We start from the raw sequence: 72,089 nt of genomic DNA, 5'->3' as shown, positions 1-72,089 counted from the left end.
ACGTGGCACTATCTACAGGGAGCAGCGCATGGCATCATGATCTACAGGGAGCAGTATGTGGCAATATCTATTGGGGCAGTGAGAAGCACCATCTGCAAGGGGCACGGAGTGTGGCACTATCTACGCTGGTTTTTACGCTACCAGTAGTGGTCAGCACATATCGCCTAGCCCTAATGATAAAGTGAGACATCACCTGCCTGTAAACAACCAGATAACCAGAGACATACAGGCCACTACAGTAGTTGTCAGCCAAACTAGTGCAGAAATTCTGAAGCCATGCCCCAGTAGCCACACCCACCAGATAAATCACACCCCCATAAGACACACCCACGAAAACCACCACACCCTAAGGCCTTATTCACACGAGCGTGTGCATTTTGTGCGCAAAAAAACGCTGCGTTTTTTGCGCGTTGCAGTTCCATGTGTCATCAGTGTTGGCAGCGTGATTTTTACACATATGCCATGCTTATGACACGTGGTTTTGATGTTTTGAAAAAGAAATTAAGGAAGTGCTTTTATTTTTTCCTTCATTTCTTTATAATCAGATCACTGGAATAGGACTAGAGTTTAGTTTAAAATGTAACCTTTACTTGTAACATATTTAAAAAAAAGTGTGCAAAACAAATGACACACCAGGACAAAACTGTTTACCAAAAAAATCTTCCTTATCATAAAGGAGATGTAATGCTCCATGCAATAAATGTCAATTTTATATTGATGATATAAACATTTCTTTGCAGAGTGTAAAAGATGCTCCAAATTATTTCAATGCATGTGAGTGGTCTATTTCCCAGAAGGATAAATTTTAATCTCTGTGGGGTAATGACCCCTCCTACCCGTTCTGTAGTTTGTTAGAGTCCTGTTCCGTTCTTATGGCTGGGGACTGGGAAACCTCGCTTGTTTCTTTCTTATAATTAGGCAATCAATCCTTTGGAGGACGTCATACGCCGGAACTAGCGCTTACTCCAGCACGGGGAAACAAGTGCTATGAGGAATCCCTGCCACTGCAGAAGAACGAAACTTCAAAACAGCTCCAACTTAATTTGTGCCTCATGTCAAGGAAGTTATCTGGCCTTATCTCCCCTGAGGAATTCTGGCCACAAGGAAACGCGTCGGGAGAAGGCAAGGATTGATTGCCTAATTATAAGAAAGAAACAAGCGAGGTTTCCCAGTCCCCAGCCATAAGAACGGAACAGGACTCTAACAAACTACGGAACGGGTAGGAGGGGTCATTACCCCACAGAGATGAACATTTATCCTTCTGGGAAATAGACCACTCACATGCATTGAAATAATTTGGAGCATCTTTTACTCTCTGCAAAGAAATGTTTATATCATCAATATAAAATTGACATTTATTGCATGGAGCATTACATCTCCTTTATGATAAGGAAGATTTTTTTTGTAAACAGTCTTGTCCTGGTGTGTCATTTGTTTTGCACACTTTTTTTAAATATGTTACAAGTAAAGGTTACATTTTAAACTAAACTCTAGTCCTATTCCAGTGATCTGATTATAAATTATTGTAGAGTATAGAAAATATCAAGTCCTGCGGTGGAAGGCTTCAAAATATACCACTAACACCTCACCTTCATTTCTTTATGTACTGTTGCGCGAATCACGTGTGACACATGGAACTGCTTCTGTGTGCCGTGCGCAATTTTCCCACACCCATTGACTTCAATGGGTGCGTGATGCGCGTAAAACGGCCAAGTATAGGAAATGTCGTGAGTTTATGTAGCGGACATACATACCTCCCAACCGTCCTGCATCCGGCGGGACAGTCCCTGTTTCTCACTGCTGTCCCGTCTTCTCGGCGGCCTGCAAAACAGCTGATTGCTGCTGACTGCAGCAGCGATCAGAAGAAGGCAGGAGTCTTGCGGCGGTGTTCTCACTGCGATCGATGCCGGCACGGGAGTGGACCTCACCGGTCAGGTGACTAGACTGGTTCACACCTGGGCAGGCATCAACACCAGTGAACGCCACTGCAAGACTCCTGACTTCTGACAGTGAACACAACTGGAAAAAAAAATCCCCATCATGTAACTCTGCTACCTGTCAATTGAAAAGTCATCAACCACAGGGTCTCCCTCTTGACTTTCATTGTGCTCAGCCTTTTGGTTTGTCCTGCTAACAAGAGGGGGGGGGGGTGCAGTGAGAGGGGGGGCAGGGGGATGCCATGATTATGGAAAAGCGCCACCGACGGGGATAGTATTTAGGTCATTGTAACAGGTTGGAGATAAGGGCCTGTTCACGTCATCCGTTTTTCTCTGTTCCGTAAGGATTACGTTTTCTGACAGAATCAATAGTGCAGTCAACTGCACTATTGATTCCATAAGCATTGAAATCAATGGTAATGCAAACGGAAGCTATGGTTTCCATTTGCCTTTCTGTTGATGCATTATTCCGATGGAAAGGTCTGACAGACCCCAGCAAAGGAAACCGAACGCTGATGTGAACACACGCTAACAATGACCATGAAGTGCCAATCCAAAGGTTGTGTACTTTTCTACTATCATCAAAACTTTTGAGGTTCACATGTGAACATGTGAATGTAAAAACGTAATAGTTGGTGATTATGTGTTCCTATCACAATCAAGATGCATTACAAAACCATGTTTATATAGTACCTTCCCTGAGGGAATTATTTTGAGAGTAGGAACACACTGAACTGCATAAACGCTGCTGAGTTTCCGCAACAGATTTCATTGTGAAAAATCCGCACCGCAGTACCGTAGCAGCAGAGTGGATGAGATTTGAACAAATCTTATCCGCACACAGCTGAAAAAATCCAGAGAAGCCGTTCATAAATTGATCTGCAGGGCGGTATTTTAATTTGCAGCGTATCAACTTATGCTGCAGAATCACTGCTCTTCTGTTAAGGGTTTTTTCGCAGGAGTCGCATGTTGCAATGTGTTGCAACTTTTGCGGTAGAAACGCTTATGGGTGTCCGTGTCGTAGAAATGTTCAGAAAATTATGGAACATGTCTGTTCTTTTGCATTTTTCGGGCCGTGCTTCCATACTTTGTATGGGAGCACGACCCGAAGATACAGGGAGTCGGCGGGAGGTGGCCATGCCCACAATCGCGGGCTGTGATTACAGGAATGGCTGTGTGCATGGGGCCTTAGTGAACATTTTGATCAAACTGTATAAACCCACTTGCTACTTCACTACGACCACTTTCAAGGGAGTCCCTACTCTATCAAGTGTAGTATCCCATGGCAACCAATGCCGCTGCAACACAGTACCCGCAGAGGGAGCAACCCAGAAGACTAACAGCACCGATGCTGCCAGTTTAAGCCACCTTGGCTCTGGACAATGTCCCCCCACAGATACAGCACCAGAACAACAAAAGAATGCCACCAAAAAAAACTACAAATAAATTTGAACAGATGGAACCGCTCACCTTTCCTTATAGTCTCAGGAGTCAGCTGAGAACCATTAGGTAGCATCACTTTTGATGCAGTTTTCTACCATTAAAAACACCTGGGCCAAATGGGGGTGGAGTGCTGGTACCAGAAGGGAAAAAAAAAAAAAAGGGACAGACTATATATATATCCACGAGTGAGAAAACACAACCTAGACTGCACATCAACTTGCTATATTGCGGCGTAGCAAAATAAAGTTGCTAAGAGGTTTGCGGTCCTCACAAGGTAAGGAATATATAAACTACTGTTCTGTACATTCAAGCAGCTGTTGATAAGGGTAAGGCCTCACGGTGCATTTATGTTGCATTTTTAAACTGCAGCAGGTCATTTTTCAATAGAAGTCAGTGGTGAAATGTTTGTTATGGACAGACTGCTGCTATTCTATTGCAATGTGTTTGTTGCACAGTTAACTGCATCTTCTTCCTAACGTCTGACTGCATGCAGTTAATGACCGCGCTGCCAAAGTTGTTGCTGAACTGCTTACGTTTTTGCTAACCGTTCTGCAATGCATTGTAATGATCTATATACAGGAAGCACCTCACAAACTTCAACACGGGTTAAAACCATGTTCATCAATTATTTCCTTTAAAAACACAACTGCAGCATTAGAGATAAAAAATGCATGCTGTTGACCGCATATGGTTTTCAACTGCGTCCATAACGCACGCCTTACCCTAAATGTATTACTGATTACAATCATATGCACCTCAATCTATCTTTTTATTTTTTTTATGGTTTGATTATGTTCTTGAATTAACGTGTGAAGTTACATCATTATGGTATATCAAATTACTGAGTGTTACTGTGGTGTGTGTGTGTATATATAATTTTTTTTTTTTATATTCTCTCTAACTTCTGGATGATGCATAAGAAATCTTTAACACGTTTCAGTTGAGTGAGATATTTAACCCCTTAATGACAAGCCTATTTTAAACCTTAATGACCAAGCAATTTTTTACGTTTTTTTCATAGTCTCCTTCAAATAGCTATAACTTTGTATTTTTTTTTTGTGTTGATGTATAAGGATTTGTTTAAGGATGTTTTTTTGTGGGACAAGTTGTATTTTTTAATGGTGCCATTTTGGGGTACATATAATTTATTGATTAACTTTTTTGGGGGGGGGGTAATAGGAAAAAAAAAAACAGCAATTTTGCCACTTTTTATTTTTGCATACTTGATTTACGCTGCTTACCTTGTGGTTTAAATAACATAATAACTTTTAGCTATTTTTATCCAGTGGGTCGTTATGATTGCGACAATACCAAATTTACAAGTTTTACACCGTAAACTGTTTTTTGTGTTTTTTTTATTTAATTTTTTTTTAAATATGTTTTGCTGTCCATTTTTGAAGAGCCATAACTTATTTTTTTTTACATTTTTCAGCTGGGAGGGGTTTTTAAAATTTGTATTTGCGGGACGACTTTTTGTCGGTACCATATTGGAGTACATGCAACTTCTTGATCACTTATCATATTATTTTGAAGGCATGATGCATATAAAATAGCAATTCTGGCCCCTTTTTTTATTTATTTTTTTATTTTATTACTACAGCGTTCGCCAAACGGGTTAAATAACATAATGGCTTTATAGTTGGGGTTGTTACGGATGCACCGCTAGCAAATTTGTTTAACTTTATTTTTACGTTTTTATTTTTTCATAATGATGCATTTTGGAAGGAGAAAGTGTTTTTTTTTATTTTTTATTTTTGTCCCTTTGGGGTATTTTATTTTAAGGCTGGATTCACACGAGCATGTTCGGTCCGTAAGGGACGGAAAGTATTTCGGCCGCAAGTCCCAGATCGAACACACTGCAGGGAGCCGGGCTCCTAGCATAGTTATGTATGACGCTAGGAGTCCCTGCCTCGCTGAGGGACAACTGTCCTGTACTGTAATCATGTTTTCAGTATGGGACTGCAGTTCCACGGAGAGGCAGGGACTCCTAACATTGTACATAACTATGATGCTAGGAGCCCGGCTCCCTGCAGTGTGTTCGGACCGGGACTTGCAGCCGAAATACGTTCCATCCTTTACGGATCGAACATTCTCGTGTGAATCCAGCCTAACTTTTATTGCACTTTTTTTTTACTGCCTCTAGGACTTTACTATGCGATCATTTGATTTAGGGTAGGAACACACAACATATTCAGTGAGAATACCCTGCATTAATCTGCACAGCATATCCACCATGAACACCACAGGGGATTCCATGCGTTTTTCCGGCAGTATTTCCACTTCGAAGGGCGCTGGAAAAAACAAATGTTTCTACTTGCCCCCTCCCACTTCTTGGCACGTAGTCCGGCCTCCTGGGATGATGTTGCAGGCCATGTGACACTGCAGCCTGTAACTTTATTTTTGTACTTACTTGCGATTCTTGCGGCACATCGCTGTGATTCTGGCACAAATATCGCAACACGCTGCTCTGTTGTGGGTTTAACCCCTTAATGACCGGGCCTGAAAAGACGTTAATGACAAGCTAAATTTTTCTGTTTTTGCCTCTCTGCGCTTCAGCAGCCATAACTTTTTTATTTTTTCATTGACGTGGCTGTATGAGGCCTTGTTTTATGCGAGAGAAATAGTATTTTTTTTTCCCCACAGTTACGGCGTGAATATAGGAAAAAGCGATTCCTGGCATAGTTTTTCTTTATTTTTTTTATCCCGTTCACGTTTCACGCTAAATAACCCATTCGATTAATTCTTCAGGTTATTACAGTCGTGTAGATACCTAATATGCGTACGTTTTTTGTTTTTATTTAGTGTAGGGGCAATAAAATGTATTTTATGCAAAATAAAGACACTTTTTGGGACTTTTTTTTATTTATTTGTTTTGTTACTTTTTTTTTTTTTTTAAATCCCATCAAGGGATAACTTTATTTGTAATTTTATTTTTTACTTGTAATGTATTAGCATACTCCTGTATGCTAATACATTACACTGTGTCACAATGACACAGGCTGCTGATCGGGCAGCACATAGTGTGCCCGAACAGCAGGCACATGGAACAGACAGCCTGGGGTCCTTTGTAGGTCCCCAGGGCTGACTGCAGAGGGATTCCCCGGTGTTTGATCGCATCACTGGAATCCCGGTGATGCGATCAAAGAGGGGAATTCCCTTTGATCATGCCGCGGTCACGGACTGCGGTAATCAAAGATTTAAACAGCTGGGGTTGGCATGTTTGTCGAACCCAGCTGTGTTCAGGAGGCTGCTCTAAGATCAGGAGCTGTTAGTAACAGCTCCTGCTTAGAGGACGAGCGCTTTCACGAGCGCTCATCAGCCTGGTCTGCAGCGATGCCAAAAGACGTCTCTGCAGACTAGGCACCCGCACCGCCTGACGTCAAAAGACAGTGGGCAGTCGGTAAGGTGTTAAGCACACCATTGAACTCAATGGGTAAACCTGCAACAGGAGAGTTGCATGTCCTCAGAATTAATTGACGTGCTGCAGTTGATGTAACCGCACTGCAGGTCAATTTTGTGTTTTGTTTTTTTGGGCGTATATTTACTGCAGTGTGGGGCCAAGATATGTTAATTCATCCATACTGCTGCTACTGTAATACACTGTGGATTTTCCGTAATCCATTGCGGAAAATCCGCAGTGTTTACGCTGTATGTGTTCCTACCTTTATAATAGACTGCAATACTTCTGTATTGCAGTGTATTATTGCCTGTCCGTGTGAAACTGACTGGCATCTCCTAGATTCCTTTGACATGGCCTAGCAGGCATTCACTACAGGCAGACCTGGGGGCCTTTGTTAGGCCCCTGACTGCCATAGAAGACACCGACACCCTGCGATCACATGCAGGGTGCCGGTGGGGTGAGAGGGAGCCCCCATCCCTCCAAAACCACTTAGCTACGGCGCTCGCTGTTACTCCAAGCCCTCAGCTACTTTAGGCAGCTGAGAACGCAGTTTTTCCCCCTTACAGCGCCGATAATTTATTCTGATGCAGCGCTGTGAAAAGGCTTAAGCCTCAGAATAAATCCTGTTAGTGGCTGCCGTGAAAAGGCGTATTGGCAGTCACTAACTGGTTAACATCACTTTATTGTTTACTATGCTATTATTATTTTATGGTATGTCATATTTGTATTGTAGCAATGGTGAGTTCAGCTCTCCAGTTGCTGGGTGGTGCTCACTGGACAGATTTGTAAATCCACAAACTACTCAAGAAAAATCCACAGTACTCCAGAATATATAGATTCAAATGAAATATTTTTATTGCATTATCACAGATATAATTTGGTAATTACAAACCGTGTGATGCAATACTCAAAATGAATAGAGGACATTTCGTCCCTCGCATGTATCGCTGCATAATGATAACTCCGTCAATATCCCCAAAAGCATGGTAGGCAGAGTTTAAATGCCTATCATCTTTTCATTATTGTTTCTGCCCTTCCATTGGGAATTTGTTACATCATTGATTATAAAACTTTCATATAGTGAAAACTTGGTATAGTGGTTCCCCGACAGTCCACACAGTTGACAGACCTGGAACAATGTGGAGATGCTAGCATCAGCAGCACACCTGTAATATTTTTGGGGACTCCTTTTTTTTTTTTTTTTTTTTCAAGCATGCAGGCTGTATATAGAATGTAGGAAAGTCACAATCATGTGACATACAGTGAAGGAAATAAGTATTTGATCCCTTGCTGATTTTGTAAGTTTGCCCACTGTCAAAGACATGAACAGTCTAGAATTTTTAGGCTAGGTTAATTTTACCAGTGAGAGATAGATTATATAAAAAAGAAAATCACATAGTCAAAATTATATATATTTATTTGCATTGTGCACAGAGAAATAAGTATTTGATCCCTTTGGCAAACAAGACTTAATACTTGGTGGCAAAACCCTTGTTGGCAAGCACAGCAGTCAGACGTTTTTTGTAGTTGATGAGGTTTGCACACATGTTAGATGGAATTTTGGCCCACTCCTCTTTGCAGATCATCTGTAAATCATTAAGATTTCGAGGCTGTCGCTTGGCAACTCGGATCTTCAGCTCCCTCCATAAGTTTTCGATGGGATTAAGGTCTGGAGACTGGCTAGGCCACTCCATGACCTTAATGTGCTTCTTTTTGAGCCACACCTTTGTTGCCTTGGCTGTATGTTTCGGGTCATTGTCATGCTGGAAGACCCAGCCACGAGCCATTTTTAATGTCCTGGTGGAGGGAAGGAGGTTGTCACTCAGGATTTGACGGTACATGGCTCCATCCATTCTCCCATTGATGCGGTGAAGTAGTCCTGTGCCCTTAGCAGAGAAACACCCCCAAAACATAATGTTTCCACCTCCATGCTTGACAGTGGGGACGGTGTTCTTTGGGTCATAGGCAGCATTTCTCTTCCTCCAAACACGGCGAGTTGAGTTAATGCCAAAGAGCTCAATTTTAGTCTCATCTGACCACAGCACCTTCTCCCAATCACTCTCAGAATCATCCAGATGTTCATTTGCAAACTTCAGACGGGCCTGTACATGTGCCTTCTTGAGCAGGGGGACCTTGCGGGCACTGCAGGATTCTAATCCATTACGGCGTAATGTGTTACCAATGGTTTTCTTGGTGACTGTGGTCCCAGCTGCCTTGAGATCATTAACAAGTTCCCCCTGTGTAGTTTTCAGCTGAGCTCTCACCTTCCTCAGGATCAAGGATACCCCACGAGGTGAGATTTTGCATGGAGCCCCAGATCGATGTCGATTGACAGTCATTTTGTATGTCTTCCATTTTCTTACTATTGCACCAACAGTTGTCTCCTTCTCACCCAGCGTCTTACTTATGGTTTTGTAGCCCATTCCAGCCTTGTGTAGGTCTATGATCTTGTCCCTGACATCCTTAGAAAGCTTTTTGATCTTGCCCATGTTGTAGAGGTTAGAGTCAGACTGATTAATGGAGTCTGTGGACAGGAGTCTTTTATACAGGTGACCATTTAAGACAGCTGTCTTTAATGCAGGCACCAAGTTGATTTGGAGTGTGTAACTGGTCTGGAGGAGGCTGAACTCTTAATGGTTGGTAGGGGATCAAATACTTATTTCTCTGTGCACAATGCAAATAAATATATATAATTTTGACAATGTGATTTTCCTCTTTTTTTTTTTATATAATCGATCTGTCACTGGTAAAATTAACCTAGCCTAAAAATTCTAGACTGTTCATGTCTTTGACAGTGGGCAAACTTACAAAATCAGCAAGGGATCAAATACTTCTTTCCTTCACTGTATACCCTCAGACAAAAGCAACATAAAATTCGCTAAGAGGATACAGAAGAGACAACCTATGAGTCATAAGTATATATGAACTTAGACTAGACATAGATGAGCGAATTGATTGTACACATCAAATTTGTTACAAATTTCCAAAGTAGATTTTAGCGAATTCGAAACTTTTGGGGCTTGTCCCGCATGAACCACTCAAAATGGCAGCTGCCATTTAACAGTTTAGAAGACCGGAAAACCACAAAGGATCACATGACCTGTGGGCTTACCCATAATGTTATGTAGGCAGCCCTTTCTCTAGCACAGCCAATCATGAGGGGTATAGGCAGGGCTGTCGTCCAGGATATCTGGGCCCCCTTCATAACCAGGGGTGGACAACGTAAAGTGTGGCGCTCATGTTTGTATGTTATAAGCGTTAACCGATTTTGGTGCTGATGTAAACTACCGTGAACGAAACCATGGAGCAGACAGCGACCGGTTAATGCCCTGGATTTTGTTCAATTTAGCCAAAACGTATCCCACAGTACGGCATACAGCGAGATACGTCGCCTGAGGAGTGGAGCTTTCCTGGGGCTGGAGTCCCCAGGAAGATCTTCTACTAGTGCTCTGCCCAGGGACTCTGCGGCTGTTCCTTATATGCAGGGGCGTAACTAGGAAAGACTGGGCCCCATAGCAAAAACTTGACCGCCCCCCCCCGGGTGCAACCAGCAGCCCCCCTTATAAATAGTGCCCCCTGTAGAATGTGCCATACAACCCCCTGTAGACAGTGCTATATAGCCCCGCCTATAGACAGTCACACCCCATTTGTAGATAGCGCCCCACCTCCCCCTTGTAGATATTGCCATAAAACCCCCACTGTATATAGTGCTGCACACAGCCCCCCTTAGTAGAAAGTGCCACACAGCTCCCCCTTGTGTATAGTGCCACACAGCTCCCCCTTGTGTGTAGTGACACAAGGCAATGGCACATCCAAGAAAGTTGTATCAGCCAGGGAGATGTCACTCAAACATTGAAAGTTTTGTTTGGAGTCAGGACTATGACTCTTCAGTATAGCGGCACCGTCCCATGACCCATGTAGTGTGTCGTTTTAAAAGTGGATTTTAAGAATTTTTCGTAGGTGTGGCTCTCCACACTTACGATACCTCTCCTTACACTCCAGGACTTCATTTTTCCTTTTTGATCCTGTTTTAACTCAACCCAATTAAACTTGGAACCAGTTTCCATTTTATCTACAAACCACGCTGGATCCAACCCTTTTTCATTCTTGCTATTTACTCATCGTGTGCCGACATGAGGATCCGTGCGGGTTCATCTATGCAAGTCTTCATTCAAGGTGAGCTGGAGGTTTCCCTCTAACTATTATCCAGTGTAACTAAATAGTATGATTTAAATTTCATATTCAACATATATATATTTATATAATCTCCCTCTCCCAACATGATGCACAGATGCAACCCAGAAGCTGGACACATGCGCACTCACACTTATGACTCATGTGCAGTACATATACAGCACCAGAACCAAGCTCAGTACATAAATACAGCATCAGAACCAAGCTCAGTACATATATACAGCACCAGCACAAATACAGCTCAATTTAGTGCAACCCCTACCGTATAGGTTTGTACGGCGTAAAACTACAGCTCACAGCATGGACTGAACAATGGTAAGGATATGCTGGGAGTTGCTGTTTCACAAAAAAACATACCACCCATCTCTCTGCAGATCATACAGTGACTACAGTACTGATTAGAGGCAGATTAAACCTTTGTATTAAGTGACTCACCAGTGACTAGCACAGATTCTAGTTGTTAATTTTTCGCTCTTCTACATCCACACACACACACACACACCTGCTCCCTGTAGATAGTGTCCCCTGTATATAGTGCCCCACGCGTAGCCCCCCTGTAGATGGTGCCCCACATGAAGACATCGCACCGCTAGCATAGTTGAAAGGTGCTAATTGGCGGGGCAAGTCATTGTTAGAAGGGTACAGTTAGTGCAGGAGGGGGTGGCAGCGGCTGGTTTCAGTGGCGCCTCTGCCCAGGGCAGATTCTAGCTTTTCTGCTGCCTGAGGCGAAAATGTCAATGGCGCCCCCAGATCTTTATTTCCATCCCCCTGACTGTTCGACATTACTACCAGCTCTCTCCATTGCCTTGTACTCCCTTGGCATGCGCAGTGCAGCGATGAAGCTGGGCAGACTACACCTCGCTGAATGGTGCGTGCTCATACAAGGCACTGGCGCATCCAAGAAAGTTGGAGGAGACTGGTAGTGATGTATAACACTCAGGAGGATGTCAACCAAGCATGGAAAGGTTGGTTTGCAGTTAGGACTGTTTGACTCTACAGGATAGCGGCACAGACCTATGACCCTTAATAGAGTAATTGGCATATAGCGTGCACTATTTTAAAAGTTTATTTTATGGATTTTACTGTATCTGAAACAAACATACTGGAGAATGTTTGGAAATATTGTCAGGTCATGTATTACTGCATGTTGGTGGTTCAAGGGGTTAAAACTAACAGACTGGTTCCGATTAACTGGTTGCCGACACAGGACGAGTATGCTCGTCCTGAGCGGCGAGCACTTCGCGCATTAGGACGAGCATACTCGTCCTGTGTGACAGCAGTCTCTGCCGTCTCTGTGTGTTCGATCGAGAGCGGGGCAACGGCTGTAATACACAGCCACGGCCCCGCTCTGACAGCGGAGAGGAGAGAAACATCTTCTCTCCGCTGTTAACCCTTTGAACGCCGCGATGACAGCTGATCGCGGCGGTCAAAGAGAGGGGACTGCACATTGATCGATCACAGAATATAACTGTGACGCGATCAAAGCCCACAACTCGTATGGCCAGACAGCCCAGGGTCCAGTGAAGGACCCCAGGGCTGTCTGAACATATTTCCTGTTGTTAGGGCATACCTCAGTATGCCCTAACTGCCTGTGTACAATCAGTAACAGGCTAATGTACTGGCATATAGATCTATGCCAGTACATTACAGTTACAAAATAAAAATCAAAATGAAAAATCCCTTTATGGGATTAACAAAAAAAGTAAAATGAATGTAAAAAAAAAATAATGGTAGATAAATAAAGTAAATAAAATACACAAACACACATTTTTTATAATAAATAAACTTTTTAAAATAACTCTCAAAACATGAAATAATATAGACATATTTGGTATCGCCACGACAGTAACAACGTGTACAACAAATGTATACCATTATTTATGATCGGTGTATGGTGTAAAAAAAAAATATTAAAACTGCTGCACAACTGCTTTTTTTTTTTCTGCATTTTAATCTAATTAAAAAGTTATAGAAATTAAACGATAATGTATTTGTACCAAAAAATGGTACGTACATAAAGTACAACTCGTCCCGCAAAAAACAGTCTCCTACAACTGTCGTACAAAAAATAAAAGCGTTATGAGCGTCGGGATGCAAAGAGGGAAATGTAAAAAAAATTGCTCTGTCAAGGCTAAAATTGTCCGTGTCCTTAAAGAGGCTCTGTCACCAGATTTTGCAACCCCTATCTGCTATTGCAGCAGATAGGCGCTGCAATGTAGATTACAGTAACGTTTTTATTTTTAAAAAACGAGCATTTTTGGCCAAGTTATGACCGGCGTTAGCAGGTAAGTCGATGTAGCTACTTACCTGCAAACGCTGATGCTGCTGCAGAATCAACTGTAGCCTCTGGTGCCGGTGTCCTCGCTCGTCTGACACGATGCAGGACCTGTGAGTGACGTCACAGCGTGATCTCTCGAGAACACGCTGTGTCTGCACTGCCAGAAGCTGGGCGTTTGATGAGAAGTATCATCCACTTCTCGTCAGGAGCGCCCAGCTAGTAAAAGTATTAAAAACGCCCCGATGTACGCACCTAATACACGCCCACTTGGACTTTTACTTTTTAACACACCCACTTGGACTTTTGCAAGCCTCATTTGCATAAATACAAAAATGGTCATAACTTGGGCAAAAATGCTCGTTTTTTTAAAAATAAAAACGTTACTGTAATCTACATTGCAGCGCCTATCTGCTGCAATAGCAGATAGGGGTTGCAAAATCTGGTGACAGAGCCTCTTTAAGGGTTTAAACCTACAATGAATTGCAACAATGCAATCTGCTCTGCAATTTTGTATTATAAATATATAATTACAGGACCAGAACCAAGCTCATACATACAGTACTGGAACCAAGGTGTGTGTGTGTGTGTGTGTTTGTGTCACGAGAACTAAGCTCGTGTGTACACACACACACACACACACACACACACACACACACACACACACACACACACACACACACCCCAGAACCAAGCTCAGTACATATATACAACACCAAAACCCAGCTCAGTACCAATACATTTCAGTACAGAGATCATTTGCAAAGTCAGGTTAGCAGCTTCCAGTACCACCTGAACAATGGTAATGATATACTGGGAGTTGCTTACACCCCAAAAAATAGTACCCTCCATCTGTACAGATCATACAGTAATAATTAGGCTTCGTTCTCCCTTGCATCAGCATTTAGTTCATGGGTTCAGTCAGACCTTTCCGTCGGGGGAACCCACGAATGGAAAACAAACGGAAACCATAGCTTTTCGTTTGCATTACCATTGATTTCAATGATATGCTTCCATTGCTAATGGTTTCCGTTTGTCTCCGTTTCGCAAGGTTTCCGTTTTTTTTTTGGGCGGTATCAATAGTCTACTGTATCCGCCTGTAATCTATCACATCTAACTTAGATGTGATGTATTACAGGTGAATCCTGCATGTCAGACACACAGGACCCGCTGACACTGAACCCATCTGTTCCACAGACCTGACTTGTTCAGGATTCAGTGTAAGATACAGCTGCTCTGTATACAGGATACAGAGCAGCTGTGTATCAAAAGTAAAGATTTTTTTTTAAATAAAATAATTGTAAAGTTGCACAAAATACACTGACCTTTTTACATATATATATAAAAAAAAAATCCCTTTCAAAGGTTTACAAAACCTTTTAATGCAAACAATCAGATCGTAACAACCATTGTCAAGTAAAACACGTAGCACATGCAGTTTTACCAAGTCTGTACAGTTTTTAAATGATTTCTACTATCCATGTAGTTTTTGCAGACATTAGCAATCATTTGAAAACTGAGCTGACTCGTTGGAATGCAACATGTTGACGTGGTTTGCAGCTGTATCGCTGTAAGACAGCAGCTACTATATGTATACACTGTAGATGTATGTTCACACAGGGCAGATATGCTCTGTAAAAGCACACAGCGTATCCACCCTGTGCACAGCAGGGAACTCAAGCTGAAAAACCGCACCAAATTGTGGTGACTTTTTCAGCCAGGAATGGCCGCTGCGGAAAACTGAGCAGAAAAAAAAAAAATGGATCCTTACCATGGCGATGCTTCCTTCCTATATCCTGCAGCCCTGGGATGATGTTTCATCCCATGTGACCTCTGCAGCGTTCACATGGGATGAAATGTCATCCCAGGAGGCTGGCCCGGACTAAAACAGAATTCTTGGTAAGTATAAGATTAAAAAAAACCTTTCTGAGTTGCGGTTTTTTTGTGGCGGAATCGCTGCTTTTCCGCTGCAAAAAACATCTATTTGTTGTGGGTTTTACTTCCCGATTGAATTAAATGGGGAATACCCGAAACAAATAAGCAGCATTTACGCAAATACAATTGATATGCTGCAGAATATACCGCAGGTAAATTTCTGAGCGATTTTTTTTTTTCTCTGCTTATTAACGCAGTATTCTGCTTCTACTGTATTAGGGCTCGGCCACACGTAATGGAATTGCTGCGTATTTTCCTTCCGGAATTGATGGAAAATATGCAGCAGAATACAGTAGCAGCAAAGTGGGGGAGATTTAACAAGCGAGAGGGAGTTATTGATGGGTCACAGGATTGCTGCAGTGAGGGGAGGGTGGGGGAATGATTTGACAGTACAGAGGGACCTGTAGATATTACTGTGACTACATGTTTAGAAACGATTTTAGCAGACTCCTGTTTACCATGAAGCATGATGCTGTGGTGTCACTTCCCTGCATGTAGTTAGGCTGCCTCCTTTCCCTCCACATAAACAGAGTTCAAGCTGAGGCCACCCCACTTCATCCCTGCTGCACACAGCCTGCTGAGCAGCATAGGAGACACTGTAGTGTACACACCTCCCAACCGTCCCAGATTCCATGTGGTGTCCCGCTGTCGCAGGCGGTTGGGGCTATTGCCTGCTGTCAACTGTATCTGCATCTTCAGTATTGGGTTCAACTGTGTCTCCGTCCTGAAGCAGGGAACCATCAGCTCCCTGCTTCAGCATTAGTTCAAAACAGAAGCAGGGAGAGATCCTCTGCTCGCCAAGGACTCCTCAGGCACAGCACTACTTTAAGCTCTGTGCCCGGGGAAGCCCTTGACATCACTGTCCATATATGGACAGTGATTTCAGGGGGCTACTCCTGGAGCAGAATACCCAGCCAGAATGGACAATGATGTCGGGCTACGCCTGGAGCAGAATACCCAGCCAGAGCCTATGATCTGGCCGGGGAGGCAAGTCCCAGTGCCACCCCCCCCCCTGTAGATGGCGGCACTATCTTCAAGGGGAGTGTTGATCTACAGGGGACACTGGCACTAGGGGCAGCCAAGGGGGCATTATACTCTATGGGGACATTCCACTGTATGGGGCAGCTTTTGTGGCACTACTGTATGGGGGCAGCTATGGGGCATTATGCTGTATGGGGGAATTTGTTTGAGCATTATAAAGCATGGTAAAATCTGTGTGGGCTTTATACTGTGTGATAGCAGCTAGAGCATTATGGAAGCATGAAACTGGTCTGAACTGGGTGTTTATTGATGGGTGGGGCTAGAGGTGTGGCTTAAAAGAGAAAATTGTCACTACACGTGCCGCACAGGTTGTCCCTCTTTGTACGCCATACCTCCTAACTTTCAAGTATCAAAGTGGCCCGTGTGCCATGCGTGGTTCTGTCTAGGCCCTATGTTTAACTAAGTGGAGCAAGGCCCCTTAAAACAGTACTGGCTGCTCTGCCCTGTATAGGAGAACGAAGCAGGATGGTATCGTTAAGTGGGCAGTAGGATGGGGGGCTTGTGTTGCTATACAGGGTAGGAATTGAGAGGCCAAAGATGTCTGGGCAGCAAAGTCTAAAGCTGTCAGGAGAAGTGGTCATAGAAGTCTGGGCCAAATGAAGGAAACTATTCCGACTACGTCACCTGTGACCCTGGATATATCTTGTGTATCTTACTGGTTTCTGGTCAGTGCTACGTTGTCTTGGATAGTCTTCACGTCATGATGATCTGCCGATTGCCTATGTAGAACTTGTGTCTAATACTGCCACACAGTGACTACATAGCAGTCAGTTTTACTTGTTTTGGCAAAGTCTTAGTGTACACATGTCCAGGGGCATCGCTAGCACTGGATCCCCAGGCGACTGCCACTACAGAGCTGGCAATTTTGACCGGTCTGTGGCCCCCGTACAGAGTCTATAGAAACTTACTATAGTAACTGGGGCCTAAGTCTTAAAATACACAGGCCCCTGTTGCTATTGTAATACTGCTATACTTCCCCCCCCCCCCCCCCCCCCCTTACCAAGCACATCGGAAGTTCTGACGTTTTCTCGCACTATGAAGTCATGACACTCTGCCGCACTTGACGTCTTAACGCTGGATGGTGTCGGGACATCCGCTGCACTGAAGAGCTGGGTTAGTCTGTAACACACATGGGCCCTGTATCTAAGCCTACCACCTGTTACTAAAGGGTTCTTTGTGTTTTACAGGTTTGGTAGATGGACTACGTCTGATTCGAGGACAACTTCAATGATTGTGTTTTTTTGTTTTTTTTTTAAATAAAATTGTTAGTGAGGCTTGTGTGGATTTTTAGTTTCATTAAAAAAAAATTTTTTTTATATCCTTGTATTCTTAAACTTTATTACTACCGCCTTAGTAATTGACTGTCAGTAAACGGTCATTACTAAGGCGGGGCTTGGTGTTAGCCAGTGCAGAGGTTAACGCTAATCACCATTATTACCCTGATACCCACCACCACCAGGGGTACTGGAAAGAGCTGGGTATGATCCCGTACCCGACCATCAGTAGTCATGGCCGGGAACCAGGGCGGCCGCAGGCTGGTATTAGGCAGGGAAAGCCAAAAAACAGTGGCCCTTCCCACCCTGGTAATGCTAGCCTGCTGTTGCTGATGTATCTGGATGGTTATCATTTCTTTTAAATGGAGTAAACCTCATGCGGTCCCTTCCAATTTCTCATAACCAGCCAGATACAACGCAGCAGGCTAGTGTTACCAGGGTGGGAAGGGATACTATTTGTGGGCTTTCCCAGCCTAATACCAGCCTGCGGCCACCCCAGTGGCCCACCATCGCTACAGATGGTCGGGTACTGGACTGTACCCAGCTCTTCCCAGTATCCCTTGTAGTGGGTACCAGGGTAATAATGGGGGTTAGTGTTAGCCTTTTCACCAGCTAACACTAAGCCTCACCTTGGCAATATCCGCTGGCTGACAATGTCTATTACTAAGGCGGTAGTAATAAATTAAAAAATAAATAAATACAAGGACATAGAAATAATAATTTATTGTAATAGAAAACCCACACATTCCTCTTTGACCATCTTATTGAGACTAAAAAAGCTGTAATCGAAGTCCTCGAACCCAATTACTTCCAATAACCAAACCTGTGAAACACAAATACACCCAAAAAATGAACACATGCAAAAGCAAAGCAATTCTTATACTTTCCTTTCCTGCGTCCAGCGCTGGAGATGCAGTGTCGGCGAGCTGGGCATTAGATCTAATCCCACAATGTGTGATACTATCTGCTGAGCCAATGTATCTAATCCTATCCATAGCAATAGGGTTGTTGTGCTATAGATATGCAGTCTACATATTTATCTTTGCAACTCCCCATTCCTGAGCAGGGGACTCCACAATGAGATTCATACCATATGTCCTAATAGGTCTCGTCATGAATATCTGTTAACTTGATGAAACAACCCTTTTAGGGTTCCATGCCAAAGATTTTGACCTTACTGCAGTCACAACTCTGGTGGTTTAACCAACTTTGTAAATATTGAGCGTAAACTTTCAAGCATCATTCCAAAGCAGATTTTATTGTCTTTGGGGATTATAAAAGATGGGAATAAGGATTATTGACGTGCGAAAACTGGTTCTCTCATCCCCGAACTGTATGTGTGATGGCATATTTAGTCAGCAGTTTTCTTGGCGACCTTTAACCCCTTCCCACTCCTTGACGTACTATTAGGTCACGATGAGTGCATCGTTCGCGCTCCATGACCTAATAGTACGTCACGGGAGGATCGGCCATCCTATCGACACATACAGGAGCTGTGACAACTGTCTCGTATAGCAGTTGCCGCAGCTCCCTCAGCGGGGACCGATTGCGGTGTCCCCGTTGATTAACCCCTTAATACCGCGTTCAATAGCGTTGGCAATTTCTTGGGGGTTAAACCACCATCGGCATCCTGCTGCATGATAACAGGCGGCGACGGCTGCTATGGCAACCGGGGCCTAACAATGGCCTGCAGCTATGCCACCTACAGAAGCCTAGTGGGTCCTGACAGCTCCAATACACTGCACTACATGCATAGTGCAATCACTGCCTCCTTCCTTCAAGTCCCCTAGTGGGACAAAATAAAGTTTAAAAAAGGTTGTGTAAAAATAAGTTTTAGAGTAATAAAAGTAAAAATCCCCGTTTTTTTTCCCTTTTATCGGTCCTTTTATTAAAAAAAATAAACAAACTATACATAACTGGTATCGCTGCGTCTCGAACAGCCTGAACTACAAATTTGGTCACTTCACCTCGCCAAAAATGAAGTTGTGATCAAAATGTCGGATGTACCCAAAAATCGTACTGATCGAAACTACAGTTCATTACTCAAAGCCCTCACACAGCTTTCTTGATGGAAAAACAAAAGTTATGGCTTAGAATATGGCAACACAAAGTAAATTTTTTTATAAAAAGTATTTTATTGTGAAAACGCCATAAGACATCAAAAAAAACAATAAATTTATGGTATTACCGTAATCTTATTGTCCTTCAGAATAATGTGAATGTCTTTTATAGTGAACACTGTAAAAAAAAAAAAAAAAAAAACAGCAATTCTCCGATTTCTTTTTTTTTTTTTTTTTGTTTTAATCACCACGCCTCTTAAAAAGAAGAAAAAAAAAAACAAAAAAAAAAAACTGATCAAAAAGTCGCGTGCACACCATGAAAACTACAACAAAGGGGGTTTAGTTTACAAATTGGGGTCACTTTTAAGGGAGTTCCCCCCTGTACTGGTACCTCAGAAGCACTGCAAATGTGACATGGCTCCCAGAAACAAATCCAGCAAAATCTACATGCCAAATAGCGCTCCTGCCTTTCTGAGCACTGCCGTTTGTCCTACCAGCGGTTTATGTCCACATATGGGGTATTGCTGTAATCGGAAGAAATTGTTTTACATATATCCTGGTGCTTTTTCTTTTATTCCTTGTATAAAAAAAAAAAACAGAATTTGTACTTCTTTTTTTTTTTTTTTTTAATCTGAAATGTGGTTTTGAATTGCACAGCCTAATTCCACAAAATGCAGCAAAATAATGTGGGGTCTAAGTGCTCACTTTACCCCTAGATAAGTTCCTTGAGGGGTGTAGTTTGCCAAATAGGGTCACTTTTGGGAGCTTTCCACTGTTTTGGCATCAAGACCTCTTCAAACTGGACATGGTGCCTAATAAAAAGGAGGCCTCAAAATCCTTTTGCTTCTGAGGCATGTTTCATTCCATTACCACACTTGGGCCACGTGTGGGATATTTCTAAACTGCAGAATCTGGACAATAAATGAGTTGTTTCTCTGGTAAAACCTGTTTCAGAAAAAAAATTAATAAAAAAATTTCTGACAAACTAAATTTCACCTCTACTTTGCTTTAAATTCCTGTGAAACGCCTAGAGGGTTAAACTTTCTAAATGCTGTTTTGAATACTTTGAGGGGTCTAGTTTTTAAAATGGGGTGTTTATGGGGATTTCTAACATAGTGCTCAAAGCCACTTCTGAACTGGTACCTACAAAAAAAAAAAAAGGCTTTTGAAATCTTCTTTAAAATAGGAGAAATTGCTGCTTATGTAGAACATAAGCCTTGTAACATCCTAGAAAAATAAAAATTAAACATTTACAAAAATTGATGCCGACCTATGTGAACCAGTCACTAATGTTGTATTACGATCTGTCTTACAAGCAGATACATTTAAATTCAGAAAAATGCTATTTTTTAAAAAAAAATTCTCTAAATACCATGAACGTAAAGCCCAATGTGTCACGAAAAAACCGTTTCAGAATCTCTCGGATAGGTATAAGCATTCCAGGGTTATTACCACATAAAGTGACATGTCCGCGTTGAAAATGGGCCCTGAGCCTTAAAGAGGCTCTGTCACCACATTATAAGTTCCCAATCTCCTACATAATGTGATCAGCGCTGTAATATAGATAACAGCAGTGGTTTTTATTTATAAAAATGATCTATTTTGACCACGTTATGACCTATTTTAGATTTATGCTAATGCATTTCTTAATGCCCAACTGTGCGTGTTTTAGCTTTAACCAAGTGGGTGTTGTAAAGAAGTGTATGATGCTGACCAATCCGCATCATACACTTCTCTCCATTCATGTACTCCGCACATAGTGATCTTGTGAGATCACGATGTGCTGCCACTTACTCACACAAACTTTACTGAAGTGTCTTGAGAGTGAATAGACATCACATCCAGCCAGGACGCAATGTCTATTCACAATCCCGACACTTCGGTAACGTTTGTGTGGGACTTAAAGACAGCAAGCTTGATCTCAATGTGCTGTGTGAGTGACACACAAACGTTACCAAAGTTGTCGGGATTGTGAATAAGTTAGTAAAGCAAAAAGGTGAGGGGATGGCGGCGCTTCTCCGACTATTATGAGGTGGTGAAGTGTAGATAGCCAGCTCCCACCCACTGCAGTCCCTTGGTGCTAAATCCTTAGTACCTGGGACAAGGTGAGTCAGAAGGTGAAGAGAAAAAATGCAGTGTAATTACGGGTATCGGCGCCAGGCTGAAGAGGATCAGGAACGGAGTCAAGTGCATAGGATCTAGGAGATCTTTTATTGAGAAGACAACGCTTTTTTGGACCGGACTGGTCCCTTCGTCAGGTCAGTATACAATAGTTGCACATATATATTAAGTAAAAAAACCGGGAACACACCAGTGCACAACACTTCAATTAACATACAAATTTTCAAGAGCTGTTACAGGATGACAGATCCTTTTTGGCTTCAAAGTTTAAAACATCATGGTTTATACAGATATATTATTTACATTTATTCATGATTGTGTATATTCTGTTCTAGCATTAAAGTATAACAGCTAAAAAACGGCTTTGAGAAAAAGGTACATGAGAATCTATGTGGAAAACATGCTAGAACAGAATATACACAATCATGAATAAATGTAGAACACATGTGAATAACATTATCTGTATAAACCATGATGTTTAAACTTTGAAGCCACGAAGGATCTGTCATCCTGTAAGGGCCCTTGATAATTTGTATGTTAATTGAAGTGTGTTGCCGGTCTTTTTACTGCATATATATGTGCACACTACACGTGCAACTATTGTAAACTGACCTGACGAAGGGACCAGTCAGGTCCAGAAACGCGTCGTCTTCTCAATAAGGGTATGTTCACACGGCGGGGGTCCGTAACGGCTGAAATTACGGGGATGTTTCAGCCTGAAAACATCCCCGTAATTTCAGCCGTACCGGCATGTGCAGGCGCTTGAACGCCGCGTCAATTACGGCCGTAATTAGCGCTGCTATTCATTGGAGTCAATGAATAGCGGCTCCAATTACGGCCAAAGAAGTGACAGGTCACTTCTTCTACGCGGGCGTCTATTTACGCGCCGTCATTTGACAGCAGCGCGTAAATATACGCCTCGTGTGAACAGACAAACGTCTGCCCATTGCTTTCAATGGGCAGATGTTTGTCAGCGCTATTGAGGCGCTATTTTCGGGCGTAATTCGGGGCAAAAACGCCCGATTTACGTCCGTAAATAGGCCGTGTGAACATACCCTAAAAGATCTCCTAGATCCTATGCACTTGACTCCATTCCTGATCCTCTTCAGCCTGGTGCCGATACCCGTAATAACACTGCATTTTTTTTCTCTTCACCTTCTGGCTTTGTGAATAGACATCGCATCCTGGCTGGATGTCTATTGACTCAAGACACTTCAGTAAAGTTAATGTGTGAGTAAGTGACAGCACATTGTGATCTCACAAGATCACTATGTTCGGAGTACATGAATGGAGAGAAATGTATCATGCAGATTGGTCAGCGTCATAGACTTCTCTTTAAAATGCTCACTTGGTCAAAAGGTAAATGCCCAGTTGGGCATTAAGAAAGTCAATAGCATAAATCTAAAATAGGTCATAACTTGGTCAAAATTTTTTGTGTGGTAAAGTACACATTGTTGTTGCTATCAAAAAAAACAGGAATTATAAGCACTGCAAATCACGCTTACACTTTTGTTTAAAAATAACTGATTAGTAAATTAAAGTACCTGTATCTAAGGCTATGTTCACACTGAGATTTTTTGCAGGCGGAATTTCTGCCTCAAAAATCTGTTTTGAAGTTTGAGGCAGATATTCCTCTGCCTGCACGCCGATTTTTGCTGCATTTTTCGCCTGCGGGCATAAAACGCCGCGAAATACGCCTTCTCTGCCTCCCGTTGAAGTCAATGGGAGGTCAGAGGCGGAAACGCCCGAAGATAGGGAATGTCGCTTCCGCCCGCGAGCCGGTTTTACCGCTTCATTTATTAATGTGCCACTTTTTTGGTACATATGCATTAGCACTTCATTTACAATTTTTGCAAAAATGCTGGAAAACCCTTCTGCAGCAGTTATTAATTTTTTTAATGTACACCAATCAAATTATGTTACCTTTTTATTGTACAGGTTATGGTCATGAGGGTATCAAATATGTCTTAAAATTTGAGTCCCAAGATATGGAGTTTAAGGCTTGTTTATTGTGAAAAAATGCACGTTGTCTTTTTACTTTTTTTTAAACATTTTATTTATTTTAATCTTGCTTTTTATGCTATAATGTATTGGCACATTTATATGCCAGTACATTAGACTTAAACCTTCTTTTTTTTTTTTTTTTTAAGTTAACTTTTATTTGTTTACTATTCTCCTTTCACATGCTCATATCCTGGAGAGGAATTCATGTTATGTATATAGTTTGCTTTATTCAAATAGGTATATATTTCTTACGATCTCATGGTAATAAGTGACAGATTATGGTGGCTCACTGATTTTTGAATTGACGCCAGGAGAAACAGCCCCCCCCCCCCCCGATATTTACGTTGGCATGTTACTATGCCACTTACGCTGCATTTGGCATGGTAACATCCAAATGTAAGGACGCAACCAGTGTAGGTACGCTTCAATACTCACACTGGGCGGTTATTAGTTGATAGAAGGCAACTGTTCGCACTTGATGGGTCAGTATGTGGGCTACGGGCCTATAGAACAGTGAAGTGCTGATTTAGTCAGCTGGCTCAAGATTGAGAGACCCTGTTAATGGTTAGCAAACTCCCTTGTCTCCATGCCAACTTGGCTAAACGGCAGGTGATAAAGATGGCAGAAGACTGGGGAAAGAAAGGGCCTACAGACAAGAGGACCAATTTGTGTATAAGGGAGGAGTTTAAAGCTCTGTCCAAGAAGCCAAGTGGACTTAGTGACACACCATTGCCTGCATTACCACCATTTTTTATTTTTTTTGTATGTTTTGAAGTGTGCCCCTCAGTTGGAGAAGTTGTTTATACCCCTTGTGACTGCAAGAAACTGTTTTGCATCAAATATGGGCTTACTGTCATGAATTGCGACTAAAACCTCCCTGCCTTGCAGAGCTTGGCTTACAAGTATACTTTGTAGATCTTAACCTTCACACTGCAGCCATTTTTCAGATTTTTACGTTCTTTTTCCTCCTTACCATCCAAAAGCCATAACTTTTTTTTTTCCCGAATATTATATTATATTATATTATATTATATTATATTATATTCTATATATATAATATATATATATATATATATATATATATATTTTGTTTCATTGATATAGCCGCATGAGGGCTTGTTTTTTTTTTATAGTGAGACTTCGTTTTTATTCTGTTTTGGGATACGTGTTTGTTTGTTTTTTTGGATCGCTTTCTATTCCATTTATTTTGTAAGAGATAAACTGACTAAAAAAATCCACCAGAATCCATTTTTTGTTTCTTGCTGTGTTCACTGTGCGGATTAAATTATATATTATAATAGTTAAGACATTTGTGGACGTGGCGATGCCAGTTATGTTTAATTTTTTACATTGTGCTATGGGGAAAGTTTTTTTAACACTTAATTTATTTTTTTATATATTGAAAAAAACTTTACTTTACTGTGTTTATCTATCTTTACTAGTTCTACATTGAGTATTAATTAGTAGAATTTGTACACACAGTATATATGTCAAGACAAATTCCAGTCTTTTAGCCTATTTAAAGTGATTACACTTAAAGAGGCTCTGTCACCAGATTTTGCAACCCCTATCTGCTATTGCAGCAGATCGGCGCTGCAATGTAGATAACAGTAACGTTTTTATTTTTAAAAAACAAGCATTTTTGGCCAAGTTAGGACCATTTTTGTATTTATGCAAATGAGGCTTGCAAAAGTACAACTGGGCGTGTATTATGTGTTACATCGGGGCGTGTTTACTTCTTTTACTAGCTGGGCGTTCTGACGAGAAGTATCAGCCACTTCTCTTCAGAACGCCCAGCTTCTGGCAGATCACGCTGTGACGTCACTTCCCCAGGTCCTGCATCGTGTCAAACGAGCGAGGACACATCGGCACCAGAGGCTACAGTTGATTCTGCAGCAGCATCAGCGTTTGCAGGTAAGTAGCTACATCGACTTACCTGCAAACGCCGATGCTGCTGCAGAATCATCTGTAGCCTCTGGTGCCGATGTGTCCTCGCTCGTTTGACACGATGCAGGACCTGGGGAAGTGACGAGGGGGCAATAAACCATAACATAAGCATGTATAACTAGTTTGGATGATCTTTAAATGATGGAGATTTACCATCTGTATAACCCATCCCTGCTCACTTGCCTTCCAGTAACTTTTTGTTATCTGCTTGCCTCAAACGCCAACTCAAAATAGGTCAAAGTATTGGAGTTAGAAATAGCAGGTGTTTGGTAAACCTTCTTAATGTTAACTTTTCGCTGACCATTTTTCTTCTTACTTTTGACAAACAAATTATCATTATACTGAATTATAAAATCCTATATCCCCATTCTCATATTTTATAACTGTAAACACCGTACACATTGTGAAAATGCCAACCAGCGTTTTATGCTGAGGGGCGACCTTCATTAAATTTTTCAACATAGCTTAGCATCGTGTGAACATTTTATAAATAAGTCATGTTTGTGGCTAAAAGTCTGACACAATCAGAGCCGGAGACACACAACTGCCTCTCATAATAATTTAAGATGTGCAGAGTTCATGCATGCTGCATTTGTACAACAATGTACAAAACGCCATTCACATGTAGCACATTAGTTCACTGTGGATTTAATATGTATGAATAAATATTCACCTTTATCATGGCCTTGGACCTCCAGAGGTATTAAGTATTACCTGCTAAACGACCAGAATACTATCACTAACCTCTGTTGGCAAAGTCCATACAATCCGGGGAGGTTTCCGTAGAGCGTTTGCCCGTGAGAGGGGATAACCTGAAGAAAAGTTCCTGTATCGTGCCTCTGGGGTCACTGAAGGCTGTACTGGGGAGAGATGTGGGGAATAGTAATGGGCTGTGATCTTGTTACTATTCAACTTTAAACGAGGGCTGCGCCACAATCCTGGTATTTGAGATCTAAGATTCTGGGCTTTAACACCTTGGCGACATGTCAACCATGTGGGGACCGCCACTGAGAGGTATGGGGTACGTTCATGGGTTGAGCGTGCACCATACCGAGCGGGTGTCAGCTGTATGTTACAGCTGACACCCCAGTGCAGTGGGCATAATCTAAGATCACTTTGATTCTGCCCGTTTAACTACTTAAATGCTGCAGTCAATAGTGACTGCAGCATTTAAGCCGTTAAAATAAGAGGCCCATTTTAACGTGCCATCGACACCCCCTCTCTCCCACAACTCAATCGGGGTGATGGTTGTAATTGGGAGCCTAATGAAGGCCCCCTGGCAGATTTATAAGGGACTGTCCGTAAAGTGATATACTGCAATACAGTAGTTTTGCAGTATATAAAGTCAGAGATTGTAAAGTAATGTGTTGATTGGTATTACCCTCGTACAATTTTAAATATAATGTTGGAGCAGTAGGATTCACACTAGGTGTACACCACCGAATTTTGATATAGTATGTATAGCAACAGGAAAGGAAAAGGGGAAAGTAGTGATCAATTAACTTTGTTATTTTTATTTACTAATAAAGAAATTTTCAAAAGTTAAATGAGAATTCGTAGTGCCAATGACACCTCACTTGACACTAAAGACAAATGTAAATTGAATGGCACTGTTCACTGCATGCCGTAGTGATCATTGAGCAGCTTCATAGGAACGCAGAGACTCATTTTAAGAGTCTCATCGACAATGCACACTGTGTGTGCACAGTGAACCGTAGCAGCCCAAAGTAAGGGACCGTGCTAAGCTGTACTGGACGTGCTGACAAGCACCCAGACAGCTGATTCTGGCTCATCCTATAACTCTTTTACTTGACCATGCTCAGCATTGTACCTTGTATGCTGTGCTGGTCTCTTTGCAATCTGACAGACTGACTGTCACCTAACTAGGTTCCTCCCAGCTTGGCTTTCATTACAGCCCGATGAAGGAACCTTCAGCACAGTATAATTGAGATCTGAGTGCCTATGCAATTAACCAGCAGCGTGTCTTCACAATTAATTGTCAGGGTTCATTCACAGCCCGTTTTGTGAGACACCCTAACCTGATAGAGTTCTTAGCTAATGATTTAAGGGTATGTTCACACGCCCTATTTACGGACGTAATTCAGGCGTTTTACGGCCGAAAAACTGCTCCAAACCGTCTGCACAGAACACCGTAAGACCCATTGAATTCAATGGGCAGATGTTTATAGACGGGCATTTTTTTTTCCGCACCGCTGTCAAAAGACGGTGCGTAAAGACGCCCGCCTCAAAGAAGTGCATGTCACTTCTTGGGACGTAATTGGAGCAGTTTTTCATTGACTCCACTGAAAACCAACTCCAATTACGTCCGTAAAAGACGCAGCGAAAAACGCGTGCACTTGGCAAAACGTCTGAAATTCAGAAGTTGTGTTCGCCTGAAAACAACTCTGTAATTTCAGACGTAAATGGCGTTGCCGTGTGAACATACCCTTACAATGAATGTTTAATAACATCTTGGTTCAGCATTAATTAGTGTGGGCTAACTAATGTAAAAAACATCTACCCAAGATTGAGGCTACTTGTCCCATTGCTTGTAAATTTTCTGTAACGGAGTAAGACTATTCAAGACATTTATTTCTTTAGTGTCAAGTGAGGGGTCATTGGCACTACGAATTTTCATTTAACTTTGTTATTTTTAACTATTTACTAATAAATGTATTTTCAAAAATTGATCACACTACTTTCCCCTTCTCCTTTCCTGTTACTACACTTACTAAAAAAAGTAAAATACAGTAAAGGGTTTTTTGTTTTTTTTTGTACTAAAATATTAAGTTAAATCCTTTTCGCATATTTTCCCTAAAGTAATATTTAAAAAAAAGTTTTCTTAATTGGTATCGCTGCATCCGTAAAAGTCCAAACTATTAAATTTTATTTTATAAAAATTAACACCCAAATTACAGGTTTTTTTTGGGCATCCCAAATTGAATATAAAGTGATCAAGAAGTTGCCTGTACCCCAAAATGGTATCCTTAAACTACAGCTTGTCCCGCAAAAAATAAGCCTTTACACTGATCAACTGGAAAAAGTTACGGCTCTCAAAGGGGCGACACAAAACGTATACAAAATAAATAAATAAAGTGGTAAAAATTTGTAATCTCACCAACCGGTAGAATAAATTTAATGTCGTTTTTAACTCCCGATGTACATCATAAATACAAAAAAACAATGATTTCGCATTTTTTATTTTTTTTTCCCCATTCCAGCCCACAAAGTTCATATTATTTTTCAGTTTACCAGTACGTTATATGGCACATTAAATGGCCTGGAAATCTACAACTCATTCTGCAAAAAACAAGCCCTCATACAGTTGTCAATGGAAAAATATGGAAGTTTTGGCTTTTGGAAAGCGGGGAGGTAAAAAAAAAAAAAATCTGAGAAATGGCTGCGTCTTCAAGGGGTTAATGATGCCTTAACTCTAGTCCGTTATATTCTAATTGCAAATGTTTAAAGTCATCTTGTATTACATTTCCCCTTGGCAGTGAAAAGGCAACCAGTCTTACTTTCTTTGTAAAAATATTGTTTCTATTCATTTCATAGATATACACATTAAAACAAGAAAGCCAAAGCACAGATCATCATGTTAATCAAACAGTTCAATAAGATGCTATTTTCTTTACTTTATCAAAAGCAAATGATCCCAGTCTCCAATGAAATCATGAATGTAGTTTTATCCTATGTGAAAGCAAAAGTAAGTATAATGAGAAGGTACTGTATGCTGTTGAATTACTTTTTACAATTCTAAAGAGTATTGCTTAAAGGGGGAAACTGTCTGCACTATTGACGTCTTTAAGTAAATGCTTGCATTCCCCATAAAATAACAATTCTAAAGCACTTTCTTTTTTTTTTTCTCTTCAAATTCTGCATTGTGATTGAATTGATAAGTGGAAGATACCGTTCTCGTTAATAGGGTGTGAGTCCCTATTGGATATGACACTGATTGGACAGTGTCAACACCCCTGGGACACCGACTTTACAAGGAGAAAGTTAGCATCTAGCTATAAATTCCTAATTGTCCTCGGCAGCACGCATGGGTTATGCGTTCCAACCCGGAATAAGGAACAGAACCTACTAAAATGCAGTAACAGAGTTAATTCCCAAGCCTTTTCCTTAAAGAGGCTCTGTCACCAGATTTTGCAACCCCTATCTGCTATTGCAGCAGATAGGCGCTGCAATGTAGATTACAGTAACGTTTTTATTTTTAAAAAACGAGCATTTTTGGCCAAGTTATGACCATTTTTGTAGTTATGCAAATGAGGCTTGCAAAAGTACAACTGGGCGTGTTGAGAAGTAAAAGTACAACTGGGCGTGTATTATGTGCGTACATCGGGGCGTGTTTACTACTTTTACTAGCTGGGCGTTCTGAAGAGAAGTGGATGATACTTCTCATCAGAACGCCCAGCTTCTGGCAGTGCAGATCTGTGACGTCACTCACAGGTCCTGCATCGTGTCGGCACCAGAGGCTACAGTTGATTCTGCAGCAGCATCAGCGTTTGCAGGTAAGTAGCTACATTGACTTACCTGCAAACGCCGATGCTGCTGCAGAATCATCTGTAGCCTCTGGTGCCGATGTGTCCTCGCTCGTCTGACACGATGCAGGACCTGTAAGTGACGACACAGCGTGATCTCTGGAGAACACGGCTGTGTCTGCACTGCCAGAAGCTGGGCGTTGTGAAGAGAAGTGGATGATACTTCTCGTCAGAGCGCCCAGCTAGTAAAAGTAGTAAACACGCCCCGATGTACGCACATAATACACGCCCAGTTGTACTTTTACTTTTCAACACGCCCAGTTGTACTTTTGCAAGCCTCATTTGCATAAATACGAAAATGGTCATAACTTGGCCAAAAATGCTCGTTTTTTAAAAATAAAAAAGTTACTGTAATCTACATTGCAGCGCCTATCTGCTGCAATAGCAGATAGGGGTTGCAAAATCTGGTGACAGAGCCTCTAAGTGTGTGTTTTTTTTTTTTTGTTCTAAGGGACAAAAAAACTGGAGCCTTTATTTTCTATCCCCCTTTAGGACAGTTAGACCGGTGAGGTTCTATTCCAACGGTAAGCAGCAACCGTGATAGAAAACAACCTAAGATAAGAAAAAATACTATTACAATCTGCTGTCTTTCAGAGCCAGCTGGGGGTGACCAGCTGGTGCCGGTTCAGTACCACTGGAGTGGCTGCCACTTTTAACAAAATACCTTTTTCTGTGCACTAGGGGTGTCTGGTGCTTTTCCTGTAGGCGCGGCTTGCTGTGTCTCACTACCCTTTCACCATGTAATGTTTAATATCCCCAGTGTGTACAAAGATGCCACCTGTATCACTTCCTGTTCAAATGTAAGCACTGCCCCAGGTTAGGATTTGCCGTCCTGGTTTAAGTTCCTGTGTTTGAATATGCGGTGGCTCAGCGTGTCAGGCAGTGGATTGCTCTAGCAGGAAGTGTAAGCTATGCTCCTGGTTATGTATGTATACTTGATACAGTTTGCGGACTGCTTCCCTAGATTTCCAGTTCATCTGAGGAGATACCTAGGAGTAAGGCGCCTGTTGAGAGAGAGAGACCAGACATATATAGAGTGCAACGATTGTCAACAGCCCTTGCCAGATGAGCAAAGCAGTGCAGTAGACCTCCTGCATATAAAGGAGTTGCCTCTAGCTTGTGAAGCAAATATATATATTTTTTATTTTATACCATGTTCCTCAGCAAGAAGATTTCGTCCAGGCCGAACCGCTAGATCTTCTCCTTCGAGGGGAAGAAGACTCTCTTTCGGGCTCCTTAATAGGCAACAGTCGGGACAGAAGAACATATTTTGACAAAAACCCTAAGAAGACTTGAGCTCCTCCCTCCAAGACTGATTTTTGACGCCAGAAGTCTGGCAGGCTGAAAGATTTCTACCACATCTGAAAAACTACCACTACAGACTCCTGGGTGCTAAAAATAATAAAGGAAGGTTGTTCTGTAGAATTGGCCTGTCCTCCACCAACCAGATTTCGCCTCGACCATGGAAGTCTACGTCAGGTCATCTCCCTGCTGGAGGAATTTGTAAAAATATGCATGCCTTAGAACCTGTTCCTCCTGCCGAGTGTTTGAAAGGTTACTAGTCTCTCATGTTCCCGGTCCCCAAGCCTGGAAACAAATGGAGAGTTATAATAGATCTGAGGTCTCAACGTGTGCCTCAGCAAGAAAACAATTTAAAGATTGAGACTTTCAGGTCTACAGCTGCGTGAATTACAGAAGGAGACTTAATAGCGAAGTTAGACCTCAGGGATGCAAACTTGCACAGCTATAGAAGCCACACCATGGGCCAAAACACACTTGAGGCCTTTACAGTCAGCTATCCTGAGGAATTAGGACAAAGACCCAGCAGGCTTAGCCCACAGATTCTCAATCACCCCACAGACAAAGTTTCTTCTAAAGTGGTGGATAGACAGGAAGAATCTTCAGAAGGGGGAAGTCCCTTGTATCACAGGACAAAGTCGTGGTAACTACGAATTCATCCATCAAAGGGTGGGGGGCCCACCTTCAGGAACACTGGACTCCGAGTATTTGGAGTTCCCATGACCGGAAGATATCCTCCAACTTCAGGGAGATGCAAACTGTGGGGTTGTCATTGTCATTTAAAGAGCCGAATCAGGGGTACCTATGTAAAGATGCAATCAGACAATCTAGTAACTGTTCTACCTGAATGAACATTTAGGCACCAGATGTAGTCTTCTAGAAGCAAAATGTGCAACAATTATGACCTGGGCAGAATGCCATTTGGCCTGCATTTCTGCACTTCACATCAGAGGCAGCGACAGCTTAACAGACAGATGCTCAAACCCAGCAAGTGGGAGTTGAATCCAGACCTTTCGAATGTTGGTGCAGAAGTGGGGACTGCCACAACTAGATCTGATGGCAACATCTGCCAACAAACTCTCAAACTTCTGTGCCTTAACCCCTTAATGACCAGCCTATTTTAAACCTTAATGACCAAGCTATTTTTTACGTTTTTTCCATAGTCTCATTCACAAGAGCTTTTTTCCCTACCGATTTTCAGTCGTGAGGGCTTTTCTTTTGCGGGACGACTTGTAGTTTTTATTGGTACCATTTTGGAGGAGATTATCACATTTTATGACTTTTTTTTTTTTTTTTTTTTTAAGGCAGGATTCACAGAACTATATTTCCATTGTTTTTATATTTTTTACGGCGTTCACCGTGCAGGTCAAATGTAACAGCTTTAGTGTCTGGCTCGTTACAGATGCGGCAATACCAAATATGTGTACATTTTTACTTTTTTTGTTTTAATAGTAAAGCATTTTGTAAGGAGGAAAATGGGTTTTAAACTTTGTTTTTGTTTTATTAGTCCTACTACGGGACTTTAAAGAGGCTCTGTCACCACAAGTGACCTATCTCCTACATAATCTGATCGGCGCTGTAATATAGATAACCGCAGTGTTTTGTTTTTTTTAAAACTATGATTTTTGAGCAATTTTAGATTTTATGCTAATTAATTTCTTAATAGACACCTGGGTGTTTTTTACTTTTGACCAACTGGGCGTTGTACAGAGGAGTGTATGACACTGACCAATCGGTGTCACACTTCTCATTGTTCCAGCCCAGCTTCTTTCACTGCACAATCACACTAACAATGGGCTGGAACAATGAGAATTGTATGGTTGGCCAGCGTCATACACTTCTCTGTACAACTCCCACTTGGTCAAAAGTAAAAACATGCCCAGTTGTCTATTAAACTAATTAGCATAAATCTAAAATTGCTTATAACTTGCTCAAAAATCGTTTTTCAAAATAAAAACGACTTATCTACATTACAGCACCGATCAGATTATTTAGGAGATAGGGCACTTCTAATCAGAGCCTCTTTAATATACAATCCTCTGATCAATTTTATAATACACTGCAATACTTTTGTATTGGTGTTTTACTGCCTGTCTGTTTAAAACTGACAGAGGAATGACCTAGCAGGCATACACTACAAGCAGACCTGGGGGCCTTTATTCCCCCCCCCCCCCCCGGCTGCCATAGAAGACAGACACTCTGCGATCTTATTGCCGGTTGTCTGTGGGAGAGAGGGAACTCCCTCCCTCTCCCCAAAACAACTCTGATGCGGTGCTCTGAGGGGTTAAACAGGTGGGTTCGATACTGATATCGATCTCACCCGTTCGAGCAGGGATGCCCCAAGCCCTCCGCTGCATCTGGTAGCTCAGCAGGGAGATTTAACAGCTCCCTGCTCTATTTATTCTGACGCAGCGCCGTGAAAAGGCATATGCATCAGAATCAAGCCCATTATTGGGCGCTGTGAAAAGGCGTATTGGCGGTGACTGGTTACGCAAGTTTGGAAATCTGGTGTCTCTGGATGCATTTTTTTCCTGTCCTGGGAGATTCTGCAATTTTTTTAAACCTTCTTTTTTTCCCCCTGTTCCATTTAATCCAGAGATGTTTAGTGACGATCAGGCATGACCAGCCCAAAGTTCTGGCTATCATCCCATTTTTGCCCAGGAGGGCAAGGTTTCAGGCCTTATTAGAAATTTTCAAAAGGAACTTACTGGCGCTTACCCCTCAGAAGATCTTCTCCCCCAGGGAGGCTTTCTGCATCCCAGTCTCAAAAAGCTCCACACGACGACCTGGATATTGAAAGGCTAAATCTAGCTGATCATGCACTTTCCCATGGAGTAATTAAGAATTTGCTTTCTTCCCGGAGGGATTTGACCTGTTCTGTATATAACAGGGAATGGGGAGTGTTTCCCTCCTGGTGTCTAGAACATGATTTTTTTTTTTTTTTATTTATTTAATTTTTTTTCCCCCAGGGAGATTAAAGTCTCAGATTTATTAGACTCTCTTCAGGATGGCTTCCAAAAAGAACTTCAGTAAATTATGTTCAATGCCCACTTTTCAGCAATAAATGCTTGTTCTAAATTCAAATTTAAAAAAAACCAAAAACGTTGGTGAGGAAATTCTTTAAAGGTATTCGGGTCCTTGGACCTAATGTCAGACCCCCTTGTCCCCTTTTGGGATATGGCTGTTTCTTTAAAAAAACTAAAATATCTTCTGACCTCTTTGAGCCCTCGGCAAGGTTGAACCGAACCTTTCTATCCTCGAAAGTGATGTTCGTGGCAATTATATCTGCCAAGAGTGGACAAGTTACAAGCACCCTCCGCTTGTGAACCCTACCTGAAGATCCTCCCTGACTGTATTACTCTGGGAGGAAGGACAGCACCCATTCTCAAAGGTCTATTCTGAAGCTAAATTTCCTGGTTTAGATTACTTACCTGCTTTCTCCCTGCCAAACACTAGTAGCGATTGTTCAACCTTACTCATTGATGTTAAGAGAGCAGTTAAAATCTACCTCCAAAGAATCTCTGGCTTCAGGTTATTTCTACAATTCTTTGGTGCAAGCAAGAGGAGCCTTACAGGCTGCTCTACTTTTTCAAAGTGACTAAGGTCTGCCATCTCCTTGTGTTCCCTGGAGGGCATTTCAGTGCCTGTAGTATTTGTCAATTCAACTAGATCCATCTCCTGGGCAGAAATTGGAGAAGTTCCTCTTCAGTTAATCTGCAAAACAGCATCCTTCTTTTGAGCGTTCAGCCTTTGACACCAGAGTATAAACAAGGTGATTCAAGACTCGCCCACATTGTCCTTAGCTATCGAAGTCCCATGGGTGATGCCGAGGACAATTAAGAAGACTAAAACTTACCTGAAATTATCTTTTCCTAGAGTTTGAAGCAGCAGTAGCCCACCCAATACATTGCACTTATTTTGCTTGTCATTATTACACACAACTAAGGGTAACTAGAGCCTTTGTCTAAGGAATGGGCTTGGGTACATTCTCGGATTCAAGGAAAGTAAAACTAGCTAATTTTCGTCTTTATTCATACATTTCCAGGAGGAATAACATTGGTATGGCATGACGCAGCGATCTAAGAAAAGATGCTCCAGAATTGGTGTTAGTATTACTATTATCTGGGGAATGCAAGTATTTCTAAAATGGAGATGTCAGGGAAAACTGAATGGTACTCTTTTACTCAATTTTGTTTTAATGTGATTTCCTTTTCTTTAAGCGGTTTGTTTAATGACGAGAACCACTTTTTAAAAAGACACCCCGATCTTTACAATTTAAACACTGTACGCGGATCTGGAATTCGCTGCAGGAAGGCTACCAGGTCCCTACCTCCTTGACAGACACCATTCATAATAGGCAGGAAATTTCAGGCTCGTCACAGATAGCTGGGTGCAGACTGCCAGTAGACAACTGAATGAAGACTGAAGTCTGATAACTGGATATGATCTGGTAGTAGGAGGCAAACTTGCAGCAGGCAGCTGGATGAAAGCTTAGAGCGGATAGCTGGACACAGGCTGGTAGTGGGTAGCTGTATACGGGCTGATAGCAGATAACTGGATACAGGCCGGTAATTGGTTACAGGTGAATTGTAAAGGTGCCTTAAGTAGTCCTGAAACAAACTGATTGGTTAGACTATACGACCATGAGCAGGGAAAAACACATAGCAGATATTGTTGGCCAGGACGAGCAGCAGGACCAGGCCATCATTGGGGGAAGATATGAGACCGTACCCCCCCCCCCCCTTACACCTCCTTCTTGGGTCGATCACCAGAATGGAATGTCTTGAGGAGCAACGGGGCATTTCATATTTTGAGAAGGCTCTGATTATATTCGTGGACCAAATCCTTTCCAAATTCTAAAAATGTCCTTCGCAATTATTTATTTTTTTACTTTAAGAAAATAAATCAAACTTCAAATGGACTAAGGAAATGAGAATCAAATTTGTACGAGAGTACCCTTAGTCAGACGTTTTTTTTAAGAAAGCCATACTTTATCTCCAGCAGCATACTGTGAAGGAGGTCTCTTATCTGCACATCTTTGCATATGAGAAACCGCTTCAATAATGGCAGATTTGGTTTGTGGCCAGACTTGCAAAAGCTTTCCATAGGCGGAATTGGCAGTGGTAACTTTAGAGGAAGCAGGCACAGGAACGGATATCCATGGCTGCTGACTGTATACAATAAAGACCAGGGAAGAACCCATGGTTTCTCCGGAATGGTGGTTATTGGAGAATCCTGCTCAGTTGTCACATTGGGCAGACACAAAATGGTGAAGATTTTCCATGACCTCATTGACCCTCTCCACTTGACCATTGGACTGGGGATGGTATGCAGAAGAGAAGTCCAACTTTAATCCCAGCAGGCCACAGAGCTCTTAAAAATCTTCAGGTGAACTGTACACCACGGCCCAAAACAATATGTAGGGGCAGGCCATGCAGACGATATGTTACACAAGGAAACCGGCCAGACAAGGGGCAGACTATGCAAGGGGACAAAGCGTGCCATCTTGGAGAAGCGATCCACCAACCCCCAGATTGTGTTACAGCTGGCAGAGGTGGATCAGTTACAAAGTCTAGTGATGTGTTGCCATGGAGAATTGAAGCCCAACTGATTTGGGCTTTGGAGATCTGTTTTGAGCATAGAACCTGAAGCAACATAGTCCTACTGGTCATGTCTTGTCAAGAATGTACAGAACTGATAAAGGAGTTCCTGAGTTTTATGCACTCTGGCATGACCAGCCAGTTTAGATTAATGTCCCCAAGTTAGCGTCCTTTTTCTGGCTCAGGGAATGAAGGTTTAACCAGCAGTCATCCTTCAGTAGGCCCGGTGTTAGCGGCACGACACAAAGGATTAATGTTGCGGATCCTTAATTTGGTCGGTAAAATCAAATAACCGAGACAGAGCATCTGCTTTGGTATTCTTCAGACGGAAGGGCAATACGAAACTGGGCAAAGACCTCAAGCGCTGTGTGGCCCGTAGATGGGCTAAATTCTTATGATAGGTGAAAATGACTAAAGGATGCACAGCCCCTTCCAGTAGATGTCTTCACACTTCCAGCACTAACTTAATGGCCAGAAGCTCCCATTCTACTATAAAACAGTTCCTCTTTGCAAAACAAAATAATTTTGATAAGAAAAAACGGGATACAGTCTTGCCAGTAGGACCTTTTGCGTCAGGACTGCACTTCCACCAACAGAAGAGGCACCCACCTCCAAAGAAAAATTGCTTTGAGACATCTGGGTGTTGCAACATAGGAGCAGCCGCAGAGGATTTTTTCAATTGAAGAAAAGCCGCTTCTGCTTCTTGGGTCCAATTCTTTGCATTGACTGCCTTCTTCGTTAAGGCTGTTTACAGGAGCCAGCAACAAGTGGGGAGTGAATTGCCAGTAAAAGTTTGCAAATCCAAGGAAGTGCTAAATTGCACGAAGACCCTGAGGACGAGGCCAGTTTAACATGGCAGATCCATCTTTAATCCCTTATAAGACAATATAACCAATAAAGAAGGGAGGATCTCCATGCCAAGTTGGAAAATTGTCATTGTTCTGTGGCACAGGCGGTGCAGAGGCAGGCTCTACCCATGCCAGGTACGTAGTAAGGCAGTTTGACCCCCCCCCCCCCCCCCACTGAAGAACTTGGCCCAAGGCTCCAGTCAAGGACTGCGCATGTTGCCAAAGCCATGGTGGGCCCGGATGCAAGGGGTAAATGGAGACTGGCAATATATAGGAGATGCACTTTGTGTAAAGCACCACCACCTACAGTGTCAGACTGTGTGCAAACAGGATGGGGTCAGGAAGGCGTTGGCCATTTTATGGAAGTCACCGCCAAGGGTTTCTACAGATGAACAAATGGCAGGCTAAGACTAGTCACCAGTTCCTGATCAGTAAAGTTTCCTGCCTGCACCAGAGTCTAAATACTCTTGGACAGTGGCAGAAGTGTTATCACAGGACAACTTCATAGTCTTAAGCATAGTCCACTTCATAAAGATTCTCTCCAGTGTTGGTAGGAGGGACAAACCTAGGTGGAGTCTCCTGACCACAACTGCACGGTGAAGTGTCCCTTTTTGCCACAATTCATAGAGATTGTACTTATGCCACTGAATCTTATGTCCATTCTCAACGCCAGAGAGGACTGCATCCAGAGAGGAAGGTAATTCAAGGCATTCCAGTTCATCCTTTTTTCGGTCAGCCAACTCCTGGCAGAAGGTTGTGACCAGAGCCTCATTGTTCCAGGCCAACTCTGCTGCAAGGGTCTGGAACTGAACAGCATATCGACCCACTGTATAATTGCCCTGAATGATATTCAGGATGGCAGTTGATGCCGACTAGGTTCGCCCAGGCTCCTCAGACCGTCCTGAATGTCTCTAGGAAAACGTACAAACCTGAAATCTCGGGTCCCTCATGCTCCCTTATGGGATTGGCCAATGCTTGGCCCAACTGTAGAGACCATAATTGCAATTTTAGTCTGGTCAGTGCAGAAGTGGTGGGGATGCAGCTGAAAATGAATCTGGCACTGGTTGATGGACCCATGTAAAGTCTAGGGGTCCTTATCATAACACGGGGGTGGCGGCGCATTAATTCCTCCACCTACAGGGATTTCAGAAGCCGCAGCCTTTGGGATGGGAGACTCTGGAGGTGGATTAATCCTTTGCTGTGGAGCCAAAATATCCATTAACTGCAGCATTTGGTCTTGACGATTGCTGAGGTCCTTGATGGCATCAGAGTGCCTGTACCATAGGCAAGGGATTGCCAACTGGGTTCATGGCCTGAGCAAACTTTTATGTCCAGTGAGTTGTGGACCCAGTAGGCTACTCCACTGGTCTGGCTTAGCGTCACCTAAGTGCATTATCGAAGTAGCCTCTCTGGTCTTCAACCTGTAACACTCTACGGGGTTCTGGACTTTGCTGCAGGGAGGCTTCCTGCTCACTAATTTAATTTGGCTAGCCGCTACTCTCACCGGGACCAACAGACCAGGATACCATGATACTAGCACATATCGAGGGTATAGGCACTGGAAGATGGTACCTTGATGGGCATGCAGCCGAATGGATGCAGATCATACACCGTAATGGGCAAGAAGCTTCAGGCCCATCACAGACCGCTGGGTGCAGACAACCGATAACTGAAAATAGTCAGTTCGCCTCTCCAGGTGCACAAAACAAACAGCTTATCTCCACGCCACAGGCACAATTTTCAGGAGGAAAAGGATTAGTACTCCTTGTGGAATATGAGTGTTCTTGTCACAGGGTATGTGGACCCACTAGGCCGCTCCGCCGTAGCGGAGAGGCAGCTGACCAGGTCAGTCTATACGAAAGTCTATAGTAGTAGTAACACTTGGATGGAGGTTGGTTCAGCAGGTAGCACCAAAAGGGGCGGGCAGTATCCGATGTGGCAGAAGACAGCAGGTGCAGAAGACACAGCATTAACACTAGTAGGCACAGGAACCAGAACAGCACGGGATACAGGAACAGGTAAAAGGGCATGGGTAACAACTGGAACTGGAAACACTAAGGGACCATTTGCAAGACAGACTTGGGATAGCGAACAACGCTCAGGCAAGGATCAGAAGGGCTGGGGCTTTCTTATATGGGCAGTTGATGATAATGATTTCCTCTTGTGTGCGCACTGGCCCTTTAAGGCTAGGCACGAGCGTGCGCACGCACCCTACGGTACACAGCAGGTGAGCGCTGGCGTCTCCTAGGAGGGAGATAGGGACCAGCGCTCCCGGATCCATGGCTGCGGGCGTCGGGAGGTGAGTTCTTCGGGTAAAAAGACAGGCAAAATGGACAAATTTGTGTCTGTCCCTGCTAGAGGTGACAGACTTCTTGTGTAACTCATCCACTTCGTCTGTCTTTATCCGCTAGCTATTTCAATAAAGAATACTTTTATATTGCACAAGGAGTGCTGATCCTCTTCCTTTTAAACTGATACACTACAGGATTGTGGGAGAAAGGACTTTGTGTATTTATTAAAGGTGATACAGGAAACCTTATTTGACAAAACGTACTCTAAAGTAAGGCCAAAGGATTCAACGTGGCAAATAGTAAAACATTAGTAATCAAAGAATTAGTTGGAAAGATAGATAAAATTCTAGTATGTTATTTGAAGAATTATATATCACTCCATCGTCTACACTGCTTAAAGCTAGCTGAGAAATATCAAGTAATACAGCCTACTATGACGCTTGCAGCTAATTAATGGGATGCTTGTTGAAATTTGCACACTAATACAACACAAATACGATTGAATATTATGGCGGAGAAGGGAGCAAACTGCTCCCTGCGCAACTATTCACTAGTCTACAGGCCTCGTTGGTTCTTAGGCCTATAAGAAGCTGAGACCGGATCCCTGTGCAGGCCTGCGTGGAGAAGTTACTGCGTTGCGACGGCCTTCGCAAGGCTCCTGTCTTGGTGTATTTAGGCTGAGGAGGCTGAGAGCCCTTGCAGTTTTGTTCGTTGAAGGCACAGGGCAAAGTGAGTATTTTTGTTGGGGGGGGGGGGTGCCTGGCACTATCTATACTGGGTCGTGGCACTATATTAGAGCCACCAGATAACTTTGATTGGGGCCCCAAACGGTCAAATTTGTACCCGAGGGTAAGAAAAATTTACTTTTGGGCTTAGAGTCTGCAGAGCCATTATTTTATTCAGCATTAGATGCAGGAAATTTGGGAAGTCAATTAGCGCTACTTCAAGAGGAAAGAGGTCCTCAATCTTGTTAAGCATAGTTGAAGCTTTTAATATGGTGACTCATTCCTATACCGAAACGGTGTCTTCATCAGACCATTGTAAATGGTCTGAAGTCACCGGTTCGGTGTCAACTCGTCACCCTATTAAACTACACTTAACAAGACCACCTCTTTCCTCTCGAAGTAGCGCTAATTGACTTCCCAATTTTCCTGCATCTAATGCTAAACTACGCGGTGGAGCCTTGCAGTCCCACCGGATAGGAAGGCGCTGCAACTACATCATTCCTTGCAAGTAATCAGAGTTGTGCCTGGACTTCCGACAACCATCCCAGGTGAGGGTTACCCCTACACCTCTATCGTTTTATTCCTTATTGTTGGGATTTCTGCACCATGAGGCACTCTTCTTTGACTTTTCAGATTACAAATAATTTTAATCGGGGGGGGAAAAGCAAATCCCCAGTGGCCACTTGATACCCTCCATGCACTTGATCAACTCTCCGATGCATGGACCCCACAAAATACTCCCCCCCCCCCCCCCCCCATATCGCTTTTCCACTTGAATTCACAATTTGAAAAATTTCACTTTGTATTCTGACATTCCCTCTAGACAAATGGGCAGCCTCTTGAATTGGCGGTGGATGTTGGCTGTGGTACTGGACGTTACACTTTGCCTCTAGCTCCTCACTTCAAGAAGGTCCTGGGAACCGATATCAGTGATTCCCAAATAAATGTGGCAAAACAATATAACTCTGCACCCAATGTGTCATACATGTGAGTATTACGCTGGATTTACTGTATCCATTCTGCTGATATAACGAGAGGACTAGATCTCGTCAGTTACACTGGCCATCATCTCTCCTGTCTATAGGGTCGCCCCGGCTGAGAAGTTACCGCTGAAAGATGCTTGTGTGGACCTGGTAAATGCTGGTCTGGCTGCTCATTGGTTCACAGTAGACAAGTTTGTCAATGAGGCAGCTCGAGTGCTGAAGACAAATGGTTGCTTGGCTGTACATGCTTTCTATCCAGCCGCTGAGATTGAATACAAGAAACGGTCAGAAGATCTGACCGCATTAATGACCGAGGTAACACGCAGATAATAATTTTATGTAATGCAGATAGAACTTATAAGCCTTTTTATTTTGTTTACTAGAATTCTGGTGTTCTAATATCAAGCAACAACAAATTATATTTTACTTCTAGTTTACATCTAGCTTATATTTGTTTCTTTTCTTTGTGAACTACAGTCTAACAATCTCAATGTTTGTTCGTAATTTAGGTGAAACCAGCGAACAGTGGCATTATGTTTGATGTATTTAAATATAGGCAAACTAGTCTGGTTTATTGGGCCCAATATAATAAAATTATTCTGAGGAACCACCCTTCATCTATAAAGAACCTGTGCATGTCCACTTTTAATTGCAGTGTTTGTTTTTATTATTGAATAGTGTCTGGTGGTTGGCTCCAAATGAGCTTTGGTAACCTATTGTGTTAGGGGTCCATTAATATCTCAGGGCCTTGGCACACTAAAGGATGGTGGGTCAGTATGAACCTGATAACATAGTTGTGTGTTCTGGTTTTTTTTCTCATTTTGTTTAATTTAATTTTGCAGGTATGGGATTCTTTGTTCCTGTATTCTGATGAAAGCAAAGAGCGCCTACTTACTCAGTACCAAATTATATATGAGACTGTGCCGCTAAAAGACAAGGAATGGTAAGTCTTTACTTTAACAATATTCTGTTCTTGGAAATGCCATCTGAGCTCTTATATTACATTATTCTCATGTAATAAGAAAAACAGAAGGGTTCTGAAGTCATGAATGGGGAAGAAAACCAGAAAATGTCATGCAAAATCAATATCCATAAGCCATGTATATGATACTCCATGTCATGTAATTTGTTATAATAAAACTTCATTAAGAGCATACAGTATGAAGACTGCTCTTTTTCCCAGTTGTCCCAAACTGTTCCCACAAGAATTAGTAAAAGTTCTCATTTTTAAATTAAACTTGTTTTCGAACAGTGATTTCAGAAAATTTTTAACAAAGCAAATGCATTAAATTATCTGTAGACCGTAAATACTAAATTCATTCAAGCTAACTATTGAGAAAGCAGATACTGTGTCAATTTATTACACCTTGCACAGTTCATTAACAGGACGGGTGGATTGCAGTACAAAAACCGGTTATCACACTTGGGGTTATTCAGTTTTGAAAAAGACTGTTTAGGGGTAATCTAACCACTATGTACAAATTAATCAATGGACAGTACCGAGATCTCCCTTAAGATCTTTACAACTAGACATGTAACCAAAACAAGGGGTGTCCTATACAGCTACAGATAAGGTTTCACCCTAATCCTAGATGGTGATTCTTTACTGTGAGCAGTGATACTATGGAACTCGCTGCTAGAATGTGGTTGTTGGTTTATTGAAAGGTCGAGGGTACTGATTTCTTAATTGAAATATGATTTTCGGAGTTATGGGAACTAGAACTAATCCCTGATCCATCGTCCCATCTTCAAAAATCTGATTGCCATAATTGGAGTCGGGAAGGAATTTTTCCTCCTTACATTGAGCATAGGGGTTTTTGCCTTTCTCTATCAACCAGGTAGAATTATATATTGGACTTGATAAACCTAAACTAACTAATAAACAGAGGTATCCGTGAATTAACCTGCTATGGTTATATAAATATGCTATAACCTAGAAATTACACTGCTGACAGTGACACCGGGTCATGCAATAAAGGTTATCAAAGTGTTAGGATTTATTTAAAATATTCCATTAGACATGATTGCAGTCATTTTGTTGTGTGATGCCCACTTCTGCTCCAAGTGATATCGTCATGTATGCATCTATCAAATGCCATCACTTCCAGTTTAAAAAAAAATAAAAAATTCTATAGTTTAGTCACAGGCAATTAAAAAAAGGAAAGCGCATGGGCATGGAAGAGAACAAGACAAGAAGCCTTAGAAAAAAAGTGGGAGACTTGCATAGAGGGATTGTTAGGTTGGTAAAGCGGAATTTCTTTACTAAAATTGGACTAATTCTCCAATCGCATTTCTCTGAAAGTAGCTTCCAAAGAGCCAACACTGTTCTCCTTTGACTAATCTCGGTGAGAACTTTTTTTTTTTTTTATTTATTTATTTTTTTAAAGGAAGCAACGCTTGTTAATGAAAAAACAACTTGTCCTTTTTCATTGTGAATAAATGTTTAAAAAAAATCCCATTTTGTGTAGGACCTCTATTTAAAGCACATACTCTTCTTTTGCAGGGTGAAGGATATACCAGTCACAATGCAGATGTCCTTACCTGAAATCATTGCATTTATACAATCAATTTGTTTGTTTGAGGCATTCAAAGAGAAAAATGCGGAAAGAGCGGGACAATTTCTTATACATATTGAAAAAAGGTACGGTGTAAGTTTTAGCATTTTACAATATACACTTTTATAGCATAATTTTTCTTATTGCATTTTATAGATTTTATTCGTATTTGTTTGCCTATGCCATTCTATTAATTACTTATTATTTCCCACTTTCAGTATGGTTTCCCTTTAGGTGGGTCAACATAGGAAAAATGTTACTGTAGATCAACTTAGTTGTGTGGAAATGTACACAAAAGGTGTTGTATAATACATTAATTCTCAGGGACCAGAAATCTGAAATATAGAACATAGACTCTTAATTTGCCTTTTGTCTTTAATCAAATTGTTTGATATGCTGAATTTATACACTGCCAACAGTATGTCCTAAAGATATTCAGAGAATGTTTATTCAGGAAACCTTGTGTTTTTCTAGTGTCCTGGTATTTTAAAGCCAGGGCCCTAGTACAATAAAGTGAACAATATAAATTGAAATCATAATACACCCTCCGAAAAGAAAAACAGCAAGAACCTTTAACAAAAGGTTTAATTAGTACGTAAACAAATAAATTGAAACTGAAAAAAGAAAAAAAATCCCTAAGTATGGAACTGCAATGCCTAACACCAGAGGCTAACTGTAAGCAAAATGAGAGTATAACCTGAGCCACTCGGGGACAGATTTAGTAGACATAGGCCCTGGACTGTTCCCAAAACTTGGGGGGGGGGGGGCGCTTCACTGCCACGCCATGTCTATAGACAAACACCACCTTTTTGTGCGAGTGTGTGTTACAATTCCCTTTGTCATAGGGCTATAACCCTACATGCTGACAGTATTACACTGTGCAGGGACTCATGCCCCTGATAAGGGGAATGGTAACACCCAATTGTCATAGGCCTGAGCTACACAAATACGGTTTGTGAAATACAAGGACTTCCTATAACAGACACCTCCAGAGACATGACAGCTGTACTATAAATCCAGTGGCTCACAGGTGAGGGCTTCTCTAAAGGTGGTCGTTCGCTTATCTTTTCTTCATCTGAGTGAAGTCATCAGAAGTCGCCATACATTAACGAATACATGCAGACCCTGGACCAGACCCCTAAATACAGTTTTCTAGACCTGACCCACTAAACTAATACAGACCCCAGACTTGCGCCCCAAAACTTGTTAGAACCCAGACCAGACCGTATATACTTGCACAGCAGCTCATTCTTTTCTATGGCATCTTGCTGCTCTACTCGTTTAAGAACAGACCTATATGATCATATAACCTTGTCTATAGGTTTTCAGTTCCGGTTACTGTTGAAAGGCCTGCAATCATCTGACCTAATGTCTGCTTAGTTTAGGTCGTGCAAAATAAACTGCAGTTTTGTCACATTGCCGTGTTGAAACTGCGATGTGCTTTTTACTCTTCAGGTGACCATGGGCCACCAACACCCCTATGGTGCTCCGTCACTGCAGCCAATTATTTCTTCAATCGGTCATTTAAGAACCCAGGCCCAGCCCGGGCACATTGCAATTACAAACTACAATAATAACCCTTTTGGGTCATTTGTTGTGATAAACCAATTCACAAATCTATGCAGAACATTTTGCAAGCTTTTAGGTGAATCGGTAGATATAACTGCCAATGGTCTAATGTAGCCTTCTGTAAATGGCTGGGAGGCGACGGTGTGTTTCTTGTACAGATTTTAAATTAAATAACCTATTGTTATAGGTACATATTTCTGTCCTTGACCACCTTTTATTAACCATCCTAAACCATACAATAAAGCTATATAATTGTATTTTATAAGTTGTCAACCACTAAAGCACCCTGGACTCCATTTGTTCAGTGTGTGGCAAATAGCTTGTAAAGAAAAATATGTATCAGAGTTTATAATGCAGAAGAAAGTAAAAAAAAAAAAAAGCAAACACCATAAGGCCGGATTCACACGAGCGTGTGCATTTTGCGCACGCAAAAAAACGCTGTGTTTTGCGTGCGCAAAAGGCACTTAACAGCTCCGTGTGTCATGCGTGCTTTTCGCACAGCCGCTATCATTATGACACTCTGTTTGGATCTTTGTAAACAGAAAAGCACGTGGTGCTTTTCGGTTTTCATTCATACTTTTCACTGCTGTTGCGCGAATCACACGCGTCCCACGGAAGTGCTTCCGTGTGGTGCACGTGATTTTCACGCACCCATTGACTTCAATGGGTGCGTGATGCGCGAAAAATGCAGACATAAAGGACATGTCGCTGCGTAAAAATCACGGACTGTCTGCACGGGCCCATAGACTAACATAGGTCCGTGCGAGGCGCGTGAAAATCACACGCGTTGCACGGACGTATTTTACGTTCGTCTGTATAAGCCCTAACACTCTTTATAGTATTCAACTTAATTTCCATGATTTCTAAATTAACCTTTTTGTTACAGATTCCGAGATATACTTGGAGAAGAGGCTGACTCTGTCCAGCTGAATGTGCAAATGAAACACTTCTGTATCATGGCTTGCAAACATTAAAATGGATAACTGCTGAATATGTTTTTGTTTTTTTTTTCCTATACTTAACAGATCTAACTTGAGTAATATGGTAATTTTAAGAGGATTACCACTATAAATATACTTTCTCTTTTTTAATGCACATTACATACAGTGGATGCAGATAAGGGCTTCTGAGTTTCTGGAATAAAAATGTTCACATGCATTCTGTATGGTGTCACTAACCGGTTAGGGTATGTTCACACAGGCTGTTTTCAGCCTTTTTTCAGGCCGTAAACGCTCCAAAAAAATGGCTAAAAATAAAGGGGCTGAATGCCTCCAAACATCTGTCCATTGATTTCAATGGGAAAAACAGCATTCCGCTCCCAAAGGGTGTTTTTTACATGCAGGTTCTATTTTCACCGATCTCCATAGACTTGATAAACCGTAACAATTTTTTTTTTTAATTTTTCTTTTAAACCAGGACCGGTGGATGCCGCCTCAGACCCCCTGGGGGGGGGGGCTGGGGTCCCATGGCATGTACCCTATAAGCCCTTTCTCTAATCTGGCCCTAAAATGACCCTGCTGCAGAGACATGGAAGACACTAAAAGTATGCAGTATTCACAGCCTCTTATCGTCATAAACGCTCTGTAGGATAAACCGCTAGTGGAGAAATCTTAGTGGGAAAAATCCAAACCACTAACACAAATCATGGCTGAAGTAAAGTAAGATGAAGGTGAATTTAAAGTGCATCACGAGGGGTTTATTGAAAATGAAAGTCCACAGAAAACACAGTTACGTAATTAAGCCCCAAATTCTCATGGGGCAGGCAGTCCTCCTGGAGCTGTGGAACAGCGAAGTGCTTCTGCAGGGAGCATGGCGGGGTAGTGCAGAATAAGGGGAAAGATGTGGTACGTTTAGATGACAAGGCAAAATGTGAGACTTGCCTCTATTATGAAGAGCTTTTAGGAGCCCATTTGAAAACGGAGGTTCGGTAAATGTCTGGAAAGGGGAATATGTGAAAATATAATTTAGTCGGCCATTCGAAGAGTATACCTAGAAAAATAACATTCTGGTGACTATGAAAAGGAAGAGTAGATGAAGGGTCGATGTTTACGAATTCCTTGGACAGGGCCTTGTATACTAATGCCACGGGGTTTTTGGGCATTGGCCGGAGAAAAGGAAGACTAGATGAAAGGTCAACATCTACTAAATCCTGGAATGTTCAACTGGCTGCAGGCATTTGTCATTTTGGTGTGTCATTAGTGAAAAGGTGCCTGAACACTGTTCAGCCCTTCTCGGTTATATGGAGGCCATAGGGGAGGGAGGCTCACGGGGTTTACAGAAGTTTTTAGCATGATTCAGGTACGATGAGCTGAGGAAGATCTCTTTGAGGGTGCAAGATGGTTTCTCAGCCCTTTCAGTGATGGGTGGGAGGGGGAGGTTTGAAATGGGCTTGAGCCCAGCATTTGTCTTCGATGGCACAGCAAAAGGGTTTTGTGGCAGTACAATGAAGGTGAATGCAAACTTAAAGCTGCTTGCCGGTTTAAGTGTGAATACTCGGGAACGCAGAGGCAGTCACGGCCTCGCCTAAAAGTCTTTACAACAACCTCCCTAAATTTTCCATTCGCGCGGTAAATAGGAAGATGCAGGTAAAGGTTGAGGGGATGCCCTTTCTAGGTAGATATCTGGAAGAGGCATATGCCTGGGTTTTCAGGAAGAATTTTTATTTGTTTTCTCCGTAGTTTACTACCTCAACATCTTTTTGGGGGCATGGCTAAAGTGCTCTGTGTTGCATATCATGGAGTGATTAGCACACCTTTTTCAGAATTCCCCTAGCTCCAGACAGAGGGTCACTCTTTTTTTTTTTTTTTTTCTCTTTGGTATTGAGTTGGAGTCTACGTTGCATGAAGTCTAAGTGGACAAGTTGTCCAATCTGAGGGCAGAGGTAGCCAGGATGCATTGAGTGCTTGTCTCGCTTAAGGCTGGTTTACCCTTTGTTGGGGAAGCTAAATTTTGCATATCTGATAATGCCAGTGGGCAGGGTGTTTTGGTCAAAACTGACTTGTATGTTTGAGACTCCTTTCTGATACATTAACATGGGCATTCATTGTGGATGGACGGGTGGTCTCCGCCAAGGCCCTGGCCTTGTATACTGATGCCATGAGGTTTTTGGGCACTGGCTGGAGAAGTGGGTGGCAGCTGGATTAGACATGAATCTTGTGCTTTGGGCCTGTTCCCCATCCTGGTGGCGGTGGAATTGTGGGAAGTAATTTCTGTAACCAACCTGATTGTCCCAATGGAAACAGACCTGTAGTTCATTCTATCAAGCCATTTTTAGCAAGCTCTAGGCTAGAGGTGTCTTGTTTACGTAATTTGGTGTTGCAATGCTGAGAGTTTAACACGTGTGTTTTGCACGGCCTGTGCCATCGGTTCAGAATTCAATCGCTCATGCTCTATTCTGCTTTTAGTTTGACGTGAGTTCGACATTACTTTGAATCTGGTCTCAGTGCAGTAGCTGATTTCTTGAGATAGTTATGTCGGTAGAGGTTGCACTACATTTTTATTTTTTACAGTAGAGTAAAAATACTACTCAGACTCTGAGGAGTATCTTTAGCCGAGGAGTACGTAATTTGCGGTAATTCAAGTTAATAAACCATAGGGATATGTGGTGTTAAAAACTGGCTGTTAATACAGGGAAATTGTAATGATTGGGGTAGGGAAGCAGACAAGTGAGCCCTAATCTACCCGCCACTCAGTCCCTGCCTACTTGCAACGACCCGCCCTAGGCGATGGGGTACAACTGGGCGACGGTCCCTACACTCAATAAGTGCACAACAGACAAGGGAACACAGAACCTAAGGGAAACGGGGCAGTTGCCCAAGGCAACACCGTGAGCAACAAGAGTAGTAAACGAGCAGAGTCAAACCAGGAGAGCACGAGGTACCAAAAGCAGAGCAGGAGAGTAGTCGGCAAGCCAGGGTCAATACGAAACAGGGACAAATAGTACAAGAAGCTGCAGCAGGGCCAGGAAACCAAACGAGAAGAATCACAAGCAAGGAGGAACAGGAAAGGCAGGTATAAATAGACAGAAGGTGGGAGCTAGCTCCGTCTGGCCAGGCTGCGATAGGCTCTCCCACTCCTAAGCCTGCCATCCTGAGTGGTGGAAGAAGGAGTCAGTCTCACAGACATAGAAGCAGGTGCAGACTGATTACCTATGGGCGTAGATATAGAAGCTGTCCTGGCAGATCCTTTACAGAAATATTATTATAACTTATAACAATACTTTCATGCAGGGCCGGCCCTAAGATAGATGGCGCCCTGTGCGAAATGATCTTTCGGCGCCCCACCCCATTAAAAAAAAAAAAATGCCCCATAAAAAAATTATAATGCCCCTTTAGTGCCCCCATACAGTATAATATATTACAACCCCTTCAAGGACACAGTATTTTGTCCTCTAATTTTGCCCACAGTATTATGCCACCTGTAGTACCCCTACACAGTATAATGTCCGCTTAGTGGCCCCCACACAGTATAGTGCCCCTGTAGATTTTGCCATATAGCCTTCCTGTAGACAGTGCCATAATCCCCCACCTCCTCCTTTTTGTAGATCGTGCCATACAGCCCCCCCACCTCCCCCTTGTAGACAGTGCCATACAGTCTCCCACCTCTCCCTTGTAGTTAGTGCCCCCAAACAAAAACAAAAATTGTACTCACCTAGGCCCCATTCCCATGACTAACTGAGCTGCTCCATGATGGGATCCTGTAGCCTAGTACAGAGTTTCCCAACCTTTTCTGACTCGAGGCTGCACTGGAAAAATAAAATTTCCTCAGGGCCCCCCTACCAAAACTAGTTTCGAGAAAGACAGAAAATGGCTAAGAACAAGCGCTACACTCGTAGGGTATGCTCACACACGTTTTTTGTAAGGCAAAAAAAAATCTTCCTCAAATTCCTTCACAAACTGACAGCATTGTTTGACCTTTTTTTTTTGTGTTTTGTCTTAAGCTGTTGAGGCTAATGCCAAAGACGCAGGAAAAAAAGCTCCAAACGAGCGCCGCAGGTATTTTCTGCCTCCTATTAATTTCAATTGGAGGTCAGAGGCGGAAACCATTTGAAGACCATCAGCCCCCCACTCACGTAAAATGACCATCAGCCCCCCACTCACATAAAATGACCATCAGCCCCCCACTCACGTAAAATGACCATCAGCCCCCCACTCACAGTAAAATGACCATCAGCCCACCACTCACAGATTTCCCCTGTAGGTAGCGCCACACAGCCCCTTGTGGGTAGTGCCGCACAGCCCCCTTTTTGGTAGCACCAGGCAGCCGCCTTGTGGGTGGCGCCGCACAGCCCCCTTGTAGATGGCGCCGCACAGCCCCCTTGTAGATGGCGCCGCACAGCCCCCTTGTAGATGGCGCCGCACAGCCCCCTTGTAGATGGCGCCGCACAGCCCCCTTGTAGATGGCGCCGCACAGCCCCCAGACCCCTTGTAGTGCAAAGACTACGAAATGACCCTGATAGCTGGCGGGCAATAGACATTCAAAAAAGGACAACTGTGCAGGAGCACACAAAATACCCAGCTTTCCCGGCTATCAAATAAATGTGTGGAAATAAACTAAGATATAAGTTTTATTTAGTCTAGCTAAAGGATTAATCCTTTTAGCTAGATTAAATAAAAGTTATATCTTAGTTTATTTCCACACTTATACGATAGCTGGGAAAGCTGGGTATTTTGTGTGCTCCTGCACAGTTGTCCTTTTTTGTAGGTAGTGCCACAGCGCCCCCCCCCCCCCCCCTGCTTCCAGTATAGATAGCGCCACTGTAGCTCCTTGATGCGTTCCACTCAAGGAGAAGCTCCTGTTGTCTGTGTCCATGACGTCATTGGCTTCTCCTGGAGTAGAATCCCCAGCCATAGCATCTGCAACGCTGTGACCGGGGATTCCGCTTCAGGAGTTCCCCTGATGTTACTGTCCATATATGGACAGAGACATCAAGCAGCGCTCCAGGAGCGGAATCCCCGGCCACATGGGGATTCCGCTCCTTCAGGGAGCAACAGTGGCGCTAGTAGCAGAGCAGGGAGATACCTCCATGCTCTGCTATAGTGCCGTCGCTACTGCTATAGCAGCCGTAGCAGTTGCTAGCGGCCCCACCGCCCTCACGCCCGGTGTCTCCGCTAGCAGCCGCTATGGCTGCTACAGCGGTAGCGATGGCCACTAAGTTCAGAAGCGCCCGGGCAGAAAGGCGACTGCAGTTGGTGTGTGTATCCCGGCTGGTAGTTGCAATGGCGTGGGGGTACACATACCTGCTGGCGCCCCTCTTGCAGTGTGGCGGCTGGCGTCCTGTGCGACTGCACTGGTCGACCGTATCTAAGGCCGACCATGATTGCAGGTGTTTGTTTTTTTTTACAATTCCCATCTCATTATTTACACACTTGTTTTGTCATGTTTCAGTTGATAAGACAAGATGGTGAAACTGTAGGGTTCAGTTTGCCCTTAATATGGAGCAAAGCGGAAAAATGGCGATGCTTACTTAAAAAAACGCAAATACTTATACACAAAGTTGATGTTTCTGAAAAATATTTTTGTAGATGAGACTGTAAGTGTATATTATTTTTATGTTACAAACTACAAATGTTTGGGGGTATTTTATTCTACATTTGTTATTTTGAAATTACAGAACTTTGTTTTTCTACTTTTTATTAGGACTACAGACAATCTTCCAAAGACCGAAGAAGAGAGAGATCTAGAAATATCTCTGCAACAAGTGCTATTGCCAAACCGTTCTCCAAATCCTGCAGAGCACAGTTGGAGAAGCCAATAGCTCATTCAAGTTCACAGACTGGTATGCCAATTGTTGACCCAGCACAACGATTCACAACAGGCAGGAGGCGACGGCGAGACATCCCTGCTGTAGCTGCGTAGTTCAATTCATGTGTGCTTTGTTGTGAAAGTCTATGGCTCAAAATATATCAGACTGAAATTTAAACGATTGTTCCAACCATCACTCATGCCAGGAACTTTATCCAGCATCCTACTCAGGAGATTTCATATCGATGTAAGAGAGGACAAATAAAACACACAGACATTGCTTGTGCGCTCCAAATACTCCACTGAGGTTTATTGCCAAACTCAATTACAATAATATCATTCAAAAGGGGTGTAGGCTTGAGGTTAACCGATCAGAGGCAATTTGACAACTCTTCTTCAGCTACTAGCATACAATGAGAATATTTCAAATGCATTATTATAATTCTTCATCATCAGGTAACACCTGGTCTATTTCTATTGGCAAGAATATAATAGAATCTTTCTTAGTTATTCTTTCCCATGAGACCACATTAGTGTCTATTTTATTCCCATCACTCCTTTCTTTGTTATTAATAGTCTGTTCATACAACTGCAACTTCCCCAAGGTCAAACACAGTTCTCCGAATCAAACTTTAGTTAACAACTCAGAGAAACATATAGTTAGCTGAAGAACAAAATCAGCATTAATATACTTGTCTTATGATTATCTTAAATAGAGACGAGCGAACTTATGAAAAGTTTGGTTCGGCAGGTTCGCCGAATTTCGTGAAAAAGTTTGATTCGGACCGAACTAGTTCTGACCGAACCTGTAATACAAGAAAGCCCCTAAAAATCGTGTATAACACTGTTTAAAAGCCCTGTATAACACTCTTAGGTCACCCATGAGTGTATCTAAGTACTTTTGAGCTTTCTTTAAGGCAAAGTTAGTGTCAAAGTTACGCCAACATGTATGCCTATAGGAAAACGGATGGGACACGGTGATAACTAACAGAAACCACTGCACTTGTGTATGTTGTATGCTTAATGCATTGTTAAAAAAGGTACAAAAATTAACCATTTTAGGCGGCTGATGCCTGCCAGGGTTCATACATATAAGGTGGTAAAATAAGAAGCAATGGCTTTTGACAGCCCTCAAACAATTTACCCTTTATGGTGGCAGATGCCTGCCGGGGTTCTGCCATACATGGATGTAAAAGCAACAAGCAATGGCTTTTCACAAGCCCTCCAAAAATTTACCCTTTTTATTGGCAGATGCCTGCCGGGGTTCTTCCATACATGGATGTAAAAGCAACAAGCAATGGCTTTTGACAAGCCCTCCAAAAATGGACCCTTTTTTATTGCCAAGGGTGAGTAGTAGCAGCACATTAAAAGACACTGGACAGTCACAGGACAAAGCCCTGTGGTGGGGCAGGCCTCAGGCCTGCTTGTAGCAGACGGGCGGCAGTGGAGGTGTATTGGTGGTAGTAGAGGTAGCCAACACAGACAGCAAGGGTGGTGGTAGTAGTAGTAGCAGCACATTAAAAAAAAGAGACTGGACGACAGTCACAGGACAAAGCCCTGTGGTGGGGCAGGCCTCAGGCCTGCTTGTAGCAGACGGGTGGCAGTGGAGGTAGCCAACACAGACAGCAAGGGTGGTGGTAGTAGTAGTAGTAGCAGCACATTAAAAAAAGAGACTGGACAACAGTCACAGGACAAAGCCCTGTGGTGGGGCAGGCCTCAGGCCTGCTTGTAGCAGACGGGTGGCAGTGGAGGTAGCCAACACAGACAGCAAGGGTGGTAGTAGTAGTAGCAGCACATTAAAAAAAGAGACTGGACAACAGTCACAGGACAAAGCCCTGTGGTGGGGCAGGCCTGCTTGTAGCAGACGGCAGTGGAGGTGTATTGGTGGTAGACAGTAGAGGTAGCCAACACAGACCGCAAGGGTGGTGGTAGTAGTAGTAGTAGCAGCAGCACATTAAAAAAAGAGACTGGACAGTCACAGGACAAAGCCCTGTGGTGGGGCAAGCCTCAGGCCTGCTTGTAGCAGACGGGCGGCAGTGGAGGTGTATTGGTGGTAGTAGAGGTAGCCAACACAGACAGCAAGGATGGTAGTAGTAGTAGCAGCAGCAGCAGCACATTAAAAAAGAGACTGGACGACAGTCACAGGACAAAGCCCTGTGGTGGGGCAGGCCTGCATGTAACAGACGGCAGTGGAGGTGTATTGGTGTTAGACAGTAGAGGTAGCCAACACAGACAGCAAGGGTGGTGGTAGTAGTAGTAGTAGTAGCAGCAGCACATTAAAAAAAGAGTGGACAGGACAGAATCCCATAGTAGCAGGCGGCAGTAGCAGGCGGCAGCAGCAATGTCAGATCTAATCAGTGGGATCAGGCACAGGGGTTTTAAAATCCTCACCGATCCACGCTTGATTCATTTTCAGAAACGTGAGATTTTCCAAGCTGTTGGCGGACAATCTGGTTCGCTTAGGGGTGACGAAGCCCCCTGCCGCGCTGAATACCCTCTCTGATGCTACACTGGAGGGTGGACAAGACAGTACACCCATGGCAAACTGGGCCAATTCTTGCCAATGATCCAATCTGCAGACCCAGAAGTCCATGGGGTCTGGGATCAGCATTTCTGACGGAGAAAGAGCACAGTCCAGGTACGAGTGAACCTGGTTGTTTAGGTGCTGCACCTGGTGATGGTGAACATCCCTTTGGTGACTACGATGTGTGTCAGGTCGGTATTGGATGTAAAAATGATGTCATCATATTTTCCAAACTGAATTGGCTGCTGCTGCTGCCGCTGCTGCCGCCTATTGCAGAGGTAGCTCTGCCAGAGGCGGTGGAACGATGAGACAGTGGGGAGCGGAGAGTGGCCCCCCCGGTCAGACATGCTTGCAGCAGGTGTTTGCCGTTTGAAAGCCGTGACAAGCTGGCTGCATAGCTTCTCTCGATAATAAGCCAATTTTGCCTCCCTCTCGGAAGGCGCAAAAAACTCCCCCATTCTGGCTTTATACAGAGGGTCTGAAAGTGTGGCTATCCAGTACTCATCTCTTTGCTTCATGCTAACAATACGACAGTCAGCGCGCAAGTAACGAAGCATACAGCTCGCCATCCTGGCCAGGGTTTCAGAGGGCCCGGTTGGTTTCATCTCCGCCCCATACTGCCATGGTTGTCCATCATCAAGGTCGTCGTCATCACTGTCATGTTGTGCGGCTGCCTCGTCCCCTATCCCTTCCTGTGATTCCATCTCCAAATCCAGCTCCTCTTCAGGTCCTGTTTCCTCATCCTCCTCCTCCTCCTCCTCCTCCTCAACATCCATAGCCAGATGTGATCCTTCCACCATCCTTTGCTGAATCATCGCTGTGAGCGTTTGCTCCATAATGAATATCAGCGGCATAACATCGTTCATTCCGCTAGCGTCACGGCTCACAAATCTTGTGGCCTCTTCAAAGGGCCTCAAAACACGACATGAGTCTCTAACCAGCTGCCAGTGCCTGAGCTCAAAATTACACTGGCTCCAAACGCTGCCCGTCTGCTGCATCAGGAAATCATTCACTGCTTTCCGCTGTTCGTACAGATGGTCCAACATGTGCAGGGTGGAATTCCAGCGTGTTGGAACGTCGCAAATCAGGCTGTGTTCTTGGAGATTGTTTTGACGCTGCAAGTCCAGGAGGGCGTGCTTAAATGCATACGAACGTCTAAAGCTAACGCAAACCCTCCTGGACATGGCCAGCACACCCTTCAAACCAACATATGACTTTAAGAAGCGGGTTATCACCAGATTGATCACATGTGCCATGCAAGGAGCGTGTGTCAGGTGACCTAGACGCAGTGCAGCCACAACGTTTTTGCCGTTATCAGAGACAACATTGCCCAGTGTGAGTTTCAGAGGAGACAGCCAGCGTGCAATTTCCTCCTTGATGCACAGCAGCAGCTCCTGCCCTGTGTGGCTTTTCTCGCCCAGGCTCAGCAGGTGTAAGACAGCGTTGTGGCGCTTCACCTTGCACCTATGAAAAGAGGAGGGAGGAGGAGTGGAAGATACGCTGTGTCCTGTCGGGGATGGGAAGACCTGCAAGGAGGAAGGCAAGGAGGAGGAGGAGGAGTAGGAGGAGGAGGATGGTAGGCACCTGGTGTCCGGAGTTGAACCAGAAAGATACAAGCGTGGAGGTGGTAATGCCTGGCATTGCTGCGGAGGTGCATCGGACTGCAAAATATTGAGCCAGTGGGCCGTGAAAGACATGTACTGTCCCTGCCCATAGTTGCTGCTCCACGTGTCGACAGTGGCATGTACCCTTCTGCACACGGATAATTGCAAGGACTGGCACACCTTTTCCTCCACGTGCTTGTGCAAGGCAGGGACAGCTGTTTTGGAGAAGTAATGTCGGCTAGGTATTCGCCACCTAGGCTGAGCGCACGCCATCAATTGCTTGAAGCCGGCGGAGTCGACCAGGTGGTACGGCAGCGACTGCACCACCAACAACTTAGCCAGGTGTGAATTAAGCCGCACGACAAGTGGATGACTGGGTATATATTGTTGCTTATTGGACAACGATTCCGTAATGTATAACTGACGGGACGTAGGAGGAGCACTAGATGACAGTGATGATGATGATGACAACGACATGGTGGATAAGGCCTGGCTACTACTTAGATGACAGGGACTCGGAGCAGCAGCAGCAGCGGCAGAGGGGTCTTCATTAGATGTACATGATGAAGGTGGGGCATGTTGATTGTCCCACATGGCCTTGTGATGCCGCTCCATGTATTTATGTAGAGCGGTAGTTCCTACATTGCTGCCCTGCCCATGCCTTACTTTCTGCTTGCAGATACGGCACTGTGCCATGTTTTCGTCCTCCGGGAAGGTACAGAAAAATTGCCACACGGCAGAGTACCGTAAAGAGGTAGTACCACGTCCACCACCACCACCACCACCAGAGCTTGCCCCTTGTCTGGCAGGCCTTTTTCGGGAGCCTACACCAGCATCAGTGTCGCCGTCACCGGCTCCTGAGCTGACCCTACCACTGCAACGTTTTGCAGATTGACTTCTGCCCCTACCTCGGCTTGGCTGTTTATCACGGCCAGTGCCGCCACTACTACCCTCCTCCTCTGACACCGTCATCACCTCGTCACCTGGTTCCCACGTCCTGTCTAAAACAACATCATCATCATAGCCCTCCTCATCATCCCCGCCACTTCTGTCACTGTGTTGTGAATGTGATGTGACATAATGGCGGGCTCCATGCCCCCCCCTCATTATTGCGTCTGCCACCACAGCTACCACCACCAACACCCCCACTACCACAGCTATGCGTCTCGGACACCGCTTCCACCTCCACCACCGCCGCAACACACCCCGTTGGCTAACTCGCGGAAAACAAATCATCATCAGTATGTTGTTCAGCATCTTCCTTCGCACCCGAGGAGATGTCTCTTAAGACTCTCAGGAAAGATGGCTTCCCGCTAGGAAGGGGGAGTGAAGACATAGATGATGGAATGGAAACGCTAGAAATACCTATATTACTACTGTCACTGTGCCAAGGAACTGTAGAGGATCTGGAATCCAACGAAACCTGGCTTGAAGCCAGATCGTCAGAGTCTTCCTGCTGAGATGACCGCGAGCCAGCCAACCAGTCCACAATGGCCATATTGTCTAAAGTAACCCGCCTACCGGAGGAGATGGACAAGTCTGGCTTGCTGATACTGCTACTACTACCAGCAGGCACATGGCTGCTGCTACTAGTGGAACTGGGCACATGTCTTGTGCCACAAATGCTGGTACTGGGTCTGGCACCAACAGATCCAACATTTGGACTGGAAGAGGACACAGCATGGGTGTTTTATCCTCTACCCCGTCCTTTCACAACCTTTTTTTTACCAGACATTTCACTGCTGGAGTGCAGCAAGTTGAATCAAAACCCGGGGGATGAGCCCCTTCTAAAAGCGTATTCACACTGACACTGGCTTGGCAAATGGCAATGAATGAGAATTTCTATCAGCCACGCTGCAGTGCACTCAGGGAATGCTGGGCCTTGTAGTACTACTACTACTACTACAAAGGCTGCCTGTATTGCAAGTTGGATTGTTATTTGTTTGTTATGTTAACGGCAAAGGATGAGCCCCTTCTAAAAGCGTATTCACACACTGACAATGGCTTGGCAAATGGCAATGAATGAGAATTTCTATCAGCAACTGTGCACTGACTCAGGGAATGCTGGGTGTTGTAGTACTACAAAGCCTGCCTGTATTGCAAGTTGGATGCAACGGGGATGAGCCCCTTATAAAAGCGTATTCACACACTGGCTGAGTAGTGAGTAGTGGATGAGCCCCTTCGATTGCTGGATTCCTGCCTTTTAGATTCCTAAAGCTTTCCCTTACTGCACAGAGATGCTATCCCTACAGCTCCTGTCTGTAAAATGGCCGCTGAGCTCCGTGCATAGACTTTTATTGCAGGCTTGAGCCCGCCCCTATGCTGCCTCCCGATTGGCTGGAAGAGCCGTTTGCAAGGCATTATGGGGTAGCCTGATGTCAGGTGATCTTGTGAAATCCTCCATTTTAGATGTAACATGTGGCAGGCGCCAAAATGTAGCCGGGTTCGGTCAAAACGGGTTCGGCCGAACCCGGTGAAGTTCGGATTCGCTGCGAACCGAACTTTTCCGGAAGTTCGGACCGAAACCGGGTTCGTTTGTCCCGGTTCGCTCATCTCTAATCTTAAAGCAACAGATGACTTCTATTCACTAAATGGATTCTTTATGACACAAGTATATACATGTATCTCCTAAAAGAGGGGGAGAAAGTCTTTTCCGGTGGGATATGAACCATATCTCTGTATAATTCGGCCTGCTGCTTGATAATTCACAATGTAATTTAATACAGAGAATATAAGCAAATGGACCACCCATCACAAACCCCCTTATTCTCATATTAAATTACAGAAATTATATATTATGTATATAAACTTCAAACAATATATCAATAGGGCCACAACTTAATAATATAATGCCATCACCAATCTCAAGTTTGGGTATAGGGTCCCTTCAGTGCATTGACAAGTCCTGTACATTTTAATCCTCTTCTGTCTTCTGCTCTTCACTGACTGTCACCCTTAGGGTAACCACACAATTATGGAGTCAGACTGTATGGTGGGGTTCAGTGGGGGATTTATTATTACCCACCTCCTGGTCACTTATCTTCAGTTGTAGAACACTTGGATGTTGCCGACAGGTTTACTCAGGTCTGTAGCCTTTGCTTTACTTTGACAATTGCTGATGTCAACAGGACTTGGTTTGGTTCTTCTCATCTGTCAGTCAGTGTCTCTTGTTAGTGTACGTCACCGGACTGTATACAGCACCTCATACTGTGAGCCTGGGGTGCGTTCCCTCGTAGACGGGTTAGTGGAGTTTTATTATGACTGTGTAATGTCCGTGGCTGCGGGCTGTCAGCTCCAATCTCCTCCTGACAGCCGCAGCCACAAGTCGGCAAGCACTGGCCCCAACCTCCTCCTAAGGAGACTCCAGCACTCGCGTCCACTCACCTCAGCCGGATCCCGTAGGGTGCGCGCGCACGATCGTGCCCGCTCTTAAAGGACCAGCGCCCGCACAGGACTTCTGATGAACTTGAACCTGTGAGTACCCTGGACTATAAGAGGGCTCCAGTCCCCTGCTTCCTTGCCTGAGCATTGCTGATGTTTCCTAAGTTTGTCTATGTGATGGCCTATTAGTGTGTTCCTGTTCCTTCCATTCCATACTATTCTGGTCGAGCTCTGTGCTGTGCCAATGTCGTGTAGTGCTGTATCCCACGTCTGACCTGCTTCACCTCGCCTGACGTCCACCTGCTGCCTAGTCCCAGCCAAGCCTGCCTTGCTGCTGTCCGAGCTGCCACAGGTACCTATATGAACTATAGACATTGAGCTGCTCCCTGTTGGCCAGCTGCATTACCGCCAAGGCGGTACGGCCCAGTGGGTCCACAGACCCTTTGTGACAGACTGCCACTAAACCCTCCGCATCTAAATAGTCTTCCGTCGGCAAGTTGCTTGTGGGCATGGCTGCTTACAATTGCTTACACTGCTGTCAGTTCATGACAAGAGCATTGTATTGGCTCAGGCTGTGCTAAGTTATTGGCACGTGCTGGGGACCCAACACTTATCACTTGTTAAAATAAATGCTCATCTAATGATAACATCATCTACATAATATAAAAAAAATTCTAAGTACATACAATAACAATGTCAGGCTCTTAACCCCTTAACGACCGGCGTATAGTGTTTTTACGTCGGCCAGTCAGGATAGTTCTTCTGAAGCGACACGTTTCCACGTCGGCACTTCATAAGAACTTTCCCCGCATCGTGCGGGGTGCTGCTGAAGCCCGGGTTGTTAGTAACAGCCTCGGGCTTCAGGGCAGCGATCGGAGACCACTTGCAGTGTTCTCCGATCATATTTAACCTCTCAGATGCAGTGCTGAATAGCGGGCGCCGCATCTGAGTGATTTTAGAGGGAGGGGGCTCCCTCTCTCATCCCACTGGCATCCCCGCGTGCATCACGGGGTGCCGATGGGTCCTATGGCAGCCTGGGGGCCTAACAAAGGTCCCCGGTCTGCCTTTAGTAATTGCCTATTAGACCATGCCAGAGGCATGACCTAACAGGTGCCTGTGAGTTTTACACTGACCGGCAATAATACACTGCAATACCGAAGTATTGCAGTGTATTATAATAGCGATCAGAAGTCTGCACAGCAAAGTCCCCCAGTAGGACTAAAAAGAAAGTTAAAAAAAAAGTTAACGTTTGAAATAAATAAATGTTCCAAGTAAAAAAATAAATAAAACCCCACTTGGCCACCTGTAATATGCAATAGCCCAGAACAAAAGTGACTTTCTCCTGACAAAACTACATTTTATCTTTTAGATAACTTGCAACCATTTGCTTTTAAAACATCATACATTTTCAAAAATAACATTTAGGCAGGACTATACCACTTGCCTGCATGTGTAAAAACAAAAACAACAATTGTAATTCTTTATCCAATAAAACAGAAAATAATATATCTGCTAATATTAATTACTGCAAACCAATAAACTATATGTGGGAGTAGGGAACAATAGGGTTACAGACATTTTCAAGACCCCGTGTCTCACAATATTTCTATTTTAATTAATTTGAATTAACTTCAAAACATTACAACATTAAATCTTATCATATCATAAAATATTAATATGCAACGTAACTTTTATCTTTTATGCAGACAAATTCAGCCTGGTGTAATATTTTACTCCCTCTGTACTTACGGACAACAGCGCATGCGGAGAGATAAGAAACATTCCTTTACACAGAGGAGAGGAACTGATTACATTTATAGCTCTAATTATTTAACCCCATACACAAGACACTAAAACTTTCACACAGTACCGCTGTTAAAAATAAGAGCGTACAATATAGAGCTACTAAATTGTGGCCACTAGTTTCAAACTTCACATATGTTACATTACACACATGTATCACACGGATGTCACATTACACCCGTTCACATTACAATCCCCCGTTCTGACCCACATGAGTCATTGCAATGTACCTGCCTGCTCCATATTCTTCACTCTTCCTATCAAAATGTACACCTGTATTAAAAAAAAATTCTTTCACATCAACTTACTTGTAACCACCTGTAATCACTCACTTTGTCATTTTAAATTATGCCAAGTTAACTCCTGGCCATCCACCATCCTTTATTCAGCTTTCCACAAACCATTCTATTTATCACATGCAACCAACTATCTTACCGCTGCAAGCCTTTTCAACAATTTTTTTTTACATTGTGTTATTTTGTTTTCACATTCTTGCAATGTCACAAAATCCAACTCCGATCACTCTTTAACATTCTTTAATATTATAGCCTCAGCTCCTTTTGCTCATTCTACTATAATGATGGTCGGGACTAGAGATGAGCGAACCGGGACAACCGAACCCGGTTTCGGTCCGAACTTCCGGAAAAGTTCGGTTCGCAGCGAATCCGAACTTCACCGGGTTCGGCCGAACCCGTTTTGACCGAACCCGGTCAAAAACATTATACAAATTGGCAGCCACTTGTCTCTATCAATCACTGATAGAGAAAAGAGGCTGCTGATTAAAAATAAAATAAAAAGCATTTCATACGTACCCGGTCGTTGTCTTGGTGACGAGTCCCTCTTCTTCCTCCAGTCCGACCTTTTCTGACGCGGCAGCCTGTGATTGGCTGCAGAGGCCTCTGCAGCCTGTGATTGGCTGCAGAGGCCGCGGCAGCCTGTGATTGGCTGCAGCACTCACATGGGCTGCATCGACATCAAGGAATGTCGGGCCGGATGTCGAGAGGGACGCGTCACCAAGGCAACGGCCAGGAGACCGGACTGGAGGAAGCAGGGAGTTCCCGGTAAGTATGAACGTCTTTTTTTTTACAGGTACTGTGATCGGTAGTCACTGTCCAGGGTACTGAAACAGTTACTGCCGATCAGTTAACTCTTTCAGCACCCTGGACAGTGACTATTTAGGGTATGTGCACACACACTAATTACGTCCGTAATTGACGGACGTATTTCGGCCGCAAGTACCGGACCGAACACTGTGCAGGGAGCCGGGCTCCTAGCATCACAGTTATGTACGATGCTAGGAGTCCCTGCCTCTCTGCAGGACAACTGTCCCGTACTGTAATCATGTTTTCAGTACGGGACAGTAGTTCCACGGAGAGGCAGGGACTCCTAGCATCGTACATAAGTATGATGCTAGGAGCCCGGCTCCCTGCAGTGTGTTCGGTCCGGTACTTGCGGCCGAAATACGTCCGTCAATTACGGACGTAATTAGTGTGTGTGCACATACCCTTACTGACGTCGCCTAGCAACGCTGCCGTAATGACGGGTGCACACATGTAGCCACCCGTCATTACGGGGCCTCATGCACACGACCATAAAAACACCCGTTATCACGGGTCGTAATTACGACCCGAAATAGCGGGCCCATAGACTTCTGTTAGCCACGGGTACCTTCCCGTTTTCTCACGGGAAGGTGCCCGTGCCGTTAAAAAGATAGAACATGTTCTATTTTTTTATTTTACGGGCTGTGCTCGTAATTACGACTCGTAACTACGAGCACGGCCGGCCACGGGCAGCCGGCCGCTTTTTGCGAACCGTGCTGTCATTATAATTATAGCAGCACGGCCCGTAAAATAGAAAAATAGAACATGTTCTATTTTTTTATCGGCACGGGCACCTTCCCGTGAGAAAACGGAAAGGTACCCGTGGGTAACAGAAGTCTATGAGCCCGTTATTGCGGGTCGTAATTACGACCCGCAATAACGGGTGTTTTTACGGTCGTGTGCATAATGGGAGCACGGCTCGGAAAAACGAACGGCTGCCCGTGCTCATCTCCTGAAATACTCTGTGCTGCCTTAAACTCTGTGGACAGGTCAGGATCCTGTTTCTTTTAAATGCTGCTAGGGAACCCGCTCGATCCACTATATAAGGCTACGCTACAGTGCAGCATTTAAAAGAAACAGGATCCTGACCTGTCCACAGAGTTTAAGGCAGCACAGAGTATTTCAGGAGATGAGCGTGCATATTCAGTGCTGCTGTGAACTCTGCTCTTACCATTACGTAGCTCTCAGTCTGTTACCTCTCCTCCACTCCTGTCCTCAAGAACACCTTCACATGATTGGCAAGTCACCACGTAATGGTAAGAGCAGAGTTCACAGCAGCACAGAGTATTTCAGGAGATGAGCGTGCAGATCTTGTGCGTGGTGGTGACTTGCCAATCATGTGAACGTGTTATAGAGGACAGGAGTGGAGGAGATGTAACAGACTGAGCTACGTAATGGTAAGAACAGAGTTCACAGCAGCACAGAGTATTTCAGGAGAGGAGCGTGCAGATTCAGTGCTGCTGTGAACTCTGCTCTTACCATTACGTAGCTCAGTCTGTTACTTCTCCTCCACTCCTGTCCTCAATAACACCTTCACATGATTGGCAAGTCACCACCCCGCACAAGATCTGCACGCTCATCTCCTGAAATACTCTGTGCTGCTGTGAACTCTGCTCTTACCATTACGTGGTGACTTGCCAATCATGTGAAGGTGTTCTGGAGGACAGGAGTGGAGGAGAGGTAACAGACTGAGAGCTACGTAATGGTAAGAGCAGAGTTCACAGCAGCACTGAATCTGCATGCTCATCTCCTGAAATACTCTGTGCTGCCTTAAACTCTATGGACAGGTCAGGATCCTGTTTCTTTTAAATGCTGCACTGTAGTGCAGCCTTATATAGTGGATCGAGCGGGTTCCCCAGCAGCATTTAAAAGAAACCGTGTTTGTGTATGTGTGTGTTTGTGTATATATGTGTGTTTGGGTATGTGACTTTGTCTGTTTTTGTTTTTATATGTGTGTTTGTGTATATGTGTGTGTGTGTATATATGGGTGTGTTTGTGTATATGTTTGTGTATATATGGGTGTATTTGTGTATATGTTTGTGTGTAGATGTTTGTGTGTGTTTTTGTATATGTGTGTGTTTGTGTATATGTGTGTATATGGGTGTGTGTTTGTGTGTATATATGGGTGTGTTTGTGTATATGTGTTTGTTTGTGTATATGTGTGTTTGGGTATGTGTGTTTTTGTTTGTATATGTGTTTGTGTATATGTGTTTGTGTATGTGTGTGTATAACTGTGTGTGTGTGTGTGTTTGGATATGTGTGTTTTTGTTTGTATATGTGTGAGTTCGTGTATATGTGTGTGTGTTTGTCTGTTTATGTGTGTGTGTGTGTATATCTTGTTGTGTTTGTGTATATATGTGTGTGTCTGTGTATGGTTGTTTGTTTGTGTGTGCGTGTATATATGTGTGTAGGTGAGTAGAAGTATTGGTATTGTTCACATTGATAACTGTTTTTTTATGTTGTTGCAGATTTTGATGTACCGATTGGACTACATCTTCGATTCGTTGGACTACTGCGTAGATCTACGTTTTTTTCAAATTTTAATAAAATGGTTAACGAGGGTTTTGTTGGGGATTTCTTATTTCAATAAAAAAGAATTGTCTTTGTGTTTTTTTTAAACTTTATTAGTGCCTAGATAATGGCAGTTGGCTGATTGACAGCATCCATTATTAAGGCGGTACTTTGTGTTAGCCGGTGCAGAGGCTAGCACTAACCACCCATTATTACCCCGGTACCCACCACCACCAGGGGTGCCGGGAAGAGCTTGGTACGATCCAGTACCCGACCATCTGTTGTGATGGTCGGGTACTGGGGCGGCCGTAGGCTGGTATTATGAGGCTGGGAAGGGCCAAAATCAGTGGACCTTCCCACCCTTGTAATGCTAGGCTGCTGCTGCTGTGTTGTATCGGGCTGGTTATAAAAATGGGGGGGACCCCCATGTCATTTTTTTTTTTTTGAATTTAACAAATTTAGCAATAGACGGGTCCCCCACATTTTTAATAACCAGCCATATACAAGGCCGCAGCAGTCTGGCATTACATTGGTGGGAAGGGCCACTGGTTTTGTCCATTCCCAGGCTAATAACACTGTGTTGTATGTGGCTGGTTATGATAAATTGGGTGGAACCCCATGTCTTTTTAAAAAAAAAAATATTTTTAAATAAATAATTTTAAAAAAATGACGTGGGGTCCCCCCCACTTTTATAACCAGCCAGATACAACACAGCAGCAGCAGCCTAGCATTACAAGGGTGGGAAGGTCCACTTTTTTTGGCCCTTCCCAGCCTCATAGTACCAGCCTGCGGCCGCCCCAGAGCCCGACCATCACAACAGATGGTCGGGTACTGGATCGTACCTGGCTCTTCCCGGCATCCCTGGTGGTGGTGGGTACCGGGGTAATAATGGTGGTTAGTGTTAGCCTCTGCACCGGCTAACACTAAGCCTCGCCTTAGTAAAGGATGTTGTCACTCAGACAGCGGCCATTACTAAAGTGGTAGTAATAAAATTTGAAAAGAAAAAGACAAAGATATAGATAAAATATTTTATTGAAATAAAGCACCCCCAACACAACCCTCATTAACCATTTTATTGTAGAAAAAAAAACGTCATCTAAGTAGTCCTCGAAACCGACGTAGTCCAAACACCAAACCTGTGGAAAAAAAAAATTAAATAAAACATGTCGTAGGCTTAGATTCAGTTTAATGTGTGATACTGACTGTTATACCATGTATAGAAGCCTGCCGTGAAGTTGACTTAGATACAGGGCGCCAGCAGACAGTATCATACATGGCCATACATACATATATACAAACATACATACAAGCATGCACATATATACATGCAAATATACATACATGCAAACATACACACATATATACATGCAAACTATCATACATACATGCATACACACACACATGAAAACATACATACATACAAACAAACATGCAAAGATACATACATACATATATACAAGCATGCACAAATATACATGCAAACATAAATACATGCAAACATAATTACATACATGCACATATATATAAACATACATGCAAACATACATGCAAAAATAAAAACATGCAAACATACATACATGCACATATATACATACATACATGACAACATACATACAAACATACATGACAACATACATACATACATGCAAACATACATACATGCAAACATACATACACACATGCAAACATATATACATGCAAATATACATACAAACATGCACATGTATACATACATGCCAACATACATGCAAACATACATGCACATATATACATACATACATGACAACATACATACATGCAAATATACATACATACACACATGCACATACATACATACATACATGACAACATACATACATACATATATATATACACACATGCAAATATACATACAAACATGCATACATACATACATGCAAACATACATTCATGCAAACACACATACATGCAAACATACATACATTCATGCAAACATACATACATGACAACATACATACATACATGCATACATACATGACAACATACATGCAAAAATACATACATGCAAACATACATACATACATACATGCAAATATATACATGCAAATATACATACAAACATGCACATATATACATACATGCCAACATACATGCACAGATATACATACATACATACATACATACATGACAACATACATACATACATACATGCCAACATACATACATACATACATACATACATACATGCCAAAAAAAATAAATAATACGTTCATACTTACTTTCCTCCTGTCCGGCCTCCAGCGATGACGTTTCATCCATGTCGCCGCTGCAGCCTGTGATTGGCTGCAGAGGCGGTCACGTGGGATGAAGCGTCATCCTGACGTGCGTGACCGCCACTACAGCCTGTGATTGGCTGCAGCAGCGAAAGGGATGAAACGTCATCGCTGGAGGCCGGACAGGAGGAAAGTAAGTACGAACGTATAATTTTTATTTTTTTATTACATTTATTAAAATCGTATTTTCCGCGCGCCGAGCATGTACTGTGAAGGTTGCTGAAAGAGTTAGTGCAGCCCATTAACGCTATCAGCACCCCAGACAGTAGCATGCTCGGCGCACGGAAGTGACAGGTTCGGTCAGAACTAGTTCGGTCCGAACCGAACTTTTTTGTGAAATTCGGCGAACTAGCCGAACCGAACTTTTGATAAGTTCGCTCATCTCTAGTCGGGACCCATGCCCCAAGGCTGTCCCGCATTTTTGTCTCACTTTCTCCTGACCCCATGTTTGGATAGCAGTAGGGTGATCTCTGGTAAATCCCCCACCTACAGGCAAACTGGCCTTGTCTGCCTACAGATATCTCAGACCAGTCTATCTCTTAGACTATCTTACCAATACGATATCAAAAGTCGTTCCTCCAGACATTCTAGCTGTAGGGTATACTTTTCTCTGATCCCTCACTGTTTTGAACATCAAGAATAGACAAAATCCTGCCAATCAACAACTACAAGAGCAAATTCTTCAACACAATTGACATTCATGAACCTCCATTGAATCAAGCAGGAGTTGGTCACATTTATTTCAAACATCTACAAACCCCTCGCTGCCAGTGTACAGCTTTTCGTTCATACAGCCTGTGATGTATTTTTGTGATAATTTCATTTGGGGCCCTGGGTGTGAGCCAATACCAATGTCCTGCACTGTAATTTGTGTAGGTAGTTATATTACTACGACACAGATAGCAATTGGGGTATGTGTAAGGGTCGTTTATTGAACACAGGTTGTTATTTTACAACGGTATTCAATCCGGCAGTCTGATGAAATACTACTACAACTGACTTTGGATGTTATGCTACATAAAAGTCCATGCTAGATTATCAAATGCATGCCAGAAATCAGTCTGTACTGATTCCCACCTTATGCCAGTCTGATAATGCATACAACTGGCTGGGTTTTGTTTTTATTTAAGGACCCTTACACACAACATTACAAGCTGGCAGTGTGCTAAAAGCGCGTTAATGGTTATTCAAAACAACCTTCTAATTTGTCCCTATTGCACTGGATTCCCCATTATCAGGACTTCACCATTGAAGCCCTTGTGGTACTACAGGATTTTATTCACCAACATCAAACTCTTCTGTCACCTACAGACAGTCAGTACTTCGACACTATCTCAGAGCTAATAGGCAACAGGATAACTATTGATCCTTAACCATTTCACAGAACAGCTAAAGACAAATGACACACTACAACAGAGCAGCACAAGTTTTTTTCTCCCTGTCCAAGCTACAATCCTTTCATTGCAAAAACTTCACATGTGACTTACAACTTCTCTCTCAACCATGCGCTATGTCACCGCATTCCAAAGGGGGATATTATCACTTCTAAACTTTTTCTGGTCAACAATGTAATTGCAGGCAAAAATTCTCTTATGTCTTTCATATCAACAATTCAAGATTTCCACATCTTCAACAACAACTCATGATCATGTTATTAAAATAAATTTTATGTATTTGTGTTTTTGTGTTGTACTTTTTACTTTTTTCTTGCTTTAACTTCTCTATGGGAGCTGCCATTTTTTTTTTCATCTCTGTATGTGTCGATTAATGACACATACAGAGATGGAATACGGCACATACATCCCCATAGAGAATGCGAATGGGAGATGTTCCATTCACTATAGCGTACGCCGTCTGTGTGGGAACGGCGCATGCGCCGCTCCCACACAGACCAAAAGGATGGTCTTCGGCAGAGCGAAATCCTGCGCCATTTTCATGTGGACCGGAAGCCGCGGCCTGACAGTAAGATGGCGACGTCCGGTCGCGGCTTCCGGCCATATGTTCAAGGCAACGAAGACACAAGTTATAGGAGTGGAGGCGGCAGCAGGTAAGTTATGTTTGTGTATGTGATGTGTGTATTATGTTCTTGTATGTTCATGTTATACTGTCTGATTACCACTGTATCTAATCCTCTTACACTGTGCAGTCGCTCAGAAAATGGCGGCACACTGTGTAGGAGGTTTGAAGATTCAAACCCCTCCTTCTCCTGGCACTAGCCAGAATAAGGGAGGGGGGATTGTGTGAGGACACTAGAGTGAGTGAGTCTACCCCAAATTTGCAGCATAAAGCAATGAGGTTGCTTTACCACATTGCCAATGCTGCAATTTTGGGAATCGCTCCCTCTAATGACCATTACATGGAAATGTTATCAATTAGAATCTAATTTATAATATTTCCTGACTTGTGAAAAAATTAAAAAAATTAAAACAATGTGTAATCACTTATATACTAACTGTTTAACTGAAAAAAATAGAATACATTTCTAGTGACACATTCCCTTTAAAGCAACAGATGACACAAGTATATACATATATATATATATATATATATATATATATATATATATCCTGAAACAGGGTGAGAAAGTCTTTGCAGGTGGGATATGAACCATATCTCTGTATATTTCAGCCTCCTGCTTGAGAATTCACAATGTAATTTAATACAGAGAATATAAGCAAATGGACCATCCATCACAGCTTGAATACTTAAACCGCAGCACACAGTAGGATGCTTGTGATGCATTTGAGCGCACAATTGCACCATATTTAAGTATGGTCTCACAAGAGCGTCGTCTACGGCTCATGGCCAATATTTTAACTCTAATTCAGTCCGCCACCCCACCAAACAATCCCAACATTGTTTTAATGCGCTGGGACAGTGGCGTAGTACTGCGGATGTCCTCTACATCTGTGCCTCCACCACCTGCTGCACAACCACCTCCACCTTTAGGGCAGCATGTCTATCGCCCCATGGCGTATGAAATGTCCCATCCCCATTATTCGCAGGATAGACACTATGGTGGCTATTCAAGACATGTAGACATGTTACCTCCTCCAACAGGCCAAATGTGTCCCAGCCAGCAACAATACCAATATTATGGCTCTCAGCAACATGTTCAGGACTGTGGAGGGCACAGTAGGGGTGAGCCATCCTCCAGAATCTCATCTCCACACCGATTTTTAAGATCTGTGATTTTGTTAGTTTTTTTGTTTTTGTCTATTGTTCAAATGTACATTTGGAAAGCATCGTGTTGATGTTCTAAATATGTTTACTTTTCAGCATTAAAGTGTATTGTTTTTGTTATTTGAAAGATTCACAATTTTTATTTGTGAATTTACGTTAAAAATAGTTCAGACTGCAAAAAAATGTGTGCGTCATTATTTACCTGGTTTTGTTGAGGTCTTTGTGGATATTGATTACTGTATTTCATAGATGATAATCAGTATATTATAATTCTATATAATTACTTTAAAAATGTTGGTTTAAATTGGTTAAAATTAAGGAAATATCACTAATATACATGTGTCTCAAATAATGCAAGGAGGTCTTGACAACACTCAAGACTGCAATCAGTATCGCTAATGTTTAATTGTAAATTCAGTGGCCGTACAGTAGCGGTATTGTACGAAGCCTTTGTAGCTATCATCTTAGGCCAAACAAGCAGTATGTGGAACAGTGATGGATAAAAATATTTATACACTGACACATTTTGAAAAAAAATAATTATATTTAAAATTGTTTGCCAAAATGAGGTATTAGTTTATATGTTTGACAAAATCATTATATTATTCTCTTATCTGGGCAGATCTGTGATTCAAACATTACATGACTATCACAATGGAACATAATTAAGTAATGGTATTGGTATTTCAAAAAATAAGAATATCAGCACTGTGTATCAAGTAAATATAATGCTTTTTTTTATCAAACATATTAAAGCTCGCAACCCACGTCATGCCTTGCAAGTCCCTACACTACCCAAAAAAGGAAACCATTATGTGACAAGGAAAATAATCAATATACATCACAATCATTTATGTGCCTCCATGCATACATTCCTGATGC

General features: G+C 43.1%; 1 protein-coding gene across 1 annotated transcript; it reads left to right on the top strand.

Moving 5' to 3' along the window:
* Window positions 1–29,226: 29,226 nt before the first annotated feature.
* On the top strand, window positions 29,227–47,019 carry LOC142656293 (uncharacterized). The gene is made up of 6 exons (XM_075831189.1): window positions 29,227–29,337; window positions 41,762–41,925; window positions 42,023–42,236; window positions 42,764–42,864; window positions 44,425–44,562; window positions 46,932–47,019. The coding sequence occupies exons 1-6, from the start codon at window positions 29,227–29,229 to the stop codon at window positions 47,017–47,019; spliced, it is 816 nt and encodes a 271-aa protein (XP_075687304.1).
* Window positions 47,020–72,089: the final 25,070 nt, after the last annotated feature.

The sequence above is a fragment of the Rhinoderma darwinii genome, chromosome 6 (assembly GCF_050947455.1).
Source record: "Rhinoderma darwinii isolate aRhiDar2 chromosome 6, aRhiDar2.hap1, whole genome shotgun sequence".
In the NCBI taxonomy this organism is placed as follows: domain Eukaryota; kingdom Metazoa; phylum Chordata; class Amphibia; order Anura; family Rhinodermatidae; genus Rhinoderma; species Rhinoderma darwinii.
This window is presented reverse-complemented; position numbering and strand designations above follow the sequence as displayed.

Excerpts from the sequence above, each read along its gene's own strand:
- LOC142656293 (XM_075831189.1), top strand. The coding sequence starts at position 29,227 with ATGTTAATCAAACAGTTCAATAAGATGCTATTTTCTTTACTTTATCAA. Across the intron at positions 29,338-41,761 it reads TATCCTATGTGAAAGCAAAA|ACAAATGGGCAGCCTCTTGA; the intron begins GTAAGTATAATG and ends CATTCCCTCTAG. Across the intron at positions 41,926-42,022 it reads GCACCCAATGTGTCATACAT|GGTCGCCCCGGCTGAGAAGT; the intron begins GTGAGTATTACG and ends TCCTGTCTATAG.